The sequence below is a fragment of the Amborella trichopoda genome, chromosome 7 (assembly GCF_054954075.1).
Source record: "Amborella trichopoda isolate Santa Cruz 75 chromosome 7, AtrichopodaSantaCruz75HAP2 v2.0, whole genome shotgun sequence".
Lineage (NCBI taxonomy): Eukaryota > Viridiplantae > Streptophyta > Magnoliopsida > Amborellales > Amborellaceae > Amborella > Amborella trichopoda.
Window position 1 is genome coordinate 37,433,163 of NC_142342.1, and position 60,948 is coordinate 37,494,110.

The 60,948-nt window shown below is 34.0% G+C and overlaps 2 protein-coding genes and 2 pseudogenes across 2 annotated transcripts; all 4 read right to left on the reverse strand.

The window, feature by feature from the left end:
* Nucleotides 1-5,081: 5,081 nt before the first annotated feature.
* On the reverse strand, nt 5,082-15,798 carry LOC105421145 (protein DMR6-LIKE OXYGENASE 1-like). Its single transcript, XM_020670159.2, has 5 exons — nt 15,461-15,798; nt 14,443-14,681; nt 8,667-8,967; nt 5,253-5,440; nt 5,082-5,103 (listed from the first exon to the last, which is right to left on the reverse strand). Exons 1-5 carry the CDS (start codon nt 15,689-15,691, stop codon nt 5,082-5,084), a joined length of 981 nt encoding a protein of 326 aa, XP_020525818.2. The 5' UTR covers nt 15,692-15,798.
* Nucleotides 15,799-23,645: 7,847 nt separating this feature from the next.
* On the reverse strand, nt 23,646-35,995 carry LOC105421148 (protein DMR6-LIKE OXYGENASE 1 pseudogene; annotated as a pseudogene).
* Nucleotides 35,996-40,512: 4,517 nt separating this feature from the next.
* LOC148781392 (protein DMR6-LIKE OXYGENASE 1 pseudogene) lies at nt 40,513-45,417 on the reverse strand (annotated as a pseudogene).
* A 4,919-nt stretch (nt 45,418-50,336) lies between these two features.
* On the reverse strand, nt 50,337-60,361 carry LOC105421149 (protein DMR6-LIKE OXYGENASE 1-like). Its single transcript, XM_088871060.1, has 4 exons — nt 60,041-60,361; nt 59,057-59,268; nt 52,273-52,681; nt 50,337-50,858 (listed from the first exon to the last, which is right to left on the reverse strand). The coding sequence occupies exons 1-4, from the start codon at nt 60,359-60,361 to the stop codon at nt 50,658-50,660; spliced, it is 1,143 nt and encodes a 380-aa protein (XP_088727186.1). The 3' UTR covers nt 50,337-50,657.
* Between the last annotated feature and the right edge of the window lie 587 nt (nt 60,362-60,948).

Here is a 60,948-nt window from a genome sequence, read left to right on the forward strand (position 1 = left end):
TTTTGCTTGCCTGCTTTTGCCTCCTGCTGCTTGCAGCTGGCAACGTCCTTTAGCGGACGTGGTTTTCGTACGATAAAAGTCTGCTTTTAACGCGACACCTCAAGTATGAGGTAGAGCGTAAGAAAATAATATAATAATACGTTATAAGAATTTAAATAGGGGATGTGAGCACTCCCACCCTAAAACAAAATTTTGAGATCTCTCTCTCTGGTCGAAACACAGTGAACTTCTCTCTCGAACCGAAATTTTTTATCGGAAGCTCCCTCTCAAATAATTGTGGGTAAGTGACATCGTCTTTCTGAAAAATAGTCTATTTTTAATAAATAGTGATATTTCCGTCTAGGATCTTTATTTTATCAGTTTTATGTGTAAGTGACCTCATTGTCTCGAAAAATAATCCATTCTTTTTAAAAATGAAATGAAATAATTATTTTTGCTTATTATCATGAATTTTAGGCGCGATAAATTTTATGCGCACGTGACCTCATTATCATGAAAAATAATCTTTTTAATAAAAATTGTGATATTTTATCTATGTTAGAAATTTTGAATGCTGTAAATTAGAAAAATAAATTTATTTATTTTTCTTGTTTATTGTTAGAAATAAATGTGATATTTCTGCTTTTAGTAAAATTGTGATATTTCTTTCTACTGTTTTGAATATTTAGACATTGTAAAATTCGTGTGCAAATAACTGCCGTATTATTTAAAAATTGACATTTTTGTAATTGATTATAGTATTGTTGTGAAATGTTTATTTGCAAATTAACATCCCATAAATTGTGATAATTCTGTACTCTTGAATTTTTATAAGAGTTTTTCTATACATATTAAATTGGCAATTATGCTAGAATGCCTTTACAAACTGCTACCTTTCTAAATTTGAGCCCAAGATATTTGATTGGTTATTTTTAAAATGTTATATAGAGTGATTGTTATTAATGGTTTAAGTGAAATTCATATTAATGATTTTAGTGATATGTTGAGTACATGATATTGCTGCTTTCGAATGTTTAAAGAGATTTAGAAATAATTTAAGTATGCAAGTGGACTCATCCGGTTCGCCGGTGAGGTAAAAGTGGACCTATCTGGGACCCCGGTAGGGATTAAGTGGACTCATCCGGTACGCCGGTGAGGTATAAGTGGACCTGCAGGGATTAAGTGGACCTATCTGGGACGTCGATAGGGATTAAGTGGACCCATCAGGACGCTGATGGGGTATATAGGTGACCTACTTGGGACGCCAGTAGGGTATTTTGTGAAATCCTTTGAATTATGTACTGTCGTTAAAAGTGTTATAAGCATTTCAATTACTCGGATTATACTTAATTATACAATTATTGAAAGTGAAATTGTTGATGCATTTCTATTAATAGATTTCATTTTGGAAAATATTGATATCTTTCAATCATGATTATTTTTAGGATTATGATGAGCACTTACTGAGTAGCCAAACTCATCAAACTATGGTAAACATTTTTTCAGGATAACTACGGATTCATTTTGAGTGCTAGTCAAGATCAACCTTGGAAGATACTGTTGTTGTGCTAGCTTTCTTTACTTACTATGTAAGACCTCGCCACTGTAAATTTGTCCTATCAATAGATGTATATATGTTTTGTCTGTCACATCTCAGGAATAATAGTATTGTAAATTCTTGGGGTGTGACAGAAAGTCTTGATCGGTAGACCATTAGTCATTATCTTGACCATTAGTGAATCGCCAATGTGTAACGACAGTATAGACCAATGGGTCGTCACCAATAGTGAATCACTTTAACCACTAATGACGCTGTGGAGTGACTGTAACACCGTGAGCAGAATCAAGTATCGCTAATTTTGACAAGGAACGCTAGACAATAGTCAATTTGATATTCAAGTATCTCAGAAGATCATCCAAACTATATTTGTGCTTTAAAGGAGGAAAACATGTGTTACATTGGTACATAGATGAAGACATCGCGGGAATATCAGTCTCCAGGAAGTTAGTATCGGGATACTAAATTACCTTTTTTGGGGGAGTTGTTGTATGGCAGTCCAAGCTACAAAAGGGTGAGAAATTATTGCCACTAGGGGAAATCTATATTGACAGGAGCATATCAGATATGATGTCGAAGACCTTGGCTAAAGACAAATAAAAGTCATGGTGAAGTATGATTAGCATGGATGCCATTTGAGCACCTGGTTGATCTGCGAAGGGAGACCTCCCTCTTGGGATTGCAGGGGGAGATTATTGGGAATCTCATCACATGAGGGAGGGACACCAATGTAATTGTTCTTTTGATGAAAGGCAGTTTGGGAATATAAAAAATAGTGACTTGCTGACTAAGTCTTTTTTCCATAAAAACAAGATCTCATGTAAGGTTTTGGTGTGGCCAGATATTTCTCTTATCTCTTTCTTAAAAGCAAGATAGAGATGGACCTCCTTCTAGGAGGTTATGGATATACTTCCAAATGTGGTAGTTATCCCTTGTCCATACATAAAAGGGAATACGTGAAAGGCTTTGGGTACTCTTAGTTAGTTTTATCCAAATCATATATCTTGGGCCAATTTAAGCGTATGTCTCTCTTGGGCCATTCTTTGGGTAGACTCTTATTTGTGTGTCAGATATATTGGAAGCCTTCTTTTGCAAAGAAGAAGAAGAAGAAGAGGCGAGAGAGTTATCCTTCTTTGAAGAGAGAAGACGAAGAGAGTGTTATCCTTCTTCTTAGAGATAAGAAGAGGATGAAAGAGAATCAGTGATCATCTTCTTAAGTATTTTCTTTGTTGTGAGAGAAAATAGGGAGAATGGAAGAAAAATGAGAGAAAGAGAGAATTGTTTCTTTTAAAAAAAGAAAGCCTTTAGAAAGAAAAAAAATCTCTGAGATCAGAAAGGGAAATCCTAGAGAGAAGTCTCTAGATGAAATCAGTGATCCCAATAAATGTTGTTTCTTGGAAGACTATTCTAACTTGTGAGTATAATTGTGGATTTGTCTCTTTCTCCCGTGGACGTAGCCTGAAAAGGTAAACCATATAAATCCGGTGCTAATAAGATTATTTCTTTATATGCTTTAATACATGTTTTTCACTCATACATACACATATCGACTTTGGCATATTTTGTGTTTCATATTTCTTGGTTTCCACTGCGTACATATACATTCGTGCGAGAGGGCTCTAAGTGGGTGAGCACAACAATCTATATTATTTTCTTTTAACTTTTACCGAGATTGGTTAAGGGAATAGGGCCAGGCCAGGCCTGCCCATTAGCAACCCTAAAAAGAAACATTTTTCTTCCATTAGAAAAGGGTATGGGTTAAAACTATGCAAGATGAGAAAAAATCCTTGTACAAGAATCACACTTATGAGCTGGTATAGTTGCCGAAGGTTACGAAAGCACGAGAGTTAAGTGTCAGATAGAGCCCTTGAACCGAAAGAAGATGGAAAAAATGTAGAAAGCTCCCTACGTGTTAGCCGTAGGAACTTTAATGTTCGCTATGGTGTGCATGATGTCATATATCGCATAAGCAGTTGGTATAATGAATAAGATTCAGCACTAATCTTGGCAAGGAACAATAGGCAAATGTCAATTGGATATTCAGATATCTCAGAAGAGCATCCAAAGTGTGTTTAAACTTTGGGGGAGGAAAACTTGTGTTGCAAGGGTACACAAATAAAAACATAGCTAGATAATTAGACTCAAAGAAATCCATCTCTAGATACCTACTTAGTTTTGCAGGGGGAGCTGTTTCATGGCAGTCCAAGCTGCATAAGAGTGAAAAACTATTGCAATTAGGAAAAATCCATACCGACAAGAGTAAGTTGGAAATGATTACAAAGACATTAGCTAGATATAAGCAAGAGCATATAGAGGCATGGCTGGCATGGGTGATATATGAGCACCTGGTTGATCTACGAAAGGAAACCTTCCTCTTGAGACTGGAGGGGGAGATTGTTGGATGTCCCATCCCATGAGGGAGAGGCACTAATGAAAATATCTTAATATATGGAGATATGAAAGTAACAGTATTAAATGGCTTGATTGCGAAGTCATTAAAGTTGTTAGATGAAGATAATCTCACGTTGAGATGATAAGATGGGTTTGTTGAAGAGGATCAAATCCCACATAAAAAGGAAAGTAACTTGAGATGAGATAAAAATGGTGTAGCGTGCCTCATCTTGGGCATTGTTCCTCTTCTTGTGAAAGCCTTTTCTTGGTCTATTAGAAATACAAATAGCCTTCTCTTAGAGAGAAAAAGAAGAAGAGAGAGAAAGTTACTCTTCTTCTTAAAAAGAGAAGAAGAAGAAGAAAAAGAAGAAGAAGAAGAAGAGAGAGAAACTATGTTAGAGAGAGAAAGAGGGAAATTTTTCTTTCAGAGAGATAAAATGCCTCTTGAAAAAAAAAGAAGCCTCTGAGAGAGAGAAGAACCTTAAAGAAGGAAAGCCTAGATAGATAACGTCATTAGAAGAAATCAAAGAGTTAAAAAAAACTTACTTCTTGGAAAAACATTGTAACCATTATTTTTAATAGTGGATCTGATCTTATTCTCTAGTGGACGTAGCCTAAAAGTTAAACCACGTAAAATCTCGGTGTTAGTAAGTTATTTTTATTTTATTACATGATTTTCCCACTCATAAACACACGCACATCGTTTTTTGTATATTTTGTGTCCCATAAATCTAGGTTCCGCTGCACACATCCACATTCATGCGAGATGACTTGACTGTGTGAGCCCAACAATTATGTATGGATCAATTGAAACCAAAATTCGAGAAGCTTTCACAATCAATTTTAAAAATAAGGGGCTTTTACTAAGGGATATAGAGCTGAGGCTCTAAACAATAAAATTAGAGCCTACTTAAGTAATTTTCTTATGATTATAATAAATTTAGGTAATCCTTTCAAGAGATTATTTTCCAGATCCTCTTTTAACTATGTTATTTAGCAAAAATATAACCAATTTATTTTAAATGAGACTTTCAAATTGTTGCTGCAATCTCTATTCTACCTTCCAACCTTATATATTAGGCAAAGGCACACTATCATTGAAAATAGATGTGTCTAGTAAATGACTTGAAACCCTTATTTTCCCAAAATGCATTCACCATATGGAACCAGTTAAGCTGTAGAATATTGACAACCATGTTACCAATAACACCAAACTCAATGTGGTTCAGGATACTATGCCTTACAAGGCCGTTGAAATATTCACTCTGCACAATACTTGAAGTGGTCAAGGATTGTTTTCCCCTTGATTTCCTGGCTAAAAAACCTGTCAAAGAACTCCCCAAATGTGTAACTCCTGTAAATTGCAGGGCTTTCTTTGCTCACTAATTCATTGGTAGGCCCAATTAATGCATCCAAAGAGGGACCATAAAATGTTGGTAATGAAATTCGAGAGAATGTGCAATTCGTAATTGTTCCGTGTTCCACGCTTTTGAAACTCCCATTGCTGATAACCTAAACCATTCACACCAACACATAAAGCTCTCTATTTTTTGTATGGTAAAGCGCATGATGCATAGAACAAAAAGTGAAAGACTGTAAGAAAGATAGAAAACTAAAAAGAACTAGTGATGATATTCGAGTCCCCAAAGAGCATACTCCCGTGGGGGGGCATAACGTAGTAATGTACATCTACTCCCTCAACTAGGACACATATTTGGTGGGTTTTCTCAACATGAAGCTTTAGAATCAACTTAAGAATTTAGAATCACTGGATCTGCCTTAAAACAAATAAAAAATGAAAGAAGTTCTCATACTGTCCAAAATTTGAATGCATTCCATATACTATGCTCCCGAGGGAGCATAGTTCAGTTCTAGTCCGTCGGTCAGATGACCTACTCGAGGATTTTTAGGAGCTGAATTTTTGGGAACTACTAAACAATAACCAGATGATTATGTACAAAACAAAAAAAAATTGAAATATGAGTTTTCTAATATTTAGATCTCACCTCTAAAAATTGGACGGTTGCTTCTCAATCTTGAGATATAATCCTTTTCAGAAAACTTAGATCTCACCCTCTGTAAATTGGACGGTTTCTACTCAATCTTGAGATATAATCCTTTTCAAGTGTTTAGAGGGTGCAATTAAAAAATATTTTTTGTTGAAGTTAATATATGTATTAAAGAGGTTATATCTCAAAAATTTGGGGGCTTAGGTGGGCTTTTGTCCGAGGAAGTAAATGAACAGTATACTTCCGAGGGAGTAGAATATCATTTGGGATTTGAACCAAGGGAATGAATCTGCAATATTCTTTTTTTGGTGTGCATATAATCTTTTTGGAATATTCAATTGCCAAGTAAAAACTATATATAAAATCACATCACCATGACCCTCATATGTCCAATGGAAATAGTTGGAGTGTGTTGTTGTACCGCTCAAAGAAATTCAAAACCCTGAGCCGGAAGAACATCATACCCCAACTGTCTAGGATTGACATCTGACTGCCAAGATGACATATTTATTTTCTAATAATGGACTCCCAGAAATTGTATATGAACTCTTAAAAACATGGACTCATTTAGGGCCATTTTTCTATTTTGTGGAAATAAATATGCTTTTCAAACTGGATCCATGAAATACATGGAGTCTTAAACAGTGTTTAAAAAAAAGCCGAGTCGAACCGGACCCGCTTGGTTCGACTCGGGAATCGCCATGGACGAATCGAATCGGCGAAAAAAACGGGAATCGTCCGGTTCTAGAGAGAACCGGACGATTCTGTACAGTGACTCGTCGATTCACTGTACCGAATCGGCGAGTCCGTATAGTGAATTGGCGAGTCCCGTACAGAACTTTTTTTTTTTTTTTTTAATCCATGATAGATTTTTTTGTAATACTTGATCGATTTTTTTGTAATCCATGATCGAATTGTTTTTTGTTTTTTTTTGTAATCCATGATCAAAATTTTTTTTTTTTTTTGTAACCCATGATAGAATTTTTTGTAATCCATGATCGAACTTTTTGTAATACATGATCGAAATGTTTGCTTTTTTTTCTTGTAATCCATGATGGAAGTTTTTGTTTTTTTTTGTTTTTTGTAACCCATGATAGAATTTTTTGTAATCCATGATCGAATGTTTTGTAATACATGATCGAAATGTTTGTTTTTTTTTTGTAATCCATGATTGAAATGTTTGTTTTTTTTTTTGTAATCCATGATCGAATTTTTTGTTTTTTGTTTTTTTTGTAACAAATGATAGAGTTTTTTGTAATCCATGATTGAATTTTTTATAATCCATGATCGAATTGTTTTTTCCGTTTTTTTGTAATCCACGATTGAAGTTTTTGTTTTTTTTTGTTTGTTTTTTTTTGTAATCCATGATCGAATTTTATGTAATCCACGATCGAATTTTTTGTAATCCATGTTTGAATTTTTTAAAAATTTGTGATTTTTTTTTTTTAATCCATGATCGAATTTTATTTTGCAATTCATGAATTTTTTGAAACTTTGTGATTTTTTTTTTTTAATCCATGATCGAATTTTTTTTTGTAATCAATGATAGAATATTTTGAAAATTTGTGATTTTTTTTTTAATCTATGATCGATTTTTTTGAAAATTTGTTATTATTATTTTTTAATCCATATTATTCAAAGAGAAAATGAGAGAGGTGATGATTCTGAAGCCACCCTATCCCAGCCATATTATTTACATATCGAGTCCCAACAGCAACAGTGCAGGTGAGCATGAAGGATGGACAATCTTCGGGGATTTTAGATTGGGAACACAACAAAACACTAACACTCAGGGATTTGGGAATAGTCAGACGCCTGCTAATATCAATGATTCTTTTTTAGATCGAATCAATGAATTGTTAAACAAATTCAATCAATGGCACTAACGTGACCAAGAAGAACAATAACTTCGTCTATCATTTTATTTTTAGATCATATGTTACTAATTTTATGCTTTATTGTAGTCCATGTATGTTGATATACTTATTCCATGATAATTCTATATTTATCCTTTTGTGTGATGTAAATTAAATGCTGAATGGCTGTTCATGCAGGGAAAGAACATATCAATATTCGCATATTCATTCAAAAACATGAAAATTCTTAATGGAGTACCCTCATTTCTTATTGAATTCCTAAAAAACAATATTTATAATGAATTTTAATAATTTTTTCGGATTTTTTTTAAGCTTTATTCTGACCGATTCACCCGATTCTCGATCCGGATCGTCGATTCGCCGATCCGAATCGGTTTTTTGGAAGCCCGATCCGGGTCACCGATCCGTTTTTTAAACCATTGGTCTTAACATAACAATTTCTTATTCAGTTAGTTAAGGTGGCATGAGACCATACCATGACATCTTGAATTCCAGTTCTACCATAAGTAAGCGATTCATTTCTTATTAAATTACCCCCCAAAAACAAAAGGTTATATTTATTATAAATAATGTGAGCCTAGTATTGACATATGTGAATACTTTGTAACTCCTTGAATAAAAATAGCACAATGTGATTAATTCATTTACAAAAAAAATTGATGACATTTAGTTAGTACAAACAATGTGAGCCTAGTATTGACATATGTGAAAACTTGGAAACTCCATGTTTAAAAATAGCGCTATATGATTTGTAATATGGGCTGCATTATAAGTATCATAAGAAGAGCCCAGTTATTATAAAGGTAAACTAGGTTGTATCCTAAGAATAGTGAGAAGAGCTCTGTATCATACCTGTAATTGATCGGCTATATTAACCACAAAATCATTTTTCTCCAGTTTCACGATGATACATTTTCCCTCTTTGAGGACTTGCAAAAGAACTGTAATGCCATTCGGATCGGAATGGCCTGGCAGCCGAAGCGTTAGGTTGGGATCAGGACACGGAGGATAGTAATTTATCAACTGTATTTGATTATGCTTGCCAAATTTCTCATTCAAATAATCAGAATCAAGTCCAAGTCCTTCAGATAATAGAGTCAAGAGCTTTAGTATCAATACCCTGATCTCAAGAGCATACTTGTTAGCTACCTCCCTACAAGAAGAGGTCTCTACTGTGTTAGATAAGCTTGAAAACAAAAAAAAAGCAAATATGATAGGGGGTTTTAGGGGCAAGACCAGGCCAATATCAATACTTTGTCAAAATGGATTTGGTGTTGGCTGATTCCCAGATTCCCAGTCCAAATTGATGATTTCATATCTGGATAGCCGGGTTTCAAATATATATTGATTATGTGCGACAACTAAATGAAGAAAGAAAAAGAAAAAAAGAAAAAAACCTTCAATTGCTATCGCTCTTGACTTGGGTATAGAAAGTTTCTAGCAATTAGTTTGTCCGAATGTCACAACTATTATTAAAACATAGTTATAGGGGCCATGTGAATGATAATTAATACTATCAGACTATTTGATCTGAAACTAACATACCCAGTTCAATATTATTTTATTAGTTGTTTTGTACATGCATTGTAATATCTAATATTTAATAATTTATTTTTATTTTTTAAACTTTGTTGTTTTGTGTTATTTATGGTTAAAAACACGTGATATTCAGATAATTATTTTGAATAAAATAAAAATAGCTTTTTAAAAAAGATAAACTTATATGTAAAATTTCTTATAAGTTTTTCATATAATTTTATAGGAGACATTGTCAAAGAATAAATAATCTATTATCAAGATTTACTTTATTGAAATAGTAAATGATTAGTGATATTGATTTGATCCATTATAGAGCATGCCTGGTGCATATTAAGTGTTGACGGGTTAAAGTAGTGTTCAGCAAAAGTAGTTCATACAACTTGTTTCCTAATTATTAGGTCTCTCAGCTCTGTTATTGACTACAAGAACTAGAAGGAGTTTGGACAAGTAAACCGGTTGATTATTCTTTCTTTCGTGTTTTTAGGTGTGCTACATATTCTTTTATTCTAAAGGAGACAAGAACAAAGTTGGACGCAAAATGCAAAAAGTGTGTGTTTTTACAAAGGGTTATAGATTGTGGGATCTTATTAACTACAATATTATACTTAGTTGAGATGTTATCTTTAATGAAAATTCCATGCAGAAAAAAAAGATAAGCCAGATGCAAAAACTATTGAGATGGAATGTAGCCGTAAGAACCAGCGAGATAATGGTCAGGACCAAGAACCTGAAATTATCCAAGTGCTTGAAAAATATTTTGGTAGTGGTTAATTGAGAAGATCCGATAGACTTAAGAAGGCTCATATGGGGCTTAACGATTATGTCTTGTCTTAGGCTTACCTAACAGAGGAGGGTGAGTCATGTTCTTATCGTGAAGCACGTGAGGTCGATGAAGCTGGTCAATAGAGAGCATCCATGAAAGAAGAGATGGAAGGCCTATAAATAAATAAGACACGGGACCTCGTCAAGTTACCAGAGGAGCGAAAGACAATTGGTAGCAGGTGGGTCTTCAAGAAGAATAGAACTTCTGATGATAGTATTGAAATGTTTAGAGCTCGATTGGTTTTGAAGGACTATGCTCAAATTCAGGTGTTATTTTTTATGAGATTTTTTCTCGTGTTGTGCACATGTCCACTATTAGAGTTATTCTAATGATGATTACTATCCTTGATTTAGAGTTGAAACAATTAGATCTGAAAAGTGTTTTTTTTCATGATGACTTAAAAGAATAAATTTATATGACCCAACCTGAAGGTTTTGTTAAGGAAGGTAAAGAGAAGTTGTTTCTAGGCTCAAGAAATCATTATATGGGTCGAAACTGGTGTTGAGATATATGTACAAACGATTTGACACTTTCATGTTGAGCTTTAATTTTTATAGATGTGAAGCCGACCATTGTGCATATTTTCGTGGATATTGTGATGGAAAAGTTACTATCTTGTTATTATATGTCGATGACATGATTATTGTTTAACCAAACAAAGAGAATATTGCAACACTTAAAGTTCAGTTGACTAGAGAATTTGAGATAAATGATTTGAGAGTCATTAATCGAATTCTTAGGATGCATGTAATAAAGGCAAGAAATACAGGAAAATATGGTTAACGAGAAGAGTTATGTGGAGAGGGCCTGCAGGATTTCAATATCCAAAATGCCAAACAAGTTAGTACCTCATTCCTATGCATATGAATTTGCCTTTGAAATAATGTCCTAGCACTGAAGCAGAGAAGACCCAAATATCTCGAGTACCATATACATCTGTAGTAGGGAGCCTCATGTTTGTTATAGTTAGCATCATATTTGACATAACACATGCAGTGGGAGTTGTGAGCAGATATAAGGTAAATCCTGGTCATTGTCACTGTACTGCTGTAAAGTGGATCCTTCGGTATTTGAAGGGAATTTGCAATGCTGGTAGTTGTTGCAATAGAATGGAGGTGGTGCAGTTAGTTGGTTATCAATGTTGCAATCTGTGGTGACTTTGTCTTTTACAACGGCGGAATATATGTTACTCACTTATGCATCCAAAGAAGCAATTTGGCTAAACATGTTACTTGGTGAATTCTGAGTTGTGCAAAAAAGTATACCGCTTCATTACGATAACCAGAGTGGCTTGTTTCTTGCAAGGAATTCAATCTTCTATGAAGTGACTAAATATATTGATGTTCAATATAACATTATCGGTGATGGAGTACAAAATGAAAGAATTTTATAGCAAAAAATTCATGGCAATGACAATTCAACAGATATATTAACTAAGCCCATTAGAAAGGGGAAGTTCACTTGGTGCAAGACTTCCTTGAAGTTTGTGGTTACCTGATGATTAGTAATTGGTGGGCAACAATTTTTGGAACAGACTAAGTCAAAATAGAAACATGTCTTCAAGCGAGAGAATGTTAATAACATGAATACATGTTTCAATGTTAATAACATGAATACATGTTTCCTCTTTTCAGGAAACTTCATTTTTTTTAATAGCTACTTAGATTTCTTATATGTAAAGTAATCCTATTTTTTCGGATTTGAAACCAAGTGGATAAGGGAAAAAGGGTACCCATGGGAAGAGGGAAACCTTTCCTAACTCCTATAACATAGGGAGAGAGAAGATGGTTCACGTGATTGCATATGAGTTTCCTCTTTAAAAATGTTATGGTTTGTAGAGAGAGAAAACAATGTAAGGAATAGTTAAGCGAAATGATTAGTTTTTTTTAGTCTTTGGGTTGGTCTTCTAGAGCGAGAAAGACTATGTTTCAGGGCTAGAGAGAGCATGTAATCCCTTGTATTTTCCATGCTTGCATAATATTTTTCTGATTAGCGAAAGAGACCTTGATGTCCTGTAAATTTAGGAAATTTGCTAAACCACGTAAATCTTTTCGTCACTCTCTTTTCTCTCTTTGTAATGTTTTTCTTTCCTTCATGTTTTGAAAACCTTGTTTTTTATCCTTTATAATTTTCACCAAAAAGTAGAGGTCCAAATGCCCACTTATTTTTCCTTCTTTAAATAAATAAAAATAAAACAGGACCATATTCCGTATGACCAAACAATTTCTAGCCATAAATACAGATAAATGTATACAAGGATATTATTTACTTTCGATACAAAGATGTGGTATTTGAGATCACGTAGTTGAGGGTATGTCATCTCAAATCCTCATACATCTAGGCAACAAAAATCTCCACAATGGCTCTAAAATCAATTTCCAAGACCGACATTGAATTTTGAAATTCATAAAATGGCACAAATCCTGTGGATCTATATCTTATTTTTAGGACGAAATGGATGGTCTAGATAATTTGTTAATATACACTATTTTTAGAACTTGAAACCTTTTTTTTTTTTTTTTTCACAACTGTAATGTTCAAGGTCAAATTATCTATGTAAAGGTTTTTCAATGTTTGAATTGTAATTTTTGATGAGTTATATGGTGAAACTTTACTTATTTTCAGAGGGCTGCACTACTATTAAACAATTTTCCTTTAGAAAAAAAGTATTCCAAGTGCAAATTGTCTGGGGAAAACTATAGGAAAAACCATAGATACCCCCAAATCGAAGTTTCTAGATATTCCCTGGTATTTTTTTATTTTTTATATCACACTAATGATTTGAATTTATTTTGGACTAAAATATCTTCATTTCAATCCACGTTTCCCACTCCAACTCTCTCTTACCTGGTTTGACACAAAATGTGCCAAACCGATATAATTCAATATAAATCGGTCTGATGGATTGTGTGCCAGACTAGTAGAATCTTAATAGTTGAAGCCGGTCTGGTATATTTTGTGTAGGATTGACACATTGTCAAAATCCAATCCAACACATTTTTGTCCCAAAAATGACCATTTTGAAGATAAACATTCTGTCCGACATATTTTTGTGTCTAACTGGTACATATTGGGCATCAAACATGTATCAAAATAGGGGGTATTTTTGTCCTAAATGGTTTATGATTTAGTGGGGTAGTTGCAAAAATAAAAAGTTTTGGGGTTAGAGAACGATTCAAAAAGTATTGGGGAATTACATGCTTAGAAAATAGGGTCAAGGGAGGCATCCAAAATTTTTCCAAAATTATAGGCGCTTCCAAATTTTACTTTCGAGAAATCCCCCAGATGCAATTCCGACACAACCTGTGTCGGACTAGCTTATGTTGAAAATGTGCCGGCTCAGCAAGGGCATAGAAAGAGAAAGCAGGAAATAGGAACTAAACTGAGGATACTATAGTCCAAAAGAAGTTACAATTTTTGCTTTAGATGGGCATAAAAAAGACAGTTGGGATTAATAATGTGATATCAAAGTTTTTTTTTTTTTTGGGGAGGTGGGGTGGGTTATGGGGGATATCCCTCAAAATTCTAATTTGTTAAATTTATCTAACATCTCACTTAGGTATTTGATTTATTTTAATTGATATCCCTAGAAATTCTAATTTGGTGGGTAACTATAATTTTCCCAATTATATAACATCTCATTTAGGTATTTGATTTTATTTTTATGAAAGTAACATGGAAAATATTTATAAAAGGTGCACGTTAGGGACCTATTGTGAAAGATTGTTCTAGCTCCCAGTCGATCATTTCAACCTCCACATGTACCAATATCCAGTCGATCATTTCAACCTCCACATGTACCAATATAAAGAAATTAACTGCTAAAAATAGTATATCTGGTACATATCATCTAGATTATCTAATTTTAAGAGCTTTAACAATTTATATATAGGTTCGATCTTTCTATTATTGAAACTTTAGATTTCATAGAGCTGCAGCCACTGTATGAAGGAATATAGGCATACATGACTTAGATTTGTTGATCTTATTAATAAATCAAAGAAAATATCAAAAAGTTATTATTAAGAAAAACAACTCTAATCACTCACAGCTGTAGAATGTAAAATAATTGAAGTTGTAATCACCATTTAGTGTCGAAAATTAGAAAAATAAATTAAAAGGCTCTTTACTTTTAATACCAGGAGGTCACAACCATACTTATCTGTCAGAATCATCATCTAATTACTAATAGCATTTGTGATCTCTTTGTAACAAAGATAAATGGTATCATAGTACACATTCTCTCAAAAATTTAAACATAAATACCTATAATTTTCTGGCTTTAGGGGCCATGAGTTGATGTAATCCTCTAATGGATGGCATGGATGCCTTAAAATATCTCTCCATAATTGAATCTTGCTTTTTAAACTTGTGCAAACTCTAACTTGTGTTTCGGGGTCCTCAGAGTAAAGCTTTGCTCTCTCTTCAATGGGCATCTCAAAAAACTCTGTGGCAACACCCAGCATGCCTTGAATAACATCTTCTGGAACCCCATGGATAATGATCTAGTCCAATACATTTAACAAAAACAACAATATTAGCTAATTGTACAGGAGAGAGAGAGAGATCAAGCAGGCAGGTGAACGTATTGATGACTAGTGATACAAATCACCACTTGGGATTGGACCCAAGCCATGTGCCGAGTCCGGGTAACCTGGAACCAATTTGGGTCCCCGATCCGAACCAAGCAGATTCGGGCCAGGCTAAAAAGGGTTAAACGAGTTTAGATAAACTAAAAAAATACAATAAATATGTTTAAATTTTAATCAAAACAAAATACAAAAAGTAGTGAAAAATAGGTAGGGGTATTTTAAAAAAGAAAACGTTTATATAGAGCCGAGGCTCTAAACAATCAAATTAGCACACACCTAGTTACACTAGAAGAGGTCGTTTTGATGCCCAAATATAAACAATTTGATCATCTCGACATCAAGATGCATAGACATCAAGAAAAAAAATGGCTTTCAAGTTTTAGAAATAGGTCATCTTATAATGCTTTTTTGGACTGTAAATTTTATGGATTTCAAAATTTTGAAGATGAAAGGGATGGATGAAGTTCATGAAAGTTGAGAGTTTTATTTTTTTTTTCGATTAGACGTAAATTAAAGTATATTTTTGCTAATTTCCCTTGTTTCTTTTTAGTTCCTCACCTGACCACCCTAAACAGCAAAACCAACCACAATCAGCTGCCGGTTCTAGGCAATCCATACCTTTTTGTTAGGGAAGAAAAGAGAGAGAGAGAGAGAGAGAGAGAGAGAGAGAGAGAGAGAAAGAGAGAGATGACCTGAAAAAATTCATAGTCTTCAGAGGCTTTAGAGATTTTCCGGATAATATTTTGTTGACCTAAACCATCAGAAACGCGATTGAGATCGATTACAGGAATGGATTCAGAAGGGGATTCATTGGAAGAGAACTTGGGTCGTTCTTCAAGTGGAAGGATGTAGTTTTCTGTCAAATATTTGGAGTTGATACCATTGCTTATGAGTTTCTCTAATCCTTTAGCAACCTCTGCCATGGCCGCCGATGAGAGACAAAATCTGCGCACTTTTCATTGTGCAGCATCCACTTTCGTGAGCCAACTCAGGAGTCTAATACCTTTGTCTATTATCTGCAATTCTATCATCACCGTCCATTTATCGAACAAGCTTGGTTGTGTACACATCCTCCGTTTAGAAGGTCAGACACCTTAAATGTTGTAGACTGAACCATTCTCATCCACTAAAAATGAATTTTGTTTTTTCTTTAAAGATAATGTTGATATTCATATGAAATTTGGGTTTTAATTTCATTTTCACATGTGGAAATGAAAAAAACTAATGAAAAATATTTATAAAAATATTATTCAAATAAATTTAAATGTTATTTTGTTTTTATTAAAAAATTCTTTAAATCAAGTTTATTTATTTATGTTTAAAAAAAATCCTAAACCCCAAAATTCAGATAAATATTTTAAATCAAATAAAAAATAAAATATAAACTTAATTTTTAGCCAATAGAATCAGCATTGTGAAATCTAAATTTAATTTTTCCCTCCATTTTCCTATAGTGTGCATTCCTTTTTACCTTTTTTGCCCATAGATATCTATAGTGATATTATTTCCATATAGATATCTATTATTTCCAAATAAGACGAGATACATTGACACAAGGAGGCTTTAACCATAGCCTCCTTGTTCTACTCATGTGATAAGGAAAAAGTTTTGGTGAGTCAACGGACTCATCATAACATGTGTCTCTTCATTTATGAGACATACATCCTTACTGTGCCTCACAATAGGTAATGCTGACTCACTAAAAATACTTTTCATAAGACTATAATAAAGTATCAATTTCCATATTATCTTATAATTTTGATATGTTATTAGCAATGTACTACTTTTTGCAAGGAGATAGTTGTGCATAGGAATGTTCATACGGCAAAATCTTCTATGGGAAATACAAAGCCATCCAAGCAACAAAACTAAAGCGCTTTCTTTATAAGTAGAGTCTACAACCCCTGACCAATCGACGCAATTTGATTGTTCTAGGTAATTATTGTAAAAGGTAATTTTGTTTTTATGTTGTTTTATTTATAGGTAGGCTTTATATATGTTTAAACAAATTATTCATCATAGCACTTATGTATTGGATTTTCAAATTTTTTTTTGCTGGTTGTTCTTTTTAAAAATGGGAAAATATCTTTATACCTCCCAATTTTAAGTTTTATATCTCAATAGACCGAAGGTTTCAAAACGTATATTGGGTTATAAAACTTTTAAGTTTTATATCTTTTAATCTCCTAAGATAACTTTATCCCCTTTAAACATATTATTGTGCCCCAAATAAATATCAGAAAGACATATCATTTCTATACATCATCATTTCTCTTTTCACGTAATTTTCTCCTAAATCTCTCTTTACCTATTTTCCCACTCTCTCTCCCCTCCCCCATGTCTCTCACTCTCTCTCTCCCCCTTAGAGAGACAATGAGGGTGAATGTTAGAGAGAGAAATTTGGTGGGAATATATCACGTAAAGAGATGAAGGGTTTAGAATGAGCATGTCATTTTTTTATTTGTTAGTGCAAAAAAATTAGTTAAAAGTGGGTTAAGTTAATCAAGGGGTTAGGAGATATATTTTGAATAATTGGGTCTATTAAGATATGAAAATAAAAAAGAGAGGAAACGAGGATATAGCATCATAATAATGGATGTTACATATTCATTACAATATTTTTTACATATTGCCCCTTTCCTTATTTTATTCTAAGGGGAGAGAGAGATAGATGGGGGAAGCCTACAAATGATCCTTTATAAAGAGAACATGCAAGACTAAGTCTACAAAACACCCTTTGTGGAGAGCACATGTAGGGTAACTTGACCCAAGGTTTTTAGAAAGGACACGGTATTGGTGAGCCACCGACTCACCAAAATAGGTGTGTCTCCTTATGCATTAGGCATCCATATTAAAAATGGATGTCAAAAAATATAATTTCACTATATCAAAATGGAGGGTGGAAATATTTATTAAAAACCATAATTTTTTATTTTCAAAAATAAAATATTGTATTTACGTTAGCCACAATAGTTGAGATTATCAAATCTCAAATGTTTGAGATGGATATTTTAACGAGGATTGTAGGGTTATTAGGCCCATGTAGTTTGCAGAACCAGGAATCCGAAATATCATGATCCCAGCCAAGATCGTGTACATAGATGGCGAAATATGAAGTAGACAAATACAACTATAAATCGAGTATAAGAAATAAAACAATAATAAAAAACCATGCCACCACAACACATGATTTACGTGGTTCACCCCATAAGGCTATATTCACAGTTTTGGCAAGTAGAAATCCAATATTACAAGGAGGTTTTGACCTTGGCCTCTTTGTTCTACTCATGTGATAGTGACAAAGTTTTAGTGAGTCAACAGACTCATCAAAACATGTGTCTCCTCATTTATGAGACATACATCCTTACTGTGCCTCACAATCGGTGATGCTGACTCACTAAATATACTTTTTATAAGACTATAATAAAGTAACAATTTCCATATTATCTTATAATTTTGATATGTTATTAGCAATTTTGCTTCTCCATAGTTAGCGGTAATTCTCTAATGTTATTAGCAATGTACTTCTTTTTGCAAGGACATAGTTGTGCAGAGGCATGTTCATACGGCAAGGTCTTCTACGGGAATAACAAAGCCATCCAAGCAACAAAACTTTATCGCATTCTTTTAAGTAATTATTGTAAAATGTAATTTTATTTTTATATTTATTTAGTTATAGGTAGGCTTTATATATGTTTAAACAAATTAGGTATTGGTATTTCAATTTTTTTCTTGTTGGTTGTTCTATTTAAAAATGGGAAAATATCTTCATACCTCCAATTTTTAAGTTTTATATCTCAATAGACCGAAGGTTTAAAAACATATCTTAAGTTATACAAATTCTAAATTTTATATCTTTTAAGCCCGAAGCTAACTATATCCTCTTTAAACCTATTTTTTTGCCCCTAACGTTAAAATATAGGCCTTTTATCCAAATGATGCTCGAGGAGTGTGCATATCAAGAGCAGTTGTGGTGTCAAGTCTCAGTTGCAAAGTATGTGAACGATAGGCATGAGCCATTTTTTCCACTAAAAAGATAGTTGCCAAAGATGTGAGATGAATGGTTGGTAGGGGAAATGAGACTTTCTTTCGCCATTTTAAATAGCTCGGAGATAGGTCATTGAAATGTATGGATATGAAGAAAAAAATCCCTCTAATTGATCATCTCGACATCGAGATGTCTCGATATGAAAAAAAAAGAGAAAAAGATTTTGAGTACCAAAAATAGTGCATCTTGCAAGACATTATCTAGACCATTCATTTTCAAGATTTTCATATGTTTATAGATCTACTTGATTTTAACCATTTTTTAAGTTTAAAACTTTATATTTAAAGATAAAAATAGATTTTAGATAATCCTAAGAATTTTTACACCAAAAATACATGTTATCATAAAATTTTGAGGTGCGCCTCAATTGGATTGTTTATGGTTGCAACCTTATACAAACCCGCAAAATAAAATTAATTTTTAGCCATTAGAATAAAACATTGTGAAATCTCCACTATGGGAATGGTGCTTGCGTACCCTTCTACCAGTCCACAATATTTTTGTTTGTTTTTTTTCTTTCTCCCTCTATTTTATGATATTTTACATTCCCTTTACCCTTTTTGTTCAAAGAACTATAACTGAAACAATAACAATAATAATAATAATAATAAGTCGATAGAATATACCATCTCCTAAGGTCTGCAAGGGAATTTGCCCCAAATTGAAGAGACATCTCCCTTTAAATAAACTTATTTTTTTACCCCAAACAAATATAAGAGAGACATATCCTTTCTAAACATCATCATTTTTCTTTTCACGTAATTTTTTCCTAAATCTCTCTCTCTATACCTATTTTCCCACTCTCTCTGCTCTCCGTCGTGTCTCTCACTCTCTCTCTCTCCCCTTTAGAGAGACAAATACGGTGAATGTTAGAGAGAAAGAAATTTGGAGGGAATATATCACGTAAAGAGATGAAGGGTTTAGAATGAACATGTCTTTCTTAGATTTGTTAGTGCTCAAAAACTAGTTAAAAGTGGGCAAAGTTAATCAAGGGGTTAGGAGATATATTTTGAATCATTGGGTCTATTAAGATATGAAAACCAAAAATAGAGGGAACGAGGATATTTACCATTTAAATATTATTTCTACTAAATTTGAAATGATATATGGAAGAGCATTAGCATCATACCAATGGATGTTACATATTCATTAGAATATTTTTTTATTATGATGTTACATATTCATTAGAATATTTTTTACATATTGCCCCATTCCTCAATTTATTCTTAAGGGAAGAGATAGATAGATGGGGGAAGCCTACAAATGATCCTTTGTGAAGAGAACATGCAAGATTAAGCCTATGAAACACCCTTTGTGGAGAGCACATGCAGGGTAAGTTGACCCAGGTACTTTAAAAAGGACATGATTTTAATGAGCCACCGGCGCATCAAAATAGGTGTCTCCATATGTATTAGGCATCCATATTAAAGACGGATGTCTAAAAATATAATTTCACTCTATCAAAATGGAGGGTGGAAAAATATATTAAAAACAAGAATTTTTTATTTTAAAAAATAAAATATTCTATATACGTAAACCACAATAGTAGAGATTATCAAATCTCAAATGTTTGAGATGGATATTTTAAGGGGGATTGTAGCGTTATTAGGACCCTGTAGATTGCGGAACAAGGAATCCCAATACCTTGATCCCACCCAAGTTCATGTACATAGATGGCTAAATGTGAAGTGGACAAATACAACTACAAATTGAGTGCAAGGAATAAAACAATAATAAAAAACCATACCACCACAACACATGATTTATGTGGTTGACCCCATAAAGCTAGATTCGTTGTTTGGCAAGTAGAAATCAAATTACAATGAGGATTATTGTTTTGGAATACAAAATATTTACCTATCTCTAAACATTAGTAAGAACCTTCTTGATTTTCCCTTCTAAACTCGCTCGCCCAACCCAATCACAACGATGATCAACATCTTCTTTTCCTATCGCTATACTGCTACCGAAAAGAGCATCCTGAGAGCAATCAAAAGACTTTTTTTTTTTTTTTTCTCTCTCTCTCTTGGAGACCTATCTCCATATTGGAGATTCCTTCCCATAACCCCTAGGAGGTGACCCCTAACAGGATGAGTGTTACGTCTTCCTTTGGTCCTCTTTCATAGAGATCACTTGGGCTTTATTTTGTTCCCAAAAGAAGCCCCCATTTTCTTTTGTCATATTGCTCTCAATTTTTTGAATAAAATATAGGTTTAGTGACTTTGACTTTCAACAAATATAACAATCTCCACCTTGATCATAAAATCACCAAATTCATCTTGCCGACTTTCATTGAATAGATTTCTTAATTTCTTATCACATGCTTCCATTGTGGAATTTTCTAAAACACTTTGCATCCGTATTTTTCCACCTCAAACCATGTATCCATCAAACTTCATTATTCATATTTTTCTTAATATAAGTCTTAGCCCCGTACGCACCTTGTGCTCTGATACCAATTGTAAGGTTACCAGGAATCCCTAGATTGAAGAACCGAGAATCTCAAATATCGAGATCCTACCCAAGATCATGTATATAGATGGCCAAAGCTAACAGGACCACATATTTATAGGTGAGTCCGCTGAGTCACCAAACACGTTTCCTTAAAAGAAGACCGATCCGGATTGGATCGTTCGATCGGATTAAAAATTGTTGAGACACGAAGCCCGATTCACACATTGTTTTTCTTAAATCGTGTACATCAAATTGGGACTATTTTTTTTTTTTTTTAATTTCTTTATTTTTAACATACCACTCGTTACGAGACGGTTAATTAAGCTTTAAGTTACCTACTTGAGACAACACTTTTAAACATTGAATCCTATTAACTTTCATTATTCCCTCATGTTGGACTAACTCTTGGAAGAGTGTGCATACCAGGAGTGTGCATCCAAATAACTTTCATTATTCCCTAACGTTAAATGATGGTGGAGGAGTGTGCATATCAGGAGCAGTAGTGGTGTCAAGTCTCAGTTGCAAAGTATGGGAACGATAGGCATGAGCCATTTCTTCCACTAAACAGATAGTTGCCAAATATGTGAGATGAATGGTTGGTAGGGGAAATGAGACTTCATTTTGCCATTTTAAATAGATCAGAGATAGGCCATTGAAATGTATGGCTATGAAGAAAAAAAACCCTCTAATTGATCATCCCGACATCGTCATCTTGACATCGACATGTATGGATATGAAGGAAAAAAAAAAAAGATTTTGAGTATAAAAATTATGCATCTTGCAACGCATTATCTAGACCGTTCATCTTCAAGATTTTCATATGTTTATGGATCTAGTTGATTTTAACCATTTTTTAAGTTTAAAATTTTATATCGAAAGATAAGAATAGATTTTAAATAATCCTAAGAATTTTTTACACCAAATATACATGTTATCATAAAATTTGGAGGTGCGCCTTAATTGGATTGTTTATGGCTGCAACCTTATACAAACCCCCAAAATAAAATTTAGTTTTTGCCATTAGAATACAACATTGTGAAATCTCCACTATTGGAATGGTGCTTGCGTACCCTTCTGCCCGTCCACGATATTTTTGTTCTTTTTTTTCCTTTCTCCCTCTATTTTCTTATATTTTGCATTCCTTTTACCCTTTTTGTTCATAGATATCCATAGTGATATGATGCAGAAGCGGGTATAAGTACTCCAAGGCGAAAATAAAATTGGAACAATAACAATAATAATAATAATAATAATAATAATAATAATAATAATAATAATAATAATAATAATAATAATAATAATAATAATAATAATAATAATAATAATAATAATAATAATAATAATAATAATAATAATAATAGTAATAATAATAATAATAATAATAATAATAATAATAATAATAATAATAATAATAATAATAATAAGAAGTTGGTAGAATATACCATTTCTCAAGGTGTGCAAGAGAATTCACCCCAAAATGAAGAGACATCTCCCTTTAAATAAATTTTGGACAAAACAAATAATTAAAAAATTAAAGGGACAAAAGTTATCTCTCTCTCTCTTCCATGTTTTTCTTCTCCCACCCTATTTTCTCACTCTTTATCTCCCTATCTTCTCTATTTCCTCTTGTTTCTCTCTTATCTCGTAACAACTTTTAACTCCCACTTATTTATCTCTCTTTTAAGATTGGCTTTATCCTATCTAAAACCCTAAATTTTTATCTAGAAAAGATAATTAAAGATAATCTCTACTTATACTAAAGACCTATTTCTTAAACCAATAGCAAATCATGTACCAACCGAACTTATCTTCCCGGGTTGGGAGTAGCTCGACCTTGAGCTTATAGAACTCAAATATTTTAGAGACCTTCTCAAAAGTTGGTGATAGAATGCCTCTGGGAAAGTAAATAAGCCTTTGAGAGCGAGAAGAACCTCAAAGAGGGAAAACCTATGTAGATAAAGTCATTAGAAGAAATCAAAGAGTTCAAAAAGACTTACTTTTTGGAAGAACATTGTAATCATTATTTTTAATATTAGATCTGACCTTATTCTCCAATGGATGTAGCCTAAAAGTTGAACCATGTTAAATCTCGGTGTTAGTAAATTATTTTTATTTTATTTGTTTTATTGCGTGATTTTCCCACTCATAAATGCATGCACATCGTTTTATGTATTATTTGTGTCTCATAAATCTGGGTTCCGCTACGCACATCTGCATTCATCTGAAAGGACTTGACTCTGTGAGCCCAACAGTTACATATGAATCAAATGAAACCAAAATTTGAGGAGCTTTCACAATCAATTTTAAAAATAAGGGGTTTTTACTAAGGGATATAGAGCTGAGGCACTGAAAAATAAAATTAGAGCCTACATAAGTAATTTTCTTATGATTGTAATAAATTTAAGTAATCTTTTCAAGAGATTGTTTTTCTGATCCTCTTTACCTCTGTTATTTAGCAAATATATAAACAATTTGTATTAAATGAGACTCTCAAATTGTTGCTCCAATCTCTATTCTACCTTTCAACAGCCTTCCAACATTATATAATTAGGCAAAGGCACACTGCCATTGAAAACAGTTGTGTCCAATACAGGACTTGAAACCCTTATTTTCACTAAATGCATTTACCATATGGAGTCAGGTAACCTATAGAATATTGACAACCATGTCACCAATTGCATCAAATTCATTGTGGTTCAGGATGCTATGCCTTATAAATCTCTAGAAATATTCACTCTACACAATACTTGAAGTGGTCAAGGACTGTTTTCCCCTTGAGTTCCTGGCTAAAAAACCTGTCAAAGAACTCCCAAAACGTGTAACTCCTGTAAATTGCAGGGCTTTCGTTGCTCACTAATTCATTGGCAGGCCCAATTAATGCAACTAAAGAGGGACCATAAAATTTTGGTAATGAAATTCGAGAGGATGTGGAATTCATAATTGCAACGTTGTTCTACGCTTTTGAACCACCCATTGGTTATAACCTAAACCATTCATACCAACACATAAAGCTCTCTATTTTATGGTATGATAAACACATGATAACATAGAACAGAAAGTGAAAGGCTGTAAGAGAGATAGAAAACTAAAAGACACTACTGAAGATATTTGAGTCCCCAAAGAGCATTATCCTATTGGGACGCATAGTTTAATACTGTACATCTACTCCCTCAGCTAGGACTCATATTTGGTGGGTTTTCTCAACAAGAAGCTTTAGAGTCAACTGAAGAAATTAGAATCATTGGATCAATATTTAAAAAAAAAAAAAATGAACGAAGTTCTCATAAAGTCCAAAATTTGAATGCATTCCATATATTATGCTCCCAAGGGAGCATAGTTCAGTTCTAGTGCATCGGTCAGATGACCTACTCGAGGATTTTTACAAGCTGAATTTTTGGGATCTCACCCCCGAAAAATTGGACGGTTTCTACTCAATCTTGAGATATAATCCTTTTCAGGATACTTAGATCCCACGCTCTATAAATGGGACGATTTCTACTCAATCTTGAGATATAATCCTTTTCAAGTGTTTAGATGGTGCAATTAAAATTATTCTTTGTTGAGGTTAATATATGTATCAAAGAGGTTATATCTCCAAATTTTGGGGGGCCTAGGCGGGGTTTTATCTGTGGAAGTAAATGGACAGTATACTTCTGAGGGAGTAGAATATCATTTGGGATTTGAACCAAGGGAATGAATCTGCAATATGCTTTTGTGGGTGTGCATATAATCTTTCTGGAATATTCAATTGCCAAGTAAAAACTATATATAAAATCACATCACCACGACGCTCATATGTCCAATGGAAATAGTTGGAGTGTGTTGTTGTACTGCTCAAAGAAAATCAAAACCCTGAGCTGGAAGAACATCATATCCCAACCGTCCAGGATTGACATATGACTGTCGAGTTGACATATTTATTTTCCAACAATGGACTTCCAGAAATTGTGTATGAACTTCTAAAATCTTGGACTCATTAAGGGCCATGTTTCTATTTTGCGGAAATAAAGATGCTTTTCAAATTGGATCCATGAAACACATCGTGCCTTAATTTAACAATTTCTTATTCAGCTAGTCAGGGTGGCAGGGCACCATAACAAGACATCCTGAATTCCAGTTCTATCATAAGTAAGATATTCATTTCTCATTAAATTACCCCCAAAAACACCCAAAAACAAAAGGTCATAGTTATTATAAACAATGTGAGCCTAGTATTGACATATGTGAATACTTTGTAACTCCTTGTATAAAAATAGCACAATGTGATTAATTCATTTAGAAAAAAAATTAAAGACATTTAGTTAGTATAAATAATGTGAGCCTAGTATAGACATGTGTGAAAACTTGGAGACTCCATGTTTAAAAATAGCGCCATATGATTTGTAGTATGGGCTGCATTGAAAGTATCATAAGAAGAGCCCAATTATTATCAAGGTAAACTAGGCTGCATCATAAGAATAATGAGAAGAGCTCTGTATCGTACCTCGCTATATTAACCACAAAAGAATTTTTCTCCGGTTTCACGATGATCCATTTTCCATCTTTGAGCACTTGCAATTCTCCTTCTTCATCATGCAAAAGAACTGTAATGCCATTCAGATCGGAATGGCCTTGAAGCCCAAGTGTTTGGTTGGGATTTGGACATGGAGGATAGTAATTTATCAACTGTATTTGATTATGCTTGCCAAATTTCTCATTCAAATAACCAGAATCAAGTCCAAGACCTTCAGATAATAGAGCCAAGAGCTTTAGTATCAATGCCCTGATCTCAAGAGCATACTTGCTAGCAACCTTCCTACAAGAAGAGATCTCCACTGTGTTAGATAAGCTTGAAAACAAACAAAAAAGCAAATGTAAAGGGGGGTTTTAGGGGGGAAACCAGGCCAATATCGATACTTTGTCGAAATGGATTTGGTCTTGGCCGATTCCCAGTCCAAATTGACGATTTCATATCTGGATTGCCGGGTTTCAAATAAATATTGATTATGTGCCACATTCAAATGATGAAAGAAATGGAAAAAAATAAAAGAACCTTCAATTGCTATCTCTCTTGAGTTGGTAATAGAAAGTCTCTAGCAACGAGTTTGTCCGAATGTCACAACTATTAGTAAAACCTAGTTATAGGGGCCTTTTGAATGATAATTAATACTGTCAGACTATTTGATCTGAAACTAACATATACCCTGGTCAATATTATTTTATTAGTTGTTTTGTACATACATTGTAATATATAATATTTAATAATTTATTTTTATTTTATAAACTTTGTTGTTTTGTGTTATTTAGGGCTAAAACACATGATATTTGGAAAAATTAATTTTAATAAAATAAAGATAGCTATTAAAAAAGATAAACTTATATGCAAAATTCCATATAAGTCTTTCATATAATTTTATAAGAGACATTTTCAAAGAATAGATAATTTTTATCAAGATTTACTTTATTGAAATAGTAAATTATTAGTGATAATGATTTGATCCCAACAAGCCTAAAATTCTACTCTATAAAACTCATCATTAGAATTGATAGAAGCATGCCTGTCATTTTATAATAGAAGCAAGACTTGGAAGGACAAAATAGTGCTTAACCGGAAAGAAAAAGCACAATTTCATATAGACCCCCACAAAAATTCAATTTCGTAAGAACCGCTCTACCATTTTTCCTATCGTGCGGCGTTAATTTTTGAATGTATATATGATTCCATCCCCTCCTTATTTCCTCCCCTTACTTTGTTTTTTTCAACGCAATAACTATCCCAAACAAAAGAAGCTAATTTTTCCAATTCTCTCTCTCTTTCTTTAGAAAGATTTAAGGCAAACATTGTGGAGAGGGTGATGTATATTTTGTCACTTTTATTGATGTTTTTTAACGAAAAACATGGGTTTCTATGCTAAGAAAGACATCAGATGCCATCAATTATTTCCAAAACTTGAACGCATTGGGAGAAATAAAAAAGGTAAGAACATCAAGTGTTTAAGAACCGATAATGAAGGGGAACTTTATCCTAGTGAATTTAATAATTTTAGTAGTGAGCATGATATTGCTAGGAGGTTGAAAGATCGTAAAACACCTCAACAAACTGGTATTGTTGATAAGATTAATTGTACCCTTATAGAGCATGCGAGGTGTATATTAAGTGTTGTCGGGTTAGAGTAGTGTTCTGAGCAGAAGAAGTTTATATAGTTTGTTTCCTAATTATTAGGTCTCTAAGCTTCGTTATTAGCTACAAGAACAACAAGAGGTTCGGACAGGTAAATCTGTTGATTAGTCTTTCCTTTGTGTTTTTAGGTGTACTGCATATTCATTTATTTTAAAGGAGAAAAGAACTAAGTTGGATGCAAAATCCAAAAAATGTGTTTTTATTAGCTATTTTGATGGTACAAAGGGTTATTGATTGTGGGAGCCTACTAACCACAAGATTATAGTTAGCCGGGATGTTATCTTTAATGAAAATTCCATGCAGAAAAAAAAAGAAAAGCCAGATGCAAAAACTATTGAGATGGAATGCACCCATGAGAACTAACGAGATAACGGCCAAGACCAAGAACCTGAAATTATCCAAGTGCTTGAAAAATATTTAGGTAGTGTTGAATTGAGAAGATCCGATAGACTTAAGAAGGCTCATATGGGGCTCAACGACTATGTCTTGTCATATGCTTACCTAATAGAGGTGGGTGAGTCATGTTCTTATCGTGAAGCATGTGAGGTCGATGAAGCTGGTCAATAGAAAGCATCCATGGAAGAAGAGATGGAAGGCCTATAAATAAATAAGACACGGACCTCGTCGAATTACTAGATGAGCGAAAGGCAGTTGGCAGCAGGTGGGTCTTCAAGAAAAATAAATCTTCTGATGATACTATTGAAATGTATAGAGCTCGATTGGTTTTGAAAGACTATGATCAGATATTAGGTATTATTTTTCATGATTTTTATCTTGTTGTGCACATGTCCACTATTAGAGTTGTTGTAGTGATGATTACAATTCTTGATTTAGCGTTGAATCAAGTAGATGTGAAAAGTGGTTTTTTTAATGATGACTTAAAAGAATAAATTTATATGACACAACCTGAAGGCTTTGTTAAGGAAGGTAAAGAGAATTTGTTTGTTGGCTCAAGAAATCATTATATGGGTCGAAACATAGGTCGAGATGTTGGTACAAATGATTTGACACTTTCATATTGAGCTTGAATTTTTATATATGTGAAGTTGACTATTGTACATATTTTCATGGATATAGTGTTGGAAATGTTACTATCTTGTTATTATATGTCGATGATATGATTATTATAGAACAAAACAAAGATAATATTACAACACTTAAAGCTCAGTTGATTAGAGAATTTGAGATAAATGATTTGGGACTCATTAATCGAATTCTTACGATGCGTGTAATAAAGACAGGAAAAATAGGAAAATATGGTTAACCAGAGGAGCCATGTGGATAGGGTTCTGTAGGGTTTCAATATGCAAATTGCCAAACAAGTTAGTACCTCATTGCTATGCATATGAATTTCCCTTTGAAACAACGTCCTAGCACAGAAGCAGAGACGACACAGATGTCTTGAGTACTATATACATCAGCAGTAGGTAGCCTCATGTTTGTTATAGTTAGCATAATATTCGACATAACACAAGCTGTGGGAGTTGTGAGTAAATATAAGGTAAATCCATGTCATTATCATTGGACCGCTGTGAAGTGGATCCTTTGGTATTTGAAGGGAATTATGTAGATGCAGATTTTACAGGGAACTTGGAAGAAAAACATCTACTACCAGATATGGTTTTTCGTTGGGAGGTGGTGCAGTTAGTTGGTTATCAAGGTTGCAATCGGGGGTGACTTTATCTTCTACAACTGTTGAAAATTTGTTACTTACTTGTGCATCCAGAGAAGCAATTTGGCTAAACATGTTACTTGGTGAATTCTGAGTTGTGCAAAATATGATTCCATCCCCACCTCATTTCCTCCCCTTACTTTGTTTTCTTTAACGCAATAACTACCCCAAACAAAATAAGCTATTTTTTCCAATCTTCTCTCTCTCTCTAGAAAAATTTAAGGAAAACATTGTGGACAGGGTGATGCATATTTTGTCACTTTTATTGATGATTTTCAAAGAAAAACATGGGTTTCTATGCTTAAAAAGACATCAAAAACCGTCGATTATTCCAAAAAATTTAAGGCGTAGGGAGAAAATCATAAAGGTAAGAACATCAAGTGTTTAAGAACCGATAATGAGGGGGAACTTTATCCTAGTGAATTTAATAATTTTTTATAGTGAGCATGGTATTGCTAGGAGGTTGACAGATTGTGAAACACCTCAACAAACTGGTATTGTTGATAAGATTAATCGTACCATTATAGAGCATGCCAGGTGTATATTATGTATTGTCGAGTTAGAGTAGTGTTCTGAGCAGAAGCAATTTGTACAGCTTGTTTGCTAATTATTAGGTCTCTCAGCTCTGTTATTAGCTACAAAAACTAGAAGTGGTTTGGACAAGTAAACCTGTTGATTATTCTTTCCTTCATAAATGTGTTGATTATTCTTTCTTTCATGTTTTTAGGTGTGCTGCATATTCATTTATTCTAAAGGAGAAAAGAAGTAAGTTGGATGCAAAATCGAAAAGTGTGTTTTTATTAGCTCTTTTGATGGTACAAAGGGTTATAGCTGGTGGGATCCTACTAACTACAAGATTATAGTTAGTCGAGATGTTATCATTAATGAAAATTCCATGTAGAAAAAAAAAAGATAAGCCAGATGCAAAAACTATTGAGATGGAATGCACCCATGAGAACTAGCGAGATAACGGCCAAGACCAAGAACTCGAAATTATCCAAGTTCTTGAAAAATATTTAGGTATTGAAGAATTGAGAAGATTCGATATACTTAAGAAGACTCATATAGGGCTCAACGACTATGTCTTGACTTATGCTTACCTAACAGAGGAGGGGGAGTCATGTTCTTATCGTGAAGCATGTGAGGTCAATGAAGCTTGTCAATAGACAACACTCATGGAAGAAGAGATGAAAGGCGTATAGATAAATAGGACACGGACCTCGTCGAATTATGATATGAGTGAAAGGCAGTTGGTAGCAGGTGGGTCTTCAAGAAAAATAAAACTTCTGATGATACTATTGAAATGTATAGGGCTCCATTGGTTTTGAAAGACTATGCTCAAATATCAGGTATTGTTTTTTATGTGACTTTTTATCTTGTTGTGCACATGTCCACTATTAGAGTTGTTTTAGTGATGATTACTATTCTTGATTTAGAGTTGAAACAATTAGATGTGAAAAGTGCATTTTTTAATGATGACTTCAAAGAATAAATTTATATGACCCAACCTGAAGGCTTTGTTAAGGAAGGTAAAGAGAATTTATTTGTAGGCTCAAGAAATCATTGTATGGGTCGAAACCAACGTCGAGTTGTCGGTACAAAAGATTTGACACTTTCATATTGAGTTTGAACTTTTATAGATGTGAAGCCAACCATTGTACATATTTTCGTGGATGTAGCGATGGAAACGTTACTACCTTGTTATTATAGGTCGATGACATGATTATTACATAACCAAACAAAGAGATCATTGCAACACTTAAAGCTCAGTTGATTAGAGAATTTGAGACAAATGATTTGAGAGTCATTACTCGAATTCCTAGGATGCGTGTAATAAAGGCAAGAAAAACAGGAAAATATGGTTAACCAGAAGAGTTATGTGGAAAGGGTTCTGTAGGGTTTCAATATGCAAAATGCCAAACAAGTGAGTACCTCATTCCTATGCATATGAATTTGCCTTTGAAACATTGTCTTAGGACCGAAGCAGAGACGACACAGATGTCTCGAGTACCAAATACATCAGTAGTAGGGAGGCTCATGTTTGTTATCACTAGCATCATATTTGACATAACACAAGCAGTGGGAGCTGTGAGCAGATATAAGGTAAATTCTGGTCCTTATCACTGGACTATTGTTAAGTGGATCCATCAGTATTTGAAGGGAATTTGCAATGCTTGTAGTTGTTGCAATAGAAAGGATTCGAAAGTCACTGTGTTGATGTAGATTTTGCAGGGAACTTGGATATACTAGATATGGTTTTTCTTGGGAGGTTCTGCAGTTAGTTGATTGTCATAGTTGCAATCTGTGGTGACTTTGTTTTCTACAGTGGCTGAATAGATTTTATTTACTTATGCATCCAAAGATGCAATTTGGCAAAACATGTTACTTGGCGAATTTTGAGTTGTGCAAAAAGTTTATCGCTTCATTACGATAACCAGAGTGCCTTGTTTCTAGCAAGGAATTCTATCTTCTATAAAGTTACTAAATATATTGATGCTCGATATCAATATCTTGCAAAAAAGTCATAGTGATGAAAATTCAACGGATATATTAACTAAGCCCATTAGAAAGAGGAAGTTCACTTGGTGCAGAACTTCCTTGGAGTTTGTGGTTACTTGATGATTAGTAATTGGTGGGCAACAATTTTTAGAATAGGCTAAGTCAAAATAGAAACATGTCCTCAAGCAAGAGAATGTTAATAACATCAATACATGTTTCCTATTTTTAGAAGACTTCATTTTTTTTTATAACTACTTAGATATCTTATATATATAGTAATCCTATTTCGTAGGATTTGAAACCTTGTGGATACGGGAAAGAGGGTACGCATTGGAAGATCGAAAGCTTTCCTAACTCCTATAACATAGGGAGAGAGAAGACGGGTCACATGATTGCATATGAGTTTCTCTTTAAAAGGGTTATGTTTTGTAGAGAGAGAAAACAATGCAAGGAAAAGTTTAGTAAAATGGGCAGTTTTCTGTAGCCTTTGGGTTGTGTTCTAGAGAGAGAAAGACTATGTTTCAGGGCTTGAGAGAGCATGTAATCCCTCGTATTCTCCATGCCTGCATAATATTTTTCTGAATAGCGAAAGAGAACTTTGTTATCCTGTATTATAGGAAACTTGCCAAACCACGTAAATCTTTTCGTCCCTATCTTTTCTCTCTTTGTAATGCTTTTCTTTCCTTAAACCTCGGATTTTATCCTCTATAATTTTCACCCAAAAGTGTAGGCCCAAATGCCCTCTTACTTACTATTCTTTAAATAAATAAAAATAAAACAATATTCTGTATGACCAAACAATTTCTAGCCATAAATATAATGAAATGTATACAATGATACTATTTACTTTTGATACAAAGATTTGAGATTAGAGATCAGGTAGTTGAGGGTATGTCATTATTTGGGCACAAAGTCTAAAATAATATTTTTGGAGTGTTACGATACAATTTCATCTCTTGAATTTCACATCCAATAATCGTGACCTCCTCATATAAAAATTAAATGATCTCACAGTATACAAACCTTAAACATAATCATGGTCCAACCAATGTGGTAGGGGGATGCCGAGGGGGTGGATGACATTGTACCAAGCCACCTAGCCATGCTGGGTCTACTTAGTTTCATCAACGCCTAAGAGCTGATTGGACGGTGATGACACTTATAATCATGAATTTTCCATCATCATACAGATTATAGTTAGGGAAAGTATAGAACGAGACCATTTATTATTGAAACAAGGTGGTCACATTAATCTTGACCATTGGATGTGAAATTGGGTGGCTGCAATTATTCCATTGACCAAGCTCCAACTTCAAAAGGAATTTTTTCGAATTTTGTAACACATCCAAGCTATCAAATTTCACATCGAACTGTAAATGATTTCATTGTATACAATCCATGTTAGTTATATCGTGATGGAGTTTACACCATCATACGGATCATAGTTCTATTATGCCAAATACAAGCACACTATGCAACCTATAGCTTTCAAAACTACTAGGACCATCAGGCGGTCTTCACCTCTTTAGGACCATACACTAATTTGGACTTTTCTATCTCTCTAGGACCATCGACAAATTTTTTTTTCCACTCTCTAGGGCGAGACCAAATTGTTGGGCCACATTTTAACCATCGAATCTTGACCACTATTAGGGCTTATCTCTCTGGGGCGAGTGCATAGGATTGATTGACATCTTAGTTGTCAAATTTTGATCCGAGCTGAATGGGAATTTTGAAAGGATGAAGTTTCGATAAGTCTTAAGTTTTATGAAAGTAAAATAAAGTCTAAATTCAATTTCCATCACCGACATTTAAATTTGAAATTCATAAAATTGCACAAATCATGTGGATGTCTATTCTTATTTTTGGGACGAGGTTAACTTATTTTCATAGGGCCACACTACTATTAAACAATTTTCTTGTAGAAAAAAAGTATTCCAAGTGCAAATTGTCTAGGGAAAAATATAGGGAAAACCATAGATACCCCCAAATCAAACTTTCTAGATATGCCTTAGTATTTTTTTTTTTTTATACCACACTAATGATTTGAATTTTTTTTGCACTACTCCCAGCACAAAGGGTGACTTTTTTGGACCAAAATATCTTCGTTTTAATCCACGTTTCCCACTCCAACTCCCTCTAACCTGGTTTGAAACAAAATGTGCCAAAAGGACACATTTTGTATAGGACGAGCACATTGTCAAAAGCCAAGCCAACACATTTTTGTGCCGAAAATGACCATTTTGAAGATAAAAATTCAGTCCGACATATTTTTGTGCCTAACTGGCACATATTGGATGCTAAAGCCTAACTGGCACATATTGGGCATCAAACATGAATTAAAATAGGGGGTATCTTTTTCCTAAATGACCCTGCTTTATGATATAGCGGGGTAGTTGCAAAAATAAAAAGTTTAGGGGTTAGGGAATGATTCAAAAAGTATTAAGGGTTTACATGATTAGAAAGTAGGGTCCTAATTTTTCAAATGTTATAGGCACCTCCAAATTTTACTTTCGAGGCATCCACCTGATACAATTTCGACACAACATGTGTCGGACTAGCTTATGTTGAAATTGCTGGCCCAGAATAGGCCTAGAAAGAGAAAGGGGGAAACAAGGGTTAAACTGAGGATATTATACTCCAAAAGAAGTTACAATTTTTGCTTTAGATGGACATAAAAAAGACAAAGTTGGGATTAATAGTGTGATATCAAAAGTTTTTTTTTTTTTGGGGTGGCGGGGTGGGTTACAGGGGATATCCCTAGAAATTCTAATTTGGTACATTTATCTAACATCTCACTTAGGTATTTGATTTTTTTTTATTGATATCCCTAGAAATTCTAATTTGGTGGGTAACTATAATTTTCCCAATTACATAACATCTCATTTAGGTATTTGATTTTATTTTTATGAAAGTAACATGGAAAATATTTTTATAAGGTGCACGTTAGGGACCTATTGTGAAAGATTGTTCTAGCTCCCAGTCGATCAGTTCAACCTCCACATGTACCAATATAAAAAATTTAACTTCTAAAAATAGTATATCTAGTACATATTATCTAGATTATCTAATTTTAAGAGTTTTAAGTATTTATAGATATGCTCGATCTCTCTATTATTGAAACTTTAGACTTCATAACACTGCAACCACAATATGAAGGAATATAGGCATACATGACATAGATTTGTTGATCTTATTAATAAATCAAAGAAAATATTAAAAAGTTATTCTTAAGAAAAACAACTCTTAATCACTCACATATGTAGGATGTAAAATAATTGAATTTGTAATCACCATTTAGTGTCGAAAATTAGAAAAATATATAAAAAAGGCTATTTACTTTTAATACAAGGAGGTCACAACCAAATTTATCTGTCTTAATCAACATCTAATTACTATTAGCAATTGTGATATCTTTGTAACAAAGATAAATGGTCTCATAGTACACACTCCCTAACAAATTTAAACATAAATACCAGTAATTTTCTGGCCTTCGAGGTCATGAGTCTGGGTAACCGGTCCTAACCAAGCAGATCTAGGCAAAGCTATAAAGGCTTAAACGTTTTTAGATAAACTCAAAAAATACGATAAATATGTTTAAATTTAATTCAAAACAAAATACAAAAATAGCGCAAAATAGGTAGGGGTATTTTAAAAAAAGAAAAGTTTATATAGAGCCAAGGCTCTAAACAATCGAATTAGCGCACAGCTCAAAAATTTCACTAGAAGAGGTTGGTTTGATGTCCAAATATAATCAAATTGATCATCCCGACATCAAGATGCATAGACATCAGGAAAAAACATGGATTTCAAGTTTTAGAATAGGACATCTTATAAGGCATTTTTGGACCGTCAATTTTATGGTTTTCAATATTTAAAGAAAAAAAGGGATGGATGAAGTTCATGAAAGCTGAGAGTTTTTTTTTTTTTTTTTGTTAGACGAAAAGTAAAGTATATTTCAGATTATTTCCCTTTTTTCTTTTGAGTTCCTCACTTGACAACCCAAAATAGCCAAAACCAGCCACAATCAGCTGCTGGTTCCAGGCAATCCATACCTTTTTCTTATGAAAGAAATGCGAGAGAGAGAGAGAGAGAGAGAGAGAGAGAGAGAGAGAGAGAGAGAGAGAGAGAGAGAGAGAGAGAGAGAGAGAGAGAGAGATCACCTGAAAAAATCCATAGTCTTCAGAGGCTTTAGAGATCTGCAGGATAATATTTTGTTGACCTAAACAATCAGAAACACGACTGAGATCGATTACAGGAATGGATTCAGAAAGGGATTCGTCGGAAGAGAACTTGGGTCGTTCTTCAAGAGGAAGGATGTACTTTTCTGTCAAATATTTGGAGTTGGCACCATTGCTTATGAGTTTCTCTAATCCTTTAGCAACCTCTGCCATGGCCGCTGATGAGAGACAAAATCTGCCCACTCTTCGCTGTACAACGTCCACTTTTGTGAGCCAACTCAGGAGTCGAATACCTTTGTCTATTTTCTGCTATTCAATCATCATCGTCCATTTAAATGTATATTTGTTTTTATTTAAAAATACTTTTAATCATTTTTATTAAGTTATGTTTTAAAAAAAACCTAAACCCCAAAATTCAGTTAAATATTTTAAATCAATTAAAAAATAACACATAAACTTAATTTTTAGCCAATAGAAACAACATTGTGAAATCTAAATTAAAATTTTCTCCCTCCATTTTCCTATAGTGTGCATTCCCTTCTACCTTTTCTGCCCTTAGATATCTATAGTGATGTTATTTCAAAATAAGGCGAGATACATTGATACAAGGAGGTTTGACCATAGCCTCCTTGTTCTACTCATGTGATAAGGACAAAGTTTTGGTGAGTCAACGGACTCATCAAAACATGTGCCTCCTCATTTATGAGACATCCATCCTTGCTGTACCTCCTCACAACAGGTGATGCTGACTCACTAAATATACTTTTTATAAGACTATAATAAAGTAATAGTTTCCATATTATCTTATAATTTTGATATGTTATTAGCAATTTTTCTTCTTCATAGTTGGCAGTAATTCTCTAAAGTTATTTTTATATTTATTTAGTTATAGGTAGGCTTTATATATGTTTAAACAAATTATCCATAATAGCAATTATGTATTGGTTTTTCATATATTTTTTTGCTAGTTGTTTGATTTAAAATTCGGAAAATATCTTCATACCTCCTATTTTTAAGTTTTACATCTCAGTCGACCGAAGTTTTCAAAACATATCTTGTGATATAAAAATTCTAAGTTTTATATCTTTTAACCCCTTAAGCTAAGTTTATTCCTTTCAACCCTATTTTTTTGCCCCAAAAAAATATAAGAAAGAATTATCCTTTTAAACATCATTATTTCCCTTTTCACATAATTTTCTCCTAAATCTGCCTCTCACTACCTGTTTTTCCACTCTCTCTCCCCTTCCCCGTGTTGCTCACGCTCTCTTTCCCCGTTAGAGAGACAAAGAGGGTGAATGTTAGAGAGAGAAATTTGGGGAGAAGTATCACATAAAGCGATGAGGGGTTTAGAATGAGCATATCTTTTTTATATTTGTTAGTGTTAAAAAAATAGTTAAAAGTGGGTAAAGTTAATCAAGGGGTTAGGAGATATATTTTGAATCATTCGGTCTATTAAGATATGGAACCAAAAAATAGAGGGAACAAAAATATTTCCCCTTTAAAAATTATTTCTACTAAATTTGAAATGATATATAAAAGAGCATGAGAATCATAATAATGGATGTTACATATTCATTAGAATATTTTTTACATATTGTCCCATTGCTCATTTTATTATAAGGTGAGAGAGTGATAGATGGGGGAAGCCACTGGCTCACCAAAATAGGTGTGTCTCCTTTTGCAGTAGGCATCCATGTTTATATTGGATGTCGAAAAATATAATTTTACTATACCAAATGGAGGGTGGAAAAAAGTATTAAAAAACGTAATTTTTAATTTTCAAAAATAAAATATTCTATATACGTAAACCACAATAGTTGAGATTATCAAATCCTAAATGTTTGCGATGGATATTTTAAGAGTGATTGTAGGGTTATTAGGACCCTGTAGTATGCGGAACCTGGTTTCCCAAGATCATGCACATAGAAGGCTAAATGTGAAGTAGAAAAATACCACTACGAATCGAGTGTAAGAAATAAAACAATAATAAAAACCATACCACCACAACACAAGATTTACGTAGTTAGCCCCATAAGGCTATATTCACAGTTTTGGCAAGTAGAAATCCAATATTACAATGACGATTACAATTTTTTGTTACAAAATATATACCTATTTTTAAACATCGGTAAGAACCTTATTGATCTTCCCTTCTAAACATGCTCTCCCGCCAGAGTAACAGAAATGATCAACATCTTCTTCTCCTATCGCTATACTGCTACCGAAAAGAGCAAATTGAGAGCAAATGAGAGACTCTCCCTTTTTTTTTTTTCTCTCTCTCTCTTGGAGACCTATCTCTATTGTGAAGATTCCTTCCCATAACCCCTAGGAGGTGAACCTCAAAAGGATGAGTATTATGTCTTCCTTTAGTCCTCTTTTATAGAGAACACTTGGGCTTTATTTTGTTCCCCAAAGAAGCCCCCGTTTTCATTTCTCATATTACTCTCAATTTTTTGAATAACATATAGGTAAAGTGACTTTGACTGTCAACAAATCTAACAATATCCACCTTGATCGTAAAAATCGCCAAATTCATCTTGCCGACTTTCGTTGAATAGATTTCTTAATTTCTTATCACTTGCTTCCATTGTGGAATTTTCTAATACACTTGGCATCCATACTTCTCCACCTGAAACCATGTCTCCATCAAACTCATTATTCATATTTTTCTTAATGTAAGTCACCTTGTCCTCTGATACCAAATGTAAGGTTACGAGGAACCCTACCTTGCGGAACCGAGAATCTCAAATACCGGGATCCTACCCAAGATCGTTTACATAGATGGCCAAACCCAACAGGATCGCATAATTAGCAGTGAGTTAGCTGAGTCACCAAATACGTTTCCTTTAAAGAATGCCGATCCGGATTGGATCGTTGGATCGCATAAAAAATGGTAGTGACACAAAGCCTCATTCACCCATTGTATTTCTTAAATTGTGTACATCAAATTGGGACAAATTTTTTTTTTAATTTCTTAATTTTTAACACAACACTCGTTATGAGACGGTCAATTAAGCTTTAAGTCACTAGTTGATAGGGCACTTTTATACCTTGCATGCTTCTAACTTTCATTATTCCGTCACGTTGGACTAACTCTTGGAGGAGTGTGCATATTAGGAGTGTGCATCCAATTAACTTTCATTATTCCCTAACGTTAAAATAGAGCCCTTTTATCCAAATGATGGTGGAGGAGTGTGCATATCTGGAGCAGTTGTGGTGTCAAGTCTCAGTTGCAAAGTATGGAAACGATAGGCATGAGCCATTTCTTCCACTAAACAGATAGTTGCCAAAGATGTGAGATGAATGGTTGGTACAGGAAATGAGACTTCCTTTTTCCATTTTAAATAGCTCGGAGATAGGCCATTGAAACGTATTCCGATGAAGAAAAACAACTCTCAAATTGATCATCTCGACATCGAGATGCATGATATGAAGAAAAAAAAAAAAGATTTGAGTACCAAAAATAGTGCATCTTGCAACACATTATCTAGACCGTTCATTTTCATGACTTTCATATGTTTATAGATCAACTTTATTTTAACCATTTTTTAAGTTTAAAATTTTATATTTAAAGATAAAAATAGATTTTAAATAATCTCCTAACTTTTAACTCCCTAATCTCCTAACTTTTAACTCCCCTTTATTTATCTCTCTTTCAAGATTTGCTTTATCCTATCTAAAACCCTCAATTTTTATCTAGATCTCCTTAAATCTCGTGTTAATTTCTCATTCGAAACGATGCTTAAAAATAATCTCTACTTATACTAAAGACCTATTTCCTAAACCAAAAGGAAATCATGCACCTACCTAAGTTATCTCCCCGGGTTGGGAGTAGATCGACCTTGAGCTTATAGAACTCAAATTTTTTTGAGACCTTCTCGAAACTTGGTGATAGAATGCCTTTGGGAAAGAACAGAAGCCTATGAGAGAGAACAGGACCTCAGAGAGGGAAAACCTAGATAGATAGAGTCATTAGAAGAAATCAGGGAGTACAAAAAAACTTAGTTCTTGGAAGAACATTCTAAACATTATTTTTAATAGTGGATCTGATCTTATTATCCAGTGGAAGTAGCCTAAAATGTGAACCACGTAAAATCTCGGTGTTAGTAAGTCATTTTAATTTTATTTATTTTATTGCTTGATTTTCCCACTCATAAATACACGCACATCGTTTATGGTATATTTATTGTCCCCTAAATCTAGGTTCTCCTGCGCACATCCGCATTCATGCAAGCCGACTTGACTCTGTGTGCCCAACAATTGCATATGAATCAAATGAAACCGAAATTCGAGGAACTTCACAATCAATTTTAAAAATAAGGGTTTTTTTACGAAGGGATATAGAGCTGAGGCACAGAACAATAAAATTCGAGCCTACATAAGTAATTTTCTTATGATTATAATAAATTTAAGTAATATTTTCAAGAGATTGTTTTTCCGATCCTCTTTTGGCAATGCTATTTAGCAAATACATAAACAATTTGTATTAAATGATACTCTCAAATTGTTGCTGCAATCTCTATTCTACCTTCCAACAACCTTCCAACTTTATATAATTAGGCAAAGGCACACAACCATTCAAAATAGTTGTTTCCAGTACAGGACTTTAAACCCTTATTTTCACTAATTCCATTCACCATATGGAGCCAGATAAGCTGTAGAATATTGACAACCATGTCACCAATTGCATCAAACTCATTGTGGTTTAGGATGCTAAGCCCTTTAAATATTCACTCTGCATAGCACTTGAACTGGTCAAGGATTGCTTCCCCTTTGAGTTCCTGGCTAAAAAACCTGTCAATGAACTCCCCAAATGTGTAACTCCTGTAAATTACAGGGCTTTCTATGCTCACTAATTCATTGTCTGGCCCAATTGATGCATCCAACGAGGGACCATAAAATGTTTGTAATGAAATTCGAGAGGAGGTGGAATTCGTAATTGTACGGTGTTCCACGCTTTTTGCTGATAACCTAAACCGTTCACACCAACACATAAAGCTCTCTATTTTTTTGTCTGATAAAGCACATGACATCATAGAGCAGAAAGTGAAAGACTGTAAGAGCGATAAAAAACTACAAAGAACTAGTTAAGATATTCGAGTCCCCAAAGAGCATACTCCTGTGACGGGGGGAAGGGGGGGGGGATAGTTTAGTAATGTACATCTACTCCCTCAGCTAGGACGCATATTTGGTGGGTTTTCTCAACAAGAATCTTTAGAATCAACTTAAGAAATTAAAATCATTGGATCAGTATTAAAACAAATAAAAAATAAAAGAAGTTCTCATAGAGTCCAAAATTTGAATGCATTCCATATACTCAGTTCTAGTGCGTAGGTCAGATGACCTACTCGAGGATTTTGATTAGCTGAATTTTTGGGAACTACTTAAATATAACAAGATGATTATTTACAAATGAAAAAACAAATTGGAATTTGAGTTTTCTAATATTTAGATGTCACCCTCTAGAAATTGGACGGTTTCTACTCAATCTTGAGAAATAATCCTTTTCATGATACTTAGATTTCACCCTCTGTAAATTGGACGGTTTCCACTCAATCTTGATATATAAGCCTTTTCTAGTATTTAGAGGGTGCAATTAAAAAATATTTTTGGTTGACGTTAATATATGTATTAAAGAGGTTATATCTCAAAAATTTGGGGGGCCTAGGTGGGGTTTTATCTGAGGAAGTGAATGGACAATATACTTCTGAGGGAGTAGAATAGCATTTGCGATTTGAACCAAGGAAATGAATATGCAATATGCTTTTGTGGGTTTGCATAATATCTTTTTGGAATATTCAATTGCCAAGTAAAAACTATACATAAAATCACATCACCACGACCCTCATATGTCCAATGGAAATAGCTGGAGTGTGTCGTTGTACCTCTCAAAGAAAATCAAAACCCTGAGCAAGAAGAACAGCATACCCCATCCGTCTAGGATTGACATCTGACTGTGAGATGACATATTTATTTTCCTACAATGGACTCCCAAAAATTGTATCTATACTCCTAAAAACAAGGACTTATTAGGGGCCATTTTTCTACTTTGTGGAAATAAAGAAGCTTTTTAAATTGGATCCATGAAACAAATCGAGGCTTAATAAACAATTTCTTATTCAGCTAGTGAGGGTGGCAGGGCACCGTAACATGATGTCTTGAACTCCAGCTCTACAATAAGTAAGAAATTCATTTCTCATTAAATTACCTCCCATAAACACCCAAAAAAAAAAGTCATAGACAATGTGACCCTAGTATTGACATATGTGAATACTCTGTAACTCCTTGTATAAAAATAGCACAATGTGATTAATTCATTTATAAAAAAAATTAAAGACATTTAGTTAGTATAAATAATGTGAGCCTTGTATTGACATATGTAAAAACTTGGAAACTGATGATTAAAAATAGCGCCATAATATGGGCTGCATTGAAAGTATCATAAGCAGAGCCCAGTTATTATAAAGGTAAACTAGGCTGCATCATAAGAATAATGAGAAGAGCTCTGTATCGTACCTGCAATTGATCGGCTATATTAACCACAAAACATTTTTCTCCGGTTTCACGATGATCTATTTTCCATCTTTGAGCACTCGCAATCCTCCTACTTCATCTTGCAAAAGAACTGTAATGCCATTAGGATCGAAATGCCCTGGCAGCCCAAGTGTTAGGTTGGGATCTGGACATGGAGGATAGTAATTTATCAACTGTATTTGATTATGCTTGCCAAATTGCTCATTCAAATAACCAGAATCAAGTCCAAGTCCTTCAGATAATAGAGCCAAGAGCTTTAGTATCAATACCCTGATCTCAAGAGCATACTTGCTAGCTACCTCCCTACAAGAAGAGGCCTCCACTGTGTTAGATAAGCTTCAAAACAAAAAAAAAAAAACAAATATGTATGGGGGTTTTAGGGGGGAAACCAGACCAATATCAATACCTTGTCCAAATGGATATGGTCTCGACCGATTCCCAGTCCAAATCGACGATTTCATATCTGGATAGCCGGGTTTCAAATTTATAATGATTATGTGCCACAACCAAATGATGAAAACAAAGAAAAAAAGAAAAGAACCTTCAATTGCTATCTCTCTTGAGTTGGGTATAGAAAGTCTCTAGCAACAAGTTTGTCTGAATGTCACAAATATTAGTAAAACATAGTTATAGGGGCCCTTGAATGATAAGTAATACTGTCAGACTATTTGATCTGAAAGAAACATACCCAACTCAATATTATTTTATTAGTTGTTTTGTACATACATTGTAACATATAATATTTAATAATTTATTTTTATTTTTTATTCTTTGTTTGTTTTGTGTTATTTATGGCTAAAAACACATTATATTCAGAAACATTATTTTGAATCAAATAAAGATTGCTTTCAAAAAAGATAAACTTATCTGTAAAATTCCATATAAGTTTTTCATATAATTTTATACGAGACATTGTCAAAGAATAGATAATCTATTATTAAGATTTACTTTATTGAAATAGTAAATTATTAGTGATAATGATTTGATCCCAACAAGCCCCGAATTTCTACTCGATAAAACTATTCATTAGAATCGTTGGAAGAATGCCTGTCGTTTTATAAAAGAAGCAAGATTTCGAAGGAAAAAATGGTGTTTAACCAGAAAGAAAAAGGACAATTTCATATAGACCCCACAAAAATTCAATTTCGAAACAACCCCTCTCCCATTTTTCCTATCGTGCGGCGTTAATTTTTTAAAGTATATATGATTCCATCCCCTCCGCATTTCCTCCCCTTACTTTGTTTTCTTTAACGCAATAACTACCCCAAAAAAAATAGCTATTTTTTTCAATCCTCTGTCTCTCTCTCTAGAAAAATTTAAGGAAAACATTGTGGAGAGGGTGTTTCATATTTTGTCACTTTTATTGATGATTTTTAAAGAAAAACAAGGGTTTCTATGCTGAACAAGACATCAGACGCCGTTGATTATTCCCAAGAATTTAGGTCATTGGGAGAAAATCATAAAGGTAAGAACATCAAGTGTCTAAGAACCGATAATGAGGGGGAACTTTGTCCTAGTGAATTTTATAGGGAGCATGGTATTGCTTGGAGGTTGACAGATCATGAAACACCTCAACCAACTGGTATTGTTGATAAGATTAATCGTACCATTATAGCGCGTGCCAGGTGTATATTAAGTGTTGTCGGGTTAAGAGTAGTGTTTTGAGCAGAAGCAGTTTGTACAACTTGTTTCCTAATTATTATGTCTCTCAGCTCTGTTATTAGCTACAAGAACTAGAAGTGGTTTGGACAGGTAAACTTGTTGATTATTCTTTCCTTCATAAACCTGTTGATTATTGTTTCCTTCATGTTTTTGGTGTCCTGCATATTCATTTATTCTAAAGAAGAAAAGAAGTAAGTTGGATGCAAAATCCAAAAGTGTGTTTTTATTAGCTCTTTTGATGGTATAAAGTGTTATAGCTAGTGGGATCCTACTAACTACAAGATTATAGTTAGTTGAGATGTTATCTCTAATGAAAATACCATGCAGAAAAAAAAAAAGATAAGCCAGATGCAAAAACTATTGAGATGGAATGCACCCATGAGAACTAGCGAGATAACGGCCAAGACCAAGAACTCGAAATTATCCAAGTTCTTGAAAAATATTTAGGTATTGAAGAATTGAGAAGATCCGATAGACTTAAGAAGACTCATATAGGGCTCAACGACTATGTCTTGACTTATGCTTACCTAACAGAGGAGGGGGAGTCGTGTTCTTATCGTGAAGCATGTGAGGTCGATGAAGCTTGTCAATAGACAGCACTCATGGAAGAAGAGATGAAAGGCGTATAGATAAATAGGACACGGACCTCGTCGAATTATGACATGAGCGAAAGGCAGTTTGTAGCAGGTGGGTCTTCAAGAAAAATAGTACTTCTGATTGGTTGTGAAAGACTATGCTCAAATATCAGGTATTGTTTATTATGAGTTTTTTTCTTTTGTCGTGTACATGTCCACTATTAGAGTTGTTTTAGTGATGATTACTATTCTTGATTTAGAGTTGAAACAGTTAGATGTGAAAAGGTCTTTTTTTAATGATGACTTAAAAGAATAAATTTATGTGACCCAACCTGAAGGCTTTGTTAAGGAAAGGTAAAGAGAATTTGTTTGTAGGCTGAAGAAATCATTGTATGGGTCGAAACAGACGTCGAGTTGTTGGTACAAATGGTTTGACACTTTCGTATTGAGCTTGAATTTTTATAGATGTGAAACCGACCTTTGTACATATTTTCGTGGATGTAGTGATGGAAACGTTACTACCTTGTTATTATATGTCGATGACATGATTATAGCAGAACCAAACAACTAGATTATTGCAATACTTAAATCTCAGTTGACTAGAGAATTTGAGATAAATGGTTTGAGAGTCATTAATCGAATTCCTCAGATGCGTGTAATAAAGGCAGGAAAAACCGGAAAATATGGTTAACCAGAAGAGTTATGTGGAGAGGGCTCAGCAAGGTTTCATTATGCAAAATGCCAAACAAGTAAGTACCTCATTCCTATGCATATGAATTTGGCTTTGAAATATTGTCCTAGCACCGAAGCAGAGACGACATAGATGTCTTGAGTACGAAATACATCAGCAGTAGGGAGGCTCATGTTTGCTATCACTAGCATCATATTTGACATAACATAAGCAATGGGAATTGTGAGCAGATATAAGGTAAATTCTGGTCGTTATCACTGGACTATTGTGTAGCGGATCCATCGGTATTTGAACGGAATTTGCAATGCTGGTAGTTATTGCAATAGAAAGGATTTGAAAGTCACTGATTGTGTTGATGCAGATTTTATAGGGATCTTGGATATACCAAATATGGTTTTTCTTTGGGAGGTTGTGCAGTTAGTTGATTGTCATAGTTGCAATCTGTGGTGACTTTGTTTTCTACAGTGGCTGAATAGATGTTATTTACTTATGCATTCAAAGAAGCAATTTGGTTAAACATGTTACTTGGGGAGTTTTGAGTTGTGCAAAAAGTTTATCGCTTCATTACGATAACCAGAGTGCCTTGTTTCTAGCAAGGAATTCTATCTTCTATAAAGTTACTAAATATATTGATTCGATATCACATTATCCATGATGTAGTACAACATGAAAGAATTTTATTGCAAAAAAGTCCTAGTGATGAAAATTCAACGGATATATTAACTAATCCCATTAGAAAGAGGAAGTTCACTTGGTGCAGGACTTCCTTGGAGTTTGTGGTTACTTGGGGAATAGTAATTGGCGAGCAATAATTTTTAGAATATGCTAAGTAAAAATGGAAACATATCTTCAAGCTAGAATATGTTAATGACATCAATACATGTTTCCTATTTTTAGGAAACTTCATTTCTTTTTATAACTAATTAGATTTCTCATATATATGGTAATCCTATTTCGTAGGATTTGAAACCATGTGGATATGGGAAAGAGGGTACCCATGGGAAGAGGGAAACCTTTCCTAACTCCTACAACATAGGGAGAGAGAAGACGGGTCACATGATTGCATATGAGTTTCCTCTTTAAAAAAGTTATGTTTTGTAGAGAGAGAAAACAATGCAAGGAAAAGTTTAGTGAAATGGTTAGTTTTCTTTAGCCTTTGGGTTGTGTTCTAGAGAGAGAAAGACTATGTTTCAGGGCTTGAGAGAGCATGTAATCCCTTGTATTCTCCATGATTGCATAATATTTTTTTGATTAGCGAAAGAGAATATTGTTATCCTGTATATATAGGAAACTTGCCAAACCACGTAAATCTTTTCGTCACAATCTTTTCTCTCTTTGTAATGTTTTTCTTTCCTTCATGTTTCAAAAACCTCGGTTTTTATCCTCTGCAATTTTCACCCAAAAGTATAGGTCCAAATGCCCACTTACTATTCTTTAAATAAAAAAAAATAAAACAGGGCCATATTCCGTATGACCAAACAATTTGGTGAGTCAACGGACTCATCAAAACATGTGTCTCCTCATTTATGAGACATCCATCTTTGTTGTGCCTCCTCACAACAGGTGATGCTAACTCACTAAATATACTTTTTATAAGACTATAATAAAGTAATAATTTCCATATTATCTAATAATTTTGATATGTTATTAGAAATTTTGCTTCTTCATAGTTGGCAGCAATTTTCTAAAGTCATTTTTATATTTAGCTAGTTATAGGTAGGCTTTATATATGTTTAAACAAATTATCCAACATAGCAATTATTTATTGGCTTTTCATATTTTATTAACCGATTGTTCTATTTAAAAATGGGAAAATATCTTCATACCTCCCATTTTTAAGTTTTATATCTCAGTTGACAGAAGTTTTCAAAACATATCTTGGGTTATAAAAATTCAAAGTATTATATCTTTTAACCCCCTAAGCTAAGTTTATCCCATTCAAACCAATTTTTTTGCCCCAAACAATTATAAAAAAGACATATCCTTTCTAAACATCATCATTTCCCTTTTCAAGTAACTTTCTCCTAAATCTGTCTCTCTCTACCTGTTTTCCCACACTCTATCCCCTTGCCAGTGTCGCTCACTCTCTCTCTCCCCCTTAGAGAGACAAAGAGGGTGAATGTTAACCCCATAAGGCCATATTCACAGTTTGGCAAGTAGAAATCCAATATTACAATGACGATTACAATTTTTTGTTACAAAAGATATATCTATTTCTAAATATCGGAAGGAACCTTATTGATCTTCTCTTCTAAACTCGCTCTCCCAACCGAGTAACACAAATGATCAACATCTTCTTTTCCTACCACTATACTGCCACAGAAAAGAGCAACTTGAGTGCAATCGAGAGACTTTCTCTTTTTTTTTTCTCTCTCTCTTGGAGACCTATCTCTATATTGAAGATTCCTTCCCATAACCCCTAGGAGGTGACCCTCAAAAGGATGAGTATTATGTCTTCCTTGGGTCCCCTTTTATAGAGATCAGTTGGGCTTTATTTTGTTCCCCAACGAAGCCCCCATTTTCTTTTCTCATATTACTCCCAATTTTTTGAATAAAATATAGGTATAGTGATTTTGACTATCAACAAATCTAACAATCTCCACCTTGATCGTAAAAATCACCAAATTCATCTTGCCGACTTTCATTGAATAGATTTCTTAATTTCTTATCACTTGCTTCCATTGTGGAATTTTTTAAAACACTTGGCATCCGTATTTCTCCACCCCAAACCATGTATCCATCAAACTTCATTATTCATATTGTTCTTAATATAAGTCTTAGCCCCGTACACTCCTTGTCCTCTGATACCAATTGTAAGGTCACCACGAACCGTAACTTGCAGAACCGAGAATCTCAAATACCGGGATCCTACCAAAGATCGTGTACATAGATGGCCAAACCCAACAGGATCGCATATTTACCGTTGGGTCGGCTGAGTCAACAAACACTTTTCCTTTAAAGAATGCCGATCTAGATTGGATCGTTGGATCGCATCAAAAATTGTTAACACAAAGCCTCATTCAAACAATGTTTTTCTTAAATTTTGTACATCAAATTGGGACTATTTTTTTTAATTTCTTTATTTTTAATACAACACTCATTACAAGAGGGTCAATTGAGCTTTAAGTTACCTACTTGATAGGGCACTTTTATACCTTGCATTCTATTAACTTTCATTATTCCCTCCCGTTGGACTAACTCTTGAAGGAGTGTGCATCCAATTAACTTTCATTATTCCCCAACGTTAAAATAGAGGCCTTTTATCCAAATGATGGTGGAGGAGTGTGGATATCAGGAGCAGTTGAGGTGTCAAGTCTCAGTTGCAAAGTATGGGAACGATACGCATGAGCCATTGTTTCCACTAAACAGATGGTTGCCACGGATGTGAGATGAATGGTAGGTAGGGGAAATGAGACTTCCTTTTCCCATTTTAAATAGCTCGGAGATAGGCCATTGAAATATATGGCTATGAAGAAAAAAAACCCTCGAATTGATCATCTCGACATCGAAATGTATGATATGAAGGAAAAAAAACATAACAGATTTTGAGTACCAAAAATAGTGTTATCTTGCAACACATTATCTAGACCGTTCATTTTCAAGATTTTCATATGTTTATAGATGTACTTGATTTTAACTATTTTTTAAGTTTAAAATTTAATATTTAAAGATAAAAATAGATTTTAAATAATCCAAAGAATTTTTGCCACCAAAAATACATGTTATCATAAACTTTGGAGGTGCGCCTTAATTGGATTGTTTAAGTTTGCAACCTTATACAAACCCCCGAAACTAAATTAATTTCGACCCATTAGATTTCAACATTGTTAAATCTTCTGTAATGGAATGATGCTTGCATACCCTTCTACCCGTCCACGATATTTTTGTTCTTTTTTTTTTCTTTCCCCCTCTATTTTCTTATATTTTGCATTCGCTTTACCCTTTTTGTTCACAGATGTCCATGGTGATATGATGCAGAAGCAGGTATAAGTACTCCAGCGAGAAAATAAAACTGGAACAATAACAATAATAATAATATTAATAATAAACTGATAGAATATACCATCTCTCAATTTCTACAAGGGAATTCACCTCAAAATGAAAAGATATCTCCCTTTAAATAAACTTTGAACAAAACAAATAATTAAAGAAATAAAAGAACGCCAAAAGTTCTCTCTCTCTTCCATGTTTTTTCTCTCCCACCCTATTTTCTCACTGTTTATCTCCCTATTTTTTTCTCTTTCCTCATATTCTCTCTAATCTCCTAACTTTTAACTCCCCTTTTTTTTTCGCTCATTCAAGATTGGCTTTATCCTATCTAAAACCCTCAATTTTTATCTAGATCTCCTTAAATCTCGTGCTAACTTCTCTTTCGAAAATATAATTAAAGATAATCTCTACTTATACTAAAGACCTATTTCCTAAACCAAAAGAAAATCAGGCACCGACCTAACTTATCTCCCCGGGTTGGGAATAGATCGACCTTGAGCTTATAGAGCTCAAAGATTTTAGAAACCTTCTCGAAAATGGGTGATAGAATGCCTCTGGGAAAGAAACGAAGCCTATGAGAAAGAGAAGAACCTCAGAGAGGGAAAACCTAGATAGATAAAGTCATTAGAAGAAATCAGAGAGTTCAAAAAAACTTACTTCTTGGAAGAATATTCTAAACATTATTTTTAATAGTGGATCTGATCTTATTATCCAATGGGTGTAGCCTAAAAGGTGAACCACGTAAAATCTCGCAGTTAGTGAGTTATTTTTATTGTATTTGTTTTATTGCTTGATTTTCCTACTCATAAACACACGCACATCGTGTCTGGTATATTTTGTGTCCCGTAAATCTAGGTTCTGCGGCGCACATCTGCATTCATGCAAGAGGACTTTACTCTGTGAGCCCAAAATTACGTATGAATCAAATGAAATCAAAATTCGAGGAGCTTTCACAATCAATTTTTAAAAATAAGGGTTTTTTACTAAGGGATATAGAGCCGAGGCACTGAACAATAAAATTCAAGTAATTTTCTTATGATTATAATAATCTTAAGTAATATTTTCTAGAGATTGTTTTTCAGATCCTCTTTTACCTATGCTTTTTTGCAAATATATAAACAATTTGTACTAAATGATACTGTCAAATTGTTGCTGCAATCTCTATTCTACCTTCCAACAACCTTCCAACATTATATAATTAGGCAAAGGCACACTACCATTGAAAACAGTTGTGTCCAGTACAGGACTTGAAACCCTTATTTTCACTAAATGCATTCACCATATGGATCCAGGTAAGCTGTAGAATATTGACAACCATGTCACCAATTGCATCAAACTCATTGTGGTTCAAGATGCTAAACCCTTGCAATATTCACTCTGCACAATACTTGAACTGGTCAAGGACTGTTTTCCCCTTGAGTTCCTAGCTAAAAAACCTGTCAAAGAACTCCCCAAATGTGTAACTCCTGTAAATTGCAGGGCTTTCTTTGTTCAGTAATTCATTGGCAGGCCCAATTGATGCATCCAAAGAGGGACCATAAAATGTTGGTAATGAAATTCGAGAGGATGTGGAATTCGTAATTGCACTGTGTTCCACGCTTTTGAACCTCCCATTGCTGATAACCTAAACCATTCACACCAACACATAAAGCTCTCTATTTTTTTGTATGCTAAAGCACATGATAGCATAGAACAGAAAGTGAAAGACTGTAAGAGAGATAGAAAACTAAAAGGAACTAGAGAAGATATTCAAGTCCCCAAGGAGCAAACTCCCGTAGGGGGGGGGGGGGGGAGCAAAAATTTAGTAATGTACATCTACTCCCTTTGCTAGGACACATATTTGGTGGGTTTTCTAAACATGAAGTTTTAGAATCGACTTAAAAAATTAGAATCGCTGGATCAGTAATAAAACAAATAAAAAATAAAAGTTCTCATACAGTCCAAAATTTGAATGCATTCCATATACTCAGTTCTAGTGCATCGGTCAGAAGACCAAATCGAGGATTTTTACGAGCTGAAATTTTTGTTACTTAAATATAACAAGATGATTATTTACAAAAGAAAAAAAAAATTGAAATATGAGTTTTCTAATATGTAAATCTCACCCTCTAGAAATTGGACGGTTTCTACTCAATCTTGAGATATAATCCTTTTCAGAATACTTAGATCTCACCCTCTGTAAATTGGACGGTTTCTACTCAATCTTGATATATAATCCTTTTCAAGTGTTTAGAGGGTGCAATTAAAAATTATTTTTTGTTGAGGTTAGTATATGTATTAAAGAGGTTATATCTCAAAAATTTGGGGCTCCTAGGTGGGGTTTTATCTGAGGAAGTAAATGGACAGTATACTTTCGAGGGAGTAGAATATCATTTGAGATTTGAAGCAAGGGAATGAATCTGCAATATGCTTTTGTGGGTGTGCATAAAATCTTTTGGAATATTCAATTGCCAAGTAAAAACTATACATAAAATCACATCACCACGACCCTCATATGTCAAATGGAAATAGTTGAGAGTGTGTCGTGGTACCACTCAAAGAAATTCAAAACCCCGAGTCGGAAGAAGAACATACCCCAACCGTCCAAGATTGACATCTGACTGTCGAGATGACATGTTTAAGGGCCATTTTTATATTTTGTGGAAATAAAGATGCCTTAATATAACAATTTCTTATTCAGCTAGTTAGGGTGGCTAAGCACTATAACATGACGTCTTGATTTTCATTTCTACCAAAAGTAAGAAATTCATTTCTCACTAAATTACCCCCAAAAAACACCCAAAAACAAAAGATCATAGTTATTATAAACAATGTGAGCCTAGTATTGACATATGTGAATACTTTGTAACTCCTTGTATAAAAATAGAACATTGTGATTAATTCATTTGTAAAAAAATTGAAGACATTTAGTTAGTATAAATAATGTGAGCCTAGTATTGACATATGTGAAAGCATGGAAACTCCATGTTTAAATATAGCACCATGTGATTTGTAATAAGGGCTGCATTGAAAGTATCATAAGAAGAGCCCAGTTATTATAAAGGTAAGCTAGGCTGCATCATAAGAATTTGGAGAAGAGCTCTATATCGTACCTGCAAATTATTGGCTATATTAACCACAAAAGCATTTTTCTCCGGTTTCACGATGATCCATTTTCCATCTTTGAGCACTTGCAATCCTCCTACTTCATCTTGCAAAGTAACTGTAATGCCATTTGAATCGGAATGCCCTGGCAGCCCAAGTGTTAGGATGGGATCTGGGCATGGAGGATAGTAATTTATCAACTGTATTTGATTATGCTTGCCAAATTTCTCATTCAAATAACCAGAATCAAGTCCAAATCCTTCAGATAATAGAGCCAAGAGCTTTAGTGTCAATGCCTTGATTTCAAGAGCATACTTACTAGCTACCTCCCTACAGGAAGAGGCCTCCACTGCGTTAGATAAGCTTGAAAACAAAAAAAAAATAAAAAACAAATATGAAAGAGCTTTTTAGGGGGAAAACCAAGCCAATATCGATACTTTGCCCAAATGGATTTGGTCTTGGCCGATTCTCGGTCCAAATCGACGAGCTCATATCTAGATAGCCAAGTTTCCAATATATATTGATTATGTGCCACAACAAAATGATGTAAAAAAAGAAAAAAAGAAAAGAACCTTTAATTGCTATCTCATTGAGTTGGGTATTCATTCGGCATTCATTTTAGATATTATATATGATTCCATCTCCTCCTCATTTCCTCCCCTTACTTTGTTTTCTTTAACGCAATAACTAACCCAAACAAAATAAGCTATTTTTTCCAATCCTCTCTCTCTTTTTAGAAAAATTTAAGGAAACATTGTGGAGAGGGTGGTGCATATTTTGTCACTTTTATTGATGATTTTTAAAGAAAACACATGGGTTTCTATGCTGAAAAAGACATCAGACGCCATTGATTATACCCAAAAATTTAAGGCGTTAGGAAAAAATCATAAAGGTAAGAACATCAAGTGTGTCAGCACCGATAATGAGGGGGAACTTTATCCTAGTGAATTTAATAATTTTTATAGTGAGCATGGTATTGTTAGGAGGTTGACAGATCGTGAAACACCTCAACAAACTGATATTGTTGATAAGATTAATCGTACCATTATAGAGCGTGCCAGGTGTATATTAAGTGTTGTCGGGTTAGAGTAGTGTTCTGAGTAGAAGCAGTTCATACAGCTTGTTTCCTAATTATTATGTCTTTCAGCTCTGTTATTAGCAACAAGAACTACAAGTGGTTTGGACAGGTAAACCTGTTGATTATTCTTTCCTTCATGTTTTTAGGTGTGCTGCATATTCATTTATTCTAAAGGAGAAAAGAAAGAAGTTGGATGCAAAATCCAAAAAGTGTGTTTTTATTAGCTCTTTTAATGGTTCAAAGGGTTATAGCTGGTGGGATCCTACTAACTACAAGATTACAATTAGCCGAGATGTTACCTTTAATGAAAATTCCATGCAGAAAAACAAAAGATATGCCAGATGCAAAAACTATTGAGATGGAATGCACCCATGAGAACCAGCGAGATAATGGTCAGGACCATGAACCTGTAATTATCCAGGTGCTTGAAAAATATTTAGGTAGTGGGGAGTCATGTTCTTATCGTGAAGCATGTGAGGTTGATGAAGCTTGTCAATAGAGAGCATTCATGGAAGAAGAGATGGAAGACCTATAGATAAATAAGACACGTACCTCATCGAATTATGAGATGAGTGAAGGCAGTTGGTAGCAGGTGCGTCTTCGAGAAAAATAAAACTTCTGATGATACTATTTAAATGTATAGAGCTTGATTGGTTTTGAAAGACTATGCTCAACTATCAAGTATTGTTTTTTATGAGATTTTTTCTCTTGTTGTGCACATGTCAACTATTAGAGTTGTTTTAGTGATGATTACTACTCTTGATTTAGAGTTGAAACAATCAGAGGTGAAAAGTGCTTTTTTTATTGATGACTTAAAAAGAATAAATTTATATGACCCAACCTGAAGGCTTTGTTAAGGAAAGTAAAGAGAACTTGTTTGTAGGCTCAAGAAATCATTGTATGGGTCGAAACAGACATCGAGATGTTGGTACAAATGATTTGACGCTTTCATATTGAGCTTGAATTTTTATAGATGTGAAGCCGACCATTTTACATATTTTCTTGGATGTAGTGATGGAAACGTTACTACCTTGTTATTATATGTTGATGACATGATTATTGCAGAACCGAACAAAGAGTATATTGCAACACTTAAAGCTCAGTTGACTAGAGGATTTGAGATAAATGATTTGAGAGTCATTAATCGAATTCCTAGGATGCATGTAATAAAGACAGGAAAAATAGGAAAATATGGTTAACCAGAAGAGTTGTGTGGAGAGGGTTCTATAGGGTTTCAATATGCAAATTGCCAAACAAGTTAGTACCTCATTCTTATGCATATGAATTTGCCTCTGAAACATAGTCCTATCACCAAAGCAGAGACAACACAGATGTCTCAAGTACCAAATACATCCGCAGTAGGGAGGCTCTTTTTGTTATCTCTAGCATCATATTTGACATAACACAAACAGTGGGAGTTGTGAGGAGATATAAGGTAAATCTTGGTCCTTATCACTAGACTGTTGTGAAGTGGATTCATCGGTATTTGAAGGGAATTTGCAATGCTGGTAGTTGTCGCAATATAAAGGATTTGAAAGTCACTGATTGTGTTGATGTAGATTTTGTAGGGAACTTGGATATACAATATATGGTTTTTCTTTGGGAGGTGGTGCAGTTAGTTGATTATCATAGTTGCAATCTATGGTGACTTTGTTTTCTACAGTGGTTGAATATATGTTATTTACTTATGCAACCAAAGAAGCAATTTGGCTAAACATGTTAATTGGAGAATTCTGAGTAGTGCAAAAAAGTTTATCGCGTCATTACGATAACCAGAGTGCCTTGTTTCTCGTAAGGAGTTCAATCTTCTATGAAGTGACTAAATATATTGATGTTCAATATTACATTATCCATGATGTAGTAAAACATGAAAGAATTTTATTGCAAAAAAGTTATAGTGATGAAATATCAACGGATATATTAACTAAGCCCAATAGAAAGGGGAAGTTCACCTTGTGCAGGACTTCCTTGGAGTTTGAGGTTACTTGATGATGAGTAACTGGTGGGCAACAATTTTTAGATTAGGCTAAGTCAAAATAGAAACATATCTTTAAGCGAGAGAATGTTAATAACATGAATACATGTATCCTATTTTTTGGAAATTTCATTATTTTTATAACTAATTAGATTTCTTATATATATAGTAATCCTATTTTGTAGGATTTGAAACCATGTGGATATGTGAAAGTGGGTACCCTTGGGAAGAGGGAAACCTTTCCTAACTCTTATAACATAGGGAGAGAGAAGACGGGTCACGTGAATGCATATGAGTTTCATTTTTAAAAAAGTCATGTTTTGTAGAGAGAGAAAACAATGCAAGGAAAAGTTTAGCGAAATGGTTAGTTTTCTTTAGCCTTTGGGTTGGTGTTCTAGAGAGAGAAAGACTATGTTTCAGGGCTTGAAAGAGTATGTTATCCCTTGTATTCTCCATGCCTGCATAATATTTTTCTGATTAGTGGAAGAGAACTTTGATATCCTGTATATATAGGAAACTTGCCAAACTACGTAAATCCTTTCGTCACCATCTTTTCACTCTTTGTAATGTTTTCCTTTCCTTCATGTTTCGAAAACCTTGGTTTTTATCTTCTATAATTTTCACCCAAAAGTAGAGGCCCACATGCCCACTTACTTACCTTCTTTAAATAAATAAAAATAAAACAGAACCATATTCCGTATGACCAAACAATTTCTAGCCATAAATATAAAGAAATGTATACAATGATACTATTTACTTTTGATACAAAGACGTGGGATTTGTGATCAGGTAGTTGAGGGTATGTCATTGTTTGGGCACAAATTCCAAAATCATATTTTTTGAGTGTTACAGCACAATTTCATCTCTTTCACATCCAATAATCGTGACCTCCTCGTATAAAAATTAAATGATCTCACAGTATACGAACCTTAAACATAACCATGGTCCAACCAATGCGGTAGGGGGATGCCGAGGGGGTGGATGACATTGTACCAAGGCACCTAGCCATGCTGGGTCTACTTACTTTCATCAGCGCCTAAGAACTGATTGGATGGTGATGACACTTATAATCATGGATTTTCTTGTATAAAAATTAAATGATCTCACAGTATACGAACCTTAAACATAATCATGGTCCAACCAATGCGGTAGGGGGATGCCGAGGGGGTGGATGACATTGTACCAAGGCACCTAGCCATGCTGGGTCTACTTACTTTCATCAGCGCCTAAGAACTGATTGGATGGTGATGACACTTATAATCATGGATTTTCCATCATCATACAAATTATAGTTTGGGAAAGTGTAGAATGAGAGCTTTTATCTTTGATAGATGGTGGTCACATTAATCTTGACCATTGGATGTGAAATTGGGTGGCTGCAATTATTCCATTGACCAAGCTCCAACTTCAAAAGGAGTTTTTTCGATTTTTGTAAAACATCGAAGCTATCAAATTTCACATCGAACCGTAAAAGATCTCATTGTATATGATCCAGGTTAGTTATATCATGATGGAGTTTACACCATCATACGGATCATTGTTATATTATGCCAAATACAAGCACACTATGCAACCTATAGCTTTCAAAACTACTAGGACCATGGGGCGGTCTTCACCTCTCTAGGACCATACACTAATTTGGACTTTTCAATCTCTCTAGGACCACAGACCAATGTTTTTTTCCTCTCTCTAGGGGGAGACCATATTATTTGGCAAACATTTAGCCATCGAATCTAGACCACTATTAAGGCTTTTCTCTCTAGGGTGAGAGCATAGGACTGATTGACATCTTAGCTGTCCAAATTTGATCCGAGCTGAAAGGGAATTTAGGAAGGATGGAGTTTCAATAAGGCTTAGCTTTATGAAAGCAAAATAATGTCCCATCTCAAATCCTCATACATCTAGGCAACAAAAACCTCCATCATGGTTGTAAAATCAATTTCCAACACCGACATTTAAATTTGAAATTCATAAAATAGCACAAATCATGTGGATGTATATGCTTATTTTTGGGACGAAATGGATGGTCTAGATAATTTGTTAATATACGTTATTTTTAGAACTTGAAATCTTCTATTTTTTTTCCACAACCGTAATGTTCAAGCTCAGATTATCTACATAAAGGTTTTTCAATGCTTGAATTGTAATTTTTGATGAGTTATATAGTGAAGCTTTACTTATTTTCATAGGGCTGCACTACTATTATACAATTTTCTTGTAGAGAAAAAGTATTCCAAGTGCAAATTGTCTAGGGAAAACTAGAGGAAAAACCATAAATACCCCCAAATCGAACTTTCTAGATATTCCCTAGTATTTTTTATCTTTCATACCACACTAATGATTTGAATTTATTTTGCACTACTCCCAGCACAAAGGGTTTATTTTTTGGACCAAAGTATCTTCGTTGTAATCCACGTTTCCCACTCCAACTCTCTCTATCCTGGTTTGACACAAAATGTGCCAAAACGACACAATTTCACTATAAATCGGTCTGACGTATTTTGTGGCAGACTAGTAGAATCTCAATATCCGAACCTGGTCTGGCACATTTTGTGTAGGACCGACACGTTGTCAAAAGCCAATCCAACTCACTGTTGTGCCAAAAATGACAATTTTGAAGATGAAAATTCAGTTCGACATATTTTTGTGCCTAACTGGCACATATTGGGCATCAAACATGGAGTAAAATAGGGGGTATTTTTGTCCTAAATGACCTTGCTTTATAATTTAGCGGGGTAGTTGCAACAAAAAAAAGTTTTGGGCTTAGGGTTGAGTCAAAATGTATTGGGGGATTACATGCTTAAAAAGTAGGGTCATATTTTTTCCAAAATTATAGGCACCTGCAAATTTTACTTTCAAGGCATCCCCTTGATACAATTCCGAAACAACATGTGTCGGACTAGCTTATGTTTAAATTGTGTTGGCCCAGCATAGGCCAAGAAAGAGAAAGCGGGAAACAAGGGTTAAACTTAGGATATTATAGTTCAAAAGAAGTTACAAGTTTTGCTTTAGATGGGCATAAAAAAGACAATGTTGGGATTAATAGTGTGATATCAAAAGTTTTTTTTTTTGGGGTGGCGGGGTGCGTTACAGGGGGATATCCCTAGAAATTCTAATTTGGTGCGTAACTTGGAAAATATTTTTATAAATTGCACGTTAGGGACCTATTGTGAAAGATTGTTCTAGCTCCCAGCCGATCAATTCAACCTCCAAATGTACCAATATAAAAAATTTAACTTCTAAAAATAGTATATCTGGTACATATTATCTAGATTTTCTAATTTTAAGAGTTTTAAGTATTTATAGATATGCTCGATCTCTCTATTATTGAAACTTTAGACTTCATAGCGCTGCTGCCCCAATATGAAGGAATAGAGGGATACATGACTTAGATTTGTTGATCTTATTAATAAATCAAAGGAAATATTAAAAAGTTATTCTTAAGAAAAACAACTCTTAATCATTCACAGCTGTAGGACATAAAATAATTGAGTTTGTAATCACCATTTAATGTCGAAAATTAGAAAAATATATAAAAAGGCTTTTTACTTTTAATACAAGGAGGTCACAACCATACGTATCTGTCATAATCAACATCTAATTACTATTAGCAATTGTGATCTCTTTGTAACAAAGATAATTGGTCTCATAGTACACACTCTCTAACAATTTTAAACGTAAATACCTGTAATCCTCTAATGGATGGCATGGATGCCTCAGAAAATCTCTCCAAAACTGAACCTTGCTTTGAAAGTTAAAACTTGTGCAAACTCTGACTTGTGTTTTGGGGTCCTTAGAGTAGAGCTTTTTTCTCTCTTCAATGGGCATCTCAAAAAACTCTGTGGTAACACCCAACATGTCTTGAATAACTTCTTTTGGAACCCCATGGTTAATGATCTAGTCCAATACATTTAACAAGAAGAGCAATATTAACTAATTGTAGGGGAAAGAGAGAACGATCAGGCAAGTGAACATATTGATGACAAGTGCTACAAATCACCACCCGGGAATGGACCCGAGCCATGGGCTGGGTGTGGGTAACATGGAACCAGTCTGGGTAACCGGTCGTAACCAAGTAGATCTGGGCCATGCTAAAAAGGGTTGAACGTTTTTAGATAAACTCAAAAAATACGATAGATATGTTTAAATTTTAATCAAAATAAAATACAAAAAATAGTGAAAAATAGGTAGGGGTATTTTAAATAAGAAAAAGTTAATATAGAGTCGAGGCTCTAAACAATCAAATTAGCACACAGCTCAAAAATTTCATTTGAAGAGGTTATTTTGATGCCAAATATAATCAAATTGATCATCCCGACATCAAGATGCATAGACATCAGGAAAAGAAAATGGATTTCAATTTTAGAAATAAGGCATCTTATAATGCATTTTGGGACCGTCAATTTTATGGATTTCAAGATTTTGAAGAAAAAAGAGATGAATAAAGTTCATGAAAGCCGAGAGTATTTTTTTTTTATAATTATTAGATGAAAATTATAGTATATTTTTTCTTATTTCCCTTTTTTCTTTTGAGTTCCTCACTTGCCCACCCTAAACGGCAAAAACCAGCAACAATCAGTTGTCGGTTCTGGGCAATCCGTACCTTTTTGTTGTGGAAGAAATGAGAGAGAGAGAGAGAGAGAGAGAGAGAAAGAGAGAAAGGGAAGACCTGAAAAAATTCATAGTCTTCAAAGGCTTTAGAGATCTGCCGGATAATATTTTGTCGACCTAAACCATCAGAAACACGACTGAGATCAAATACAGTAATGGATTCAGAAAGGGATTCATCGGAAGAGAACTTGGGTCGTTCTGCAACAGGAAGGATATACTTTTTTGTCAAATATTTGGAGTTGACAACATTGCTTATGAGTTTCTCTAATCCATTAGCAACCTCCGCCGTGGCCGTTGATGAGAGACAAAATCTGCCCACTTTTCGTTGTACAGCATCCACTTTTGTGAGCCAACTTAGGAGTTTAAAACCTTTGTCCATTATCTGCTATTCTATCATAACCATCCATCCAAATGTAATTTTGTTTTTATTTAAAAATACTTTTAATCAATTTTATTTAGTTATATTTAAAGAAAAACCTAAACCCCAAAATTCAGATAAATATTTTAAATCAAATAAAAAATAAAATATAAACTTAATTTTTAGCCAATAGAAACAGCTTTGTGCAATCTTAATTTAATTTTTCTCCCTCCATTTTCTTATAGTGTGCATTCCCTTTTACCTTTTTTGCCCATAGATATCTATAGTGATATTATATCCAAATAAGGCGAGATACATGTATACAAGGAGGCTTTGACCATAGCCTCCTTGTTCTATTCATGTGAAAAGGACAAAGTTTTAGTGAGTCAACGGACTCATCAAAACATGTGTCTCCTCATTTATGAGACATCCATCCTTGCTATACCTCCTCACAACAGGAGATGTTGACTCACTAAATATACTTTTTATAATACTATAATAAAGTAATAATTTCCATATTATCTTATAATTTTGATATGTTAATAGCAATTTTGCTTCTTCATAGTTGGCAGTAATTCTCTAAAGTTATTTTTATTTTTATTTAGTTA

Excerpts from the sequence above, each read along its gene's own strand:
- LOC105421145 (XM_020670159.2), bottom strand. The coding sequence starts at position 15,691 with ATGGCAGAGGTTGCTAAAGGATTAGAGAAACTCATAAGCAATGGTATC. Across the intron at positions 5,441-8,666 it reads ATATAGCCGATCAATTACAG|GTTATCAGCAATGGGAGTTT; the intron begins GTATGATACAGA and ends TGAATGGTTTAG. Across the intron at positions 5,104-5,252 it reads TTTGGGGAGTTCTTTGACAG|CTTAACTGGTTCCATATGGT; the intron begins GTTTTTTAGCCA and ends AATATTCTACAG.
- LOC105421149 (XM_088871060.1), bottom strand. The coding sequence starts at position 60,361 with ATGGACAAAGGTTTTAAACTCCTAAGTTGGCTCACAAAAGTGGATGCT. Across the intron at positions 59,269-60,040 it reads AAGACTATGAATTTTTTCAG|ATCATTAACCATGGGGTTCC; the intron begins GTCTTCCCTTTC and ends GTATTGGACTAG. Across the intron at positions 52,682-59,056 it reads CATCCATTAGAGGATTACAG|CTTATCTAACGCAGTGGAGG; the intron begins GTATTTACGTTT and ends TTTGTTTTCAAG.